At 40.4% G+C, this 70,911-nt stretch overlaps 1 protein-coding gene and 19 non-coding genes across 20 annotated transcripts; 11 read left to right on the top strand and 9 right to left on the bottom strand.

Moving 5' to 3' along the window:
• Positions 1-6,020: 6,020 nt before the first annotated feature.
• On the top strand, positions 6,021-6,093 carry TRNAV-UAC. The gene has a single exon. It is a non-coding gene; the product is annotated as a tRNA-Val (tRNA).
• A 760-nt stretch (positions 6,094-6,853) lies between these two features.
• On the bottom strand, positions 6,854-6,927 carry TRNAN-GUU. The gene has a single exon. It is a non-coding gene; the product is annotated as a tRNA-Asn (tRNA).
• A 9,357-nt stretch (positions 6,928-16,284) lies between these two features.
• On the bottom strand, positions 16,285-17,244 carry LOC114034004 (olfactory receptor 5P3-like). The gene has a single exon (XM_027849649.1). It carries the CDS (start codon positions 17,242-17,244, stop codon positions 16,285-16,287), a length of 960 nt encoding a protein of 319 aa, XP_027705450.1.
• An 11,858-nt stretch (positions 17,245-29,102) lies between these two features.
• Positions 29,103-29,174, top strand: TRNAA-UGC. The gene has a single exon. It is a non-coding gene; the product is annotated as a tRNA-Ala (tRNA).
• Positions 29,175-30,499: 1,325 nt separating this feature from the next.
• Positions 30,500-30,572, bottom strand: TRNAA-AGC. The gene has a single exon. It is a non-coding gene; the product is annotated as a tRNA-Ala (tRNA).
• Positions 30,573-38,874: 8,302 nt separating this feature from the next.
• TRNAN-GUU lies at positions 38,875-38,948 on the bottom strand. Its single transcript has one exon. It is a non-coding gene; the product is annotated as a tRNA-Asn (tRNA).
• Positions 38,949-39,425: 477 nt separating this feature from the next.
• Positions 39,426-39,499, top strand: TRNAN-GUU. Its single transcript has one exon. It is a non-coding gene; the product is annotated as a tRNA-Asn (tRNA).
• A 1,951-nt stretch (positions 39,500-41,450) lies between these two features.
• TRNAA-UGC lies at positions 41,451-41,522 on the top strand. The gene has a single exon. It is a non-coding gene; the product is annotated as a tRNA-Ala (tRNA).
• Positions 41,523-43,851: 2,329 nt separating this feature from the next.
• Positions 43,852-43,924, top strand: TRNAA-UGC. Its single transcript has one exon. It is a non-coding gene; the product is annotated as a tRNA-Ala (tRNA).
• A 2,433-nt stretch (positions 43,925-46,357) lies between these two features.
• TRNAA-AGC lies at positions 46,358-46,430 on the bottom strand. The gene has a single exon. It is a non-coding gene; the product is annotated as a tRNA-Ala (tRNA).
• Positions 46,431-48,239: 1,809 nt separating this feature from the next.
• TRNAT-AGU lies at positions 48,240-48,313 on the top strand. Its single transcript has one exon. It is a non-coding gene; the product is annotated as a tRNA-Thr (tRNA).
• A 1,468-nt stretch (positions 48,314-49,781) lies between these two features.
• On the bottom strand, positions 49,782-49,855 carry TRNAT-AGU. Its single transcript has one exon. It is a non-coding gene; the product is annotated as a tRNA-Thr (tRNA).
• A 1,789-nt stretch (positions 49,856-51,644) lies between these two features.
• Positions 51,645-51,717, top strand: TRNAA-AGC. The gene has a single exon. It is a non-coding gene; the product is annotated as a tRNA-Ala (tRNA).
• A 491-nt stretch (positions 51,718-52,208) lies between these two features.
• TRNAA-AGC lies at positions 52,209-52,281 on the top strand. The gene has a single exon. It is a non-coding gene; the product is annotated as a tRNA-Ala (tRNA).
• Positions 52,282-52,846: 565 nt separating this feature from the next.
• TRNAA-UGC lies at positions 52,847-52,918 on the bottom strand. The gene has a single exon. It is a non-coding gene; the product is annotated as a tRNA-Ala (tRNA).
• A 426-nt stretch (positions 52,919-53,344) lies between these two features.
• On the bottom strand, positions 53,345-53,418 carry TRNAN-GUU. The gene has a single exon. It is a non-coding gene; the product is annotated as a tRNA-Asn (tRNA).
• A 601-nt stretch (positions 53,419-54,019) lies between these two features.
• On the top strand, positions 54,020-54,093 carry TRNAN-GUU. Its single transcript has one exon. It is a non-coding gene; the product is annotated as a tRNA-Asn (tRNA).
• Positions 54,094-63,213: 9,120 nt separating this feature from the next.
• TRNAA-AGC lies at positions 63,214-63,286 on the top strand. The gene has a single exon. It is a non-coding gene; the product is annotated as a tRNA-Ala (tRNA).
• A 793-nt stretch (positions 63,287-64,079) lies between these two features.
• Positions 64,080-64,152, top strand: TRNAA-AGC. Its single transcript has one exon. It is a non-coding gene; the product is annotated as a tRNA-Ala (tRNA).
• A 4,466-nt stretch (positions 64,153-68,618) lies between these two features.
• Positions 68,619-68,693, bottom strand: TRNAT-CGU. The gene has a single exon. It is a non-coding gene; the product is annotated as a tRNA-Thr (tRNA).
• Positions 68,694-70,911: the final 2,218 nt, after the last annotated feature.

The following is a 70,911-nucleotide window of genomic DNA, read 5'->3' on the forward strand; positions in this document are numbered from 1 at the left end:
TATTATTCGAAGACCTGTCAATAACACGTCTATTCAAGGAACCTAAACGCTAAGTGGTCATTTGGAAGAGACAAAAACATTTCCTGTCACCTGGCCTTCCCTTGGGTTCTGGGCTTCGAAAGATAGTTTCTCTACCTGCATACATGGACATGAGCCAAAACCTATACAAGACAGACCCTGAAAGACTTTTGAGCAAAAGAAACTGTATTCTGTGTAAATGGAAGGAACAACAAGAACCCCACGGAAATGAAAACTTTGTAATTGTAATGCTCAAGGTTGACCTAGAAGAAGAGACAAGGAAAATTTATTCCCCTACTTTCTTTGAGGTAGGGTTAGGAGTGGAGATGAGTATTTATTATGGCCATGTATTCTAAGACCCAGGCATTGAACTAAGGGTTGGGGATACATTTTTTTTAATGGTATAGTCTTTGCTTTCAAAGAGTTTATATTGTAATAATCAGGACAATAGTCTAGAAAACTGCTCACCAGGGAAAGTTTTTTTATGCCAATATTATTTTTAATAGAACTGTTTTCTCTACCTCCTGTTTCCTCCACTCCAAATGGAAAGGAAAAAGAGAAGAAAAGAAAAGCAACCCATTTGTAACAAACATGAATAGTGAAACACATGCAGGTCAAGCATAGATAAGCATTGGCCATGAATATTCCCCCAAAAAAAGTCTCATTCTGCACTCTGAGTATATCACTTCTCTGTAGGTGAGTAGCATTTTTCTTCATTTGTCCTCTGGAATCGTGGATGGTCATTACGTTAACCAGAATTTTGAAGTCTTTCAAAGTTGTTTGTCTTTACAATGGTATTGTTACTTCAGAAATTGTTGCCCTCTCTTGACTTTGCATCAGTTCAAAAAAGTTTTCCCTGGCTTATCTGAAACTATCCCTTTGATCGTTTCTTACAGCATAATGGTATTTCATTACATTCACATACCATAATTTGTTTAGCTATCCCCAATTTGAAGGGCACCCTCTTAGTTTTTTGTTCTTGCCAGCACAAAATGAGTTGCTCTAAATATTTTTGCATACATTGGTCCTTTCCCTCTTTCTATATTACCCTTTGGAATATAAGGCTAGCAGTGGCAATTTAGGGTCAAAATGTATTTCAGTTTAATAATTTGGGTAGAGAATTTTCCAAATTGCTTTCTAGAGTTAATGGACCAATTCACAGTTCTACCAACAGGACATAAATGTACTGGTTTCCCCATAAACTCACCAACATTTGTCATTTTCATTTTTTTTTTGCCAACTTAAAGAATGTGAAGTGAAACATTAGAGATGTTATCTCTGAAATGAGAACTTCTGACTTTTCCACCTAGTCCTTCAGGAAAATTGAGACTCAGTTCCCAATTAGTCCTAATGATTTGGGAATGGGGGCTGGGTCCTGGAAATAGAGGATGGTCTGCATTTTATCAGCTCCTCAGTTGCTTTGGAGATCAGCAAGATGTAGGAGCAAACCTACTATCTCTAACATGGAGTGCTAATCTTAGCTAATACCCTAAAGCTGCCACCAAGACAGGCTCCCTGATGGTCAAACTCACTCAATGCAAGCATTTATTCCTTGTAGCCTTTGACACTGCCAGTTATCCTCTTCTCCTTGACACTGTCTTTTATCTCTAAGTTTTAGGGACACTAATCTCTCCTGGTTCTCCTCCTACCTCTCTGGCTTGTTTTCTCAGTCTCTTTTGCTGAATCTTCTTCCAAGTCGCAGCTGGCCTGCTAACCATGGTGTCCCCTAGAGCTGTGCTTCGCCCTGAAACACCACTAGATGGCCACTAGACTAGAACTTTAGAAGCTTTTGCTCTTAACTGGGCATGAGGAATTGAATTGAAGTTAACCTTTCATTTTCATTTCAGTTGTATTTGTGATAGTATCATTATTATCATAATCATATCACAACACTATTAATAACTCAATATAGCACTTTAATTTTTACAAAATTTTCCTCCCAATAACTCTGTGAAGTAGGGAATATAATTATTATTATTATTTCCACTTTCCAGATGAGAAAAATGAGGATGACAGGTTAAATCAGTATCAGAACTAGGATTCACACCATGTCTCCTAATACCAAAACTATTTCTCTTTTTACCCCACCAAATTATTTTTTCCATCATCAGAATTCTTACTGAAGTGTCAAACAATAAACACATACAATATTTTTACTCCTCAATATGAGGTGGCATAAAAGAGTAGTTCACAAAGCACATAGATATACAGATTATCCCAAAAGTTTTATTGTAGTTTTAAGCTTTAATAGCTTTAACAATGTGTATTTAAACACAGAGACTAATACTCATGTTTTTATTTGACTGAGTTATACCACACACATTATTTGTAGTGACATTTCAGTATGTATGATTAGATTAGTAGTTTTATGTATAAGGATATGTCCATGTATATGCATAAGTATATATAAAGATATATGCATTATCATTATGTATAAGAGGATATATCTATGTCTATGTTTATGTCAATGTCTATATTTAAATCTACAAATTCCAAAACCTGGGTTTATAGGATCATAGATCCAGAGCTAGAAGGGAGCTTAGAGGCCAATGTACCAAAATCTCTCATTTTCTAAGGATGTGGAAACTGAGTCCCAGAGAGGTTAAATGACTTAGGGCCAAATGGCTAGTAAGGCAGTATTTAAACTGAGATATTCCTGAATCTATGTCCAATATTCTGTTCAGTCCTTTGGCTTCTCCTTCAATGCTTGACATGATGTTAGAAGTGATGAAACACTTAAAAATAGAAATCCAGAAAGAATCTTGGTTTTGTAAAAGGCAAATCACTTCAGGCCTAAATAAATTTAAGGTAGGTATGATTGTTGACAAGGATAGAAAAATAGACAGACATTCCTAAAGTGTGGTACAGCACAAAAACTAGATTTAAGTATTTTTCAATGATCCAAGACAATTCTAAAAGACTCATGATGGAAAACACTATCCACATCCAGAGAAAGAACTATGGAGTCTGAATGCAGATTGAAAGATATGATTTTCACTTTTTTTGGTTTTTTTTCTTTCTCATGGTTTTTCCTTTTTGTTCTGATTCTTCTTTCACAGCATGACTAAGGTAGAAATATGTTTAATGTAATTGCACATGTATAACCTATATCAGATTGCTTGGTGTCTTGGGGAAGGAGAAGGGAAGGAGGGAAAATAAGGGAGATAAGGAGAAAAATTTGAAACTCAGAATCTTATAAAAATGAATGTTGAAAACTGAAACAAAAAATAGATTTAAGTATTTTTACAGTAGTGTTACCTGTTGGTGTAAGAGGTTGATGAGTGTAAACACCAAGGGATTATTTTTATATGGCACTACTGTATTTATAATTGGTATAGTAGCATTTGTATCATAATCCTTTGAGCACCTGAACACCAAGGGCAGCCTAGATCATCAAAATACCATTTTGAATCCATTGGGAATGTGAAAATTGCACATGCAGAGAGATTAATTATCCAAGAAATTCTCAAAATTCTCTAGAGCTCAATTATCTCATTTCAGGATTAAAAAACAAAAACAAAAATAACAGTGGATAGCAACATAAGCAAACTAGTAATTACAATCTGTCATGGAAGTTCTTTTAAAAATTGTTCAGATGAAGATGTGGCAATTGTAATTATGGCAACGGACATTATTCATGAAAACTGTCTCAGGTATACTCACTAGGTCCATTTTTGTCAGACCATGTATCATGCTGTCTACACATATCCATGCTTAACTTATAGCTTCCCTTGAAATTCAGCTCTTAGTAAAAACATCAGTTCCTAATACAAATATGGTATTCTCAGTCAAGTTTACTTGTAGTAAATGTAGTTTCAATGTAGTAAATGCAATTTAACTCAGTCAAGTTTCCTTGTTGAAAAGTTACCGGGGACATGAAGTGTTTCTGATATATGAACTGATTTTCCATAGGATAGCTAACATCTATAGTGAGCCAATTGGCAAAGAAGCAGAAATCACGGACAAGGGAGCATGTGTTGATTTGCTGTGCCTCCTGAAACTGGGATCCTTGAAAGCACTTCTTTTATTTATTTATTAATTGGACTAGGCAATGGGGTTAAGTGACTTGCCCAGGGTCACACAGCTATAAGTGTTATGTGTCTGAGTTCGAATTTGAACTGAGGTCCTCCTGAATCCAGCGCAGATGCTCTATCCACTGCGCCACCTAGCTGCCCCGAAAGCACTTGTTTTTGAAACTCTTGGTGTATAATAAGTATTGAGGCAAGTCACAAAAGAGTGTGAAGAGAGCTAAAGCTGGGGGTGCTCAACTGCTTTCAACTCAATGTTACGTTTTACTTTTGCTTTCAATGTAGTAAATGCGATTTAACTTGAACTGCAAATGAATGAATTCCTTTCCAGTCAACAAGATAAAAGATCCAGTTGTGAGGGGAGGGTAGCATTAAGCCAAGTACGTTATTTGTTTTAATTTAAACATCCGTTTTTCCTGACAGGAGCTCAGAGAGCACTAAGGAGCTACAGAGATGGTGAAAGCTGGGAGATGCCTTGAACCATCTGCATCTTTGCAGAGTGAGTGGACTGGGTTCTTATGGCTGGGAAAGCTTTGAGATTTTAACTGATCCAGTCTTATCACCCCAGTTGCTAGATGAAACAGAGTCAGTACTTCACAGGACCTGAAAATTTATCCTACAGATTAGAGAAGGTCTTAGAGTCCTATTGTCTAACAGGCAAAAGAGGTAGGATTACAACCCCAAGAAACTTACTCCAAAAAGCTGACCACAAGTTTTTCAAGGAAAAAATGGAAGAGAGGACTTTCAGCCATTTTTTTTTCCTTTTTGGTGAGGCAGTCTGGGTTAAGTGACTTGCCCGGGGTCACACAGCAATAATATTAAGTGTCAAGTGTCTGAGGCCGGATTTGAACTCAGGTCCTCTTGACTCCAAGGCCTGAGTCAGCTACTTTTGATGAAAAGATCAGAGTTGAGAACTTTGAAATACAAACACCAGAGTCAAGAGAAATCTAGAAAGATAAAATGTATTTGAGCAATTGAAAAGGGGAAGTATGATGATGCAGAGCTAACATTATAATGGGGGGAAAAGAACGAGAGTTCCTTCAGTCTCTAAAGAGTACTGAGGAGTTAAATAAGACTTCATTTCCCACCTACTGAACTCTTCTGGACTCTCATCATGCCTTCAGAAATCTCATCATCCTGAAAGATCACATCAACTCTGAAACACAGGTTCTCAGTGTTACCCCTGGAGCCTCTCCCTTACTTACTAGCTGTGTGACCCTGGTCAAGTCACTAAAATTCTATTTTCTCTAGTTTCCTCAACTGCAAAATGGAAATGATAATAGAACCTACCTAATAGAGCTGTTAGGAAGATAACATAATATTTGTGGAATGCTTAACGTAGTGCCTGACACATGTAAGTGCTGCATAAACGATATTTTTTGTGGTTGTTGGAGAGCATGGAGAATGGACAATGGACAATGGAGAATTCCTTCCTGATCCTCCACTTAAGGAAGGCCACCCAGGGTAACAATCTCAAATTCCCTAAATTGCACTCCTCTGGTTTTTCATCCTTCTTTTACTGGATACCTTCTGTTTCCTCTTCTTTCGGCTTTTAACTCCTTTGTATGTGTTGACCTCCCCCAATGGGTTGTGAACTCCTTGAGGACAGGACAAAGCAAACTATCATTTGCCTTTCTTTATATGAGCAGCGCTTAAGACAAAGTAGGCCCTTAATAAATGTTTACCGACTGAGTGACTAACAGAGGACCTGGAGTTGATTGGTTATGCTTTGAGAAGTATATGTAAAAAGTAAATACATTAATTTAAAAAGGAGGAAAAGGGAGATGGAATGTGCTGTTTTTCATACTTGGTACGTGTTAGAAGAGGGGTACATAAATATGGAGGAAGGAATGAAGGAGGTTGGAATAAATTAGCCAAGAATTCCTTTCAAAGAGATTTCACATTTCATGACGATTCCCAATTCTAGTTACCTCAATTAGAAATATTATTATTTGGAGGTTCTCGTCACCAAGTGGTTTCATAGTGTAGTGGTTATCACGTCTGCTTTACACGCAGAAGGTCCTGAGTTCGATCCTCAGTGAAACCAATAAGAGGCTCTCTTTTTCCAAGAATTGCCACAACCTTCAATAAAACTAAAGGAAGGGCGTTCTGCAATGGACAAGGAGTCAACAGGAGTCAAGCAGGAGTAAAACCCAGTTGAGGTCTTCCCCTCCTTTCAAAGGCTGTGGAACGCAGAGAAAGTAGAAAATCAGACAAACTGCTGTTGATGTAGCCATCAGCCACGAGTTCTGTGGACTTCGACAGAGTACCTCCTTTTGGTCTCGTGCATTTCCGAGTCTTATGGCCTCAGAAAGACAACGGTCAGGACTACACAAAGCGTCTCCTGTCTCCATTTTCTTAAAACCAAAGCGAATCCACAGTAGATATGACGAATTGAAATTTCCCCAGGGTGCAGGTAGGGGCGGTGATCATCGACGATATTCTCCTCAAAAGAAGGATTATTAGACCCACAATACTCCTCTACGTCTGGGAGATTGTTAGAGTAACTGCAACTCACACTGAGCAGCTTGAATATTGAAAGACATTTTATATTCATCGTTTTGAGATCCCATTCAGAAGACTGGGTAGAAAAAGGCATATTTTCGCTCCCACCTAACAATTCAGAAGCGGAAGGAGATGACGTTTAGAGAATACGTAAAGGACATCAGCATCGCAGAGAAGTCTGAGCTTCTGAATTTAGGAATTAGAGAATATCCTGTAATGATAGCGAGAAGCGCCTAGAGTTGAGGTTTTTGGGCGAGGGAGAATACAAGGAAGATTCTCTGTTACAGTAAATTTAAAATGCTCGTCCCTGGGTGGGCTTGAACCACCAACCTTTCGGTTAACAGCCGAACGCGCTAACCGATTGCGCCACAGAGACCACACATACTTGCTTAATATTTAGAATATACCTAATTGAACATTAAAAAAAATTTTTTGTTTTTGTTTCTTTTAAGCTGTCACTATAAGGTGCCTATTCTTTTCGGACCCACAGCTTCCAACAAGCTCAAGCTCAAAGCAGAGACCAAAAATGAATCAAAGGATGCGTTTTCTGATCTGGAACCCAATTTAGTTCTGGAATTCCCAAATCTAGTTACAGAGATTCTCTTGGTTTCACTTTTATTCCAACCAGAAAAAAAGGATAACTACCAGTCCCGTTTCCTCGCCTCTCTTTCATTCCCTCCGGCAGCGAAGCTTCCGGAGCGTGGGCACAATCAGATTTAAGGTGCTCCCCAGTCACTAGAACGAGCTCATTGCCTGATAGTGGCTGGTTGTAGTTTTTCCTGATTTTGAAAAAAAAAAATGAAATAAAGAGAATTCTTGTAGTTGGCTTCGCTTATCCTGGGTTCTTGGGCAGGCAGACTTTTTTTTTTTTTTAAGCTTTCTTCGGCTTCTTTGGACTTGAGTTTGTCCTAGTGCCTAGGCACATCCACCTTGCTATTCTATCAGGAGTCCATGCTGACTAGACTTGAGAGAAACATTTCTTCCGTCCTTCCTTCCTTCCTTCCTCCCTCCCTCCCTCCCTTCCTTCTTTTCTTCCATCCTTCCTTTTTTCTTTCCTTCCTTTCCTTCTTTCTTTTCCTCCTTAGACTCCCAAAGGGCTCCATGACACAGAAAAAAGGTGAGATGAAGAACACCTAAAGTCATCTCCCAAACCCCAAAATAGAAATTAAAAGGAAGGCAAGAGTAAAGTAGACAGCATGAGTTTAGAAACCTGAAAAGGTAATCTATCAATGATCTTCAGAGGAGGCTCTGGGGATGCTGGAACCCATCTGGGGCCATGAGACCACTAAAGAGGCTGGACTCAAATCCTAGTGAAAAGATACCAGATTGAGAGCTAGGAAACATGAGTTTGAATCTCAGCCCTTACTATCTGTATGATGGAGAACAAGTTACTTATCGGAGCTTCAGTTTCTGTAAAAAGTCGATAATTAATTACTCTACCTACCTCATAATGTTTTCTAAAAACAACAACTAAAACATGTGCATCAGAAGACTTTTGGGACTTCTCCCTCTCTAAGCTCCTTTCTGGAGGCTTTCCCTGAAAATGTCATTCCATGGAGTCCACTACTTCTGCTAACTTCCAAATAGTTTCATCTGCAATACTGGCCTCATTTTAGACGCACGCTCGATCAACTGCCTCTATTCCATTTCCAAAGTATTTTTGTAAGGTTTCTGCTTCAGGCAAACGGTAATCTCACTGTTACCTTTTTGTGAACTGGGTCCTTGGATAAGGAATACGGGAGGGGGGATAGGATTTGGAAGTAAGAGTTCATTGGTACCTTTGGATAGAATAGTTTCAGATGATTGATGAGGTTGGAAGTCATATTTCAAAGGTTGGTGAAATAAGTTAGAAATGAAAAAGGGAGGCAAGGAGAGTCTTTTTCTGGGATGTGAAAGGGAGGAAATAGAGGACTGAAGTATGAGGATATAATAGGGTCAAGTGAAAGTTTCTGAAGAATGAGAGGGATCTAGAAATGTTTTTAAATTGGAAGGAAGGAGTCGGTGAATAAGGGGCGCCTAAAATTTAGAGAATGGTCGAAATGCCAATAGAACGTAAACACCATAGGGCACAAAAGAGGGGGAAATTAGAATGGCTTAGGGATGTGGGAGGGATTCGGTTGACGTGAATAGGTATGAAAGCAAGAAGTGGTAGCCAGAGAAAGAAGCGCTACAGGATGTGGTTTATTCTGGGTACATAGAAAGGAGGATGTAGAAAGGTTAGCAAAAGCAGAGGATGCAAACATCAGTTCCGCTGCCTCCTGCATGTTAACCTACCTGTCTATCACATGAGCTAATTTCTCATTAATCAAATCAGCTGGGGATGAGGAGATGTTGTTTTGGTCCGCGTCTGACTCTTCGTGACCCGATTTGGAGTTTTCTTGGTAAAGATACCGGAGTGGTTTGACATTTCCTTCTTCAGCTCGTTTTACGGATGAGAAACTGAGGCAAAAGAGGATTAAGTGGCTTGCCCAAGGTCACACAGCTAGTAAATGTCTGAGGCCGGATTTGAACTCGTCTTCCTTTACTCTGGGCTCCAGGTTCGCCACTCGATCCACTGTAAGAGGTGGTATACTAGGTTTCTAAAAGACCTTAGGCATTCAAAGCCAAGATGTTATTTTTCCTCTTTGAATCCAAAGTCGAAGAAAGATCACATGACCAGAAAATTTAAAAAAAAAAAAAACAACAAGGATGGGAGGCCAATAGATTAAGGGACAAGGAAGGGATAGAGGAAGTAGAGCTAAGACGGAAAGCATGGACAGCGGACGGACCTGGAAATGGGCATAACTAGGGAGGATAGAGAAGCCCCGCTTTCCAGAGTTCCTTTTCAGGCAACTGGAATCGATCTATTAGGGACGAAGCCCCCAAGTCGGTTTGCAAGTGTTCTTTTCCCAGTGCTTTTCCCTCCAAAGATCAAATACTTGTTTGGGTCTGGAATTTACTCTGGCTCTGCCTCTTAGCGACCAGATGATTTCCCAAAGCGCTGAAAATGCATCAACAGAGAGATAAGGTGGACATTTTCAGGGAAATTAAGCATAACAGGTAATTAAATTATCGCTCAAAAGATGAGGCTGGAGAAGAGAAAATGAGCTGAAGTGATAGGGGCCATCTCTGCGGGCATGACTCCAGCAGAAAGAAAGGAAGATCCAACCTGGATCGTGAAGCAGCAAAATTGATGCTGCCTCATCCTGACCGCCGACTCTCTCACGCAGAGCTTTTTACTTTGCGGCTTGGATTGTAAAAACACTGGTCTAGTGAACTGGAGCTTCCTTGAGATATCCTGAGAACACGCGCGAATTTGTTGAATAGTCCCTGAGGATCCTTGTCTTTTTAAATGAAAAGTCCCGAAATAGGCTTCTATCCGGGAAGTAGTTTCAAATCCTAGAGACAAAACAAGAACAATTAGCCCAGCGGATTAAAGAAACTAGCTAGCCAGATAACCACAAACTGTTATTGTTCTCTCTTTCCCACACAAATCTTTTCGAAATTCTTTTGAAAGAAAAATAATCCAAGGATGTTTAGGATTGGACAATTTTGATCAGATTGCTAGCATTAGACCTAGTGAGTCGTAGGCATTCTCAGTTCTCCAAAAAACATTTTCCTATAGAATGACGGCCCCATAAGAGTATGGATTGTTTTTCCTTTTTCTCTTTCTATCCGTAGCGCTTAGTTCAAAGTGAAGGTGTCTATTGAATGTTTGCTGAAGTGAACTAAATTGAGTTGAGATGAAATGAGTTTTATCTTCCTATTCAGTACTTGGAACTGTCACAAATGCCACCTATCACTAAAGAGGATAGACATAGCAGGCAGATGCTGAATTTTGTTTCTGTGCCCACAGGAGGTTTGAAGGGAAGGAGACAATTGAGAAGTTACTGGACAGATTCAAGAGGATGATTTATAAGAAGATAGAATACTTTTGTTCCTGTTGGTTTTCCCCCTGGACGAATTATCCTAACGACAAGGAAGGATCATTGAAAGCTTCTTTTGGTCAAAAGTTCAGGATCACTGCTCCTATAGTCTCATCTGACAATCCATTGCTTTAACTAGTGGGTCACTCATTTCTCAAAGAAGCCAGAGCCTTCTGGATCTTAGAAAGTTTTGTAAAGAAAAGACAAAATAAGTGGATCACAAATGAATTCAGCACCATGAAAGTCTAAACCATTTCCAAGATGCCTCCAAAAGATAGGACTCTTCAAATCAACTTCTTGGTGTAAGCAACTCAAAGACAAGGAGCTCCATGCCCTGGGGGGGGGGCACCTGGTGATAGGATATCACCTGTTAAGTAAAAAGGAACAGATTCATCACAATAACAATTTTGATATCAGAAAAAAAACAGAAGTGGTCTTGGAACAATTGGCAGTGTTGGGGAGGAAGAGAGAAACACCAAGAAAGAGATATAATGAATAACAGACAATGAAGCCTTGGGAGGAGAGTCTTATTCTACACTTGATTGTGATTTCAACACAGTTTGAATGAGGAAGTCTATGGAGTGACTGTTTTCCAGAATGTAATTATTCTTTTGATCTCTTTTCTGGCTTTTATGGAGGCTATGCCTTAGAGGTGAATATTCTAAAAGATTCTGACCTCAGCTTCTCCAGACATGTTCTGGAGGGAAGAAGTTATAGAGCACAGATCAGTTCAAATCTATTCTTTTGTCACCTAACAAAGTGCCTTTAAATTTAGTTAGGGACAGCGGAATGAAGCTGCACTCAACTCAATGCCATCTACCCTATAGAACCAATACCACCAGTGAGGACTGTGGTAGTTGACTCTTCAGTGAGCTGGCTCAGAGAGAGCTCATTCTTTCTCTTTCCTAAAGTTTTGAGTGTGGAAATCCTGAGCAATGGCCTAGAGAGTTCTCCTCCTCAAGTGCAGAAAGAGTAAGTGACTTTCCTGCTTGAGAGGGATAGGATCTCCAAGGCTTGGAAAACAACAACAAAGCAGGGCTCCAGAGCAGGACCCGAACTTTCAAAGCAAAGGCTCTAACATGAACACAAGCTAAACAAAACCATCTTACCAGATCTTCCACATAGCTCTTATTCATTTTCATTAGGAGGGTGGTTTCACTGGCAGACCTCCGATAGTATTGAGATCCAAGGAAACTTGAGGACAGTCAGCCAGATTCAGAGGGAGGACGTCTTTACCTTCCTTTTTCTCACCCTGCCTTCTGGATTCCAATTTACCACTATGTCGAGTAAGGACTCCTCCCTTCAACCAAAAATTGCCATTGAAAATTAGAATCCAAGGTAGCTCTCTTGACACTGTGAGCACCGGGGACTGTTCTGTCAAATTCAATAGAAGTAGATGGTGTATACAGTCACTTCCCTACTAAGATTAATTTTCTAAAGTTGTCCAGATAGCTCTGATGCCATCTTCTGAAAGAGGCTTTTATTTCCTCTCTCTTAGTCTTCCTTCCAAGGTTATCTTGTAACTACTTTGTACATACTTTTATGCACATATTGTCTTTCCCCATAAGCTTCTTGAGAGCAAGGACTGGGCCTTTTTTTTTTTTAATAACTCTCAGGGCATAGCACAATATTTGACACATAGCAATTTCTTACTGTATCAGTGATTGTCAGTGCATACTAATGAGACTGGAAGAGATATTAAACAACCACCCACAGAAGTGGTAGATATTTCATGAAAAAAAAATAGAATTCAGTTTATTGAATTCCTATTCTGATTCCTCATCATTTTGTGGAGTGGATACGGGATTCTCAAAAGCTATGATGACTGAGCACCAACTGGTGAGTCCTATAGTACTGGAAAGGCTTTGATCCCTACAAAGAAAGATTGTGCATCTGCTATCCAACAACAATCCTAAATTTCAAGGTCCATCTCCAGCAGGTTGGCCATGAGTTGATTAATAATTTTGGCTATAAAAACTAATTAAACCTTCTAATAAGGTGGAGAAGCATTATGATCAACATTAGGAGAATAAGGGCCTATGCATAGTATTGTATCAAATGAAACAATATTTGTTTTTTTGTTTTGTTATTGGTGAGGCAATTGGGATTAAGTGACTTGCCTAGGGTCACACAGCTGGTAAGTTTCAAGTATCTGAGGTCACATTTGAACCCAGGTCCTCCTGATTCCATGGCGGGAGCTCTATGTACTACACCACCTAGCTGGCCCATGAGACAGTATTTGTACAGCACTTCACATAGTGTCTGGCACATAGTAGGCATTATATAAATGCTTACTCCTTTCCCTTTCTCTCCTTTCATATAAATTTGTGACCCAAAAAGATTCCAAAGTGTTCTTAAAGATGTCACTAAGGTAATAGAAACCAGTCTTCAAAATCACCATACCATGTTTGGAATGAGATGTTGTAGTCTTTGGTGTCTGGAGGAGGAATAAATAGGGTAAGCTTCATTGTGAATCTATGTTATTATTTGCTAACACACACATCTCAATCATTCTGGAAGACTGTAAAAAGACATTAACATTTGCTTTCCACTGTGTCTTAAGACAGTCAATGACAAAAAGGGAAAGCTCCATATACAATGATATATTTATAGCAGCACTTTTTGTGGTAGAACAAACCTGAAATAAAGTAAATGCTTATCTAATGGAGAATGATTAAAAATGTGGTATATGAATTTAATGAAATATTACTGTGCTGTAAGATACAATTAATATGATGAATACAAAGAATCCAAAATAGACTTAGATGAACTGATGCAGCGATGCATTGTGAAGGAGAGTCAAGAAAACAATATTACATAATGATTGCAACAATGTAAACCACAAAATAGTTGAAAATGAATCATAAAAAAATTCTGAAGAACAATCTTGTCCCCAAAGAAGATATTAGAAGACACCATCCCTCATTCTTTCTAGAGCTGGGGGACCCACAACTGTGGAACATTGCACACAATGTCAGCTTTTAAAAATGTTTTGATAAGTTGTGCTGTTTTTTCTCTTCTTCTTCTTTGTCATTTTGCTTTATTAAAAATATTATATATTATGAATGGTGACTCTGGGAGGGAGAGGAAGGAGGAAAAATACAGAGGGAAAGCTAGGTAACCTAAAAACAATAAAAATAGTTGTTTTTGAACTGACCAAAACCTATTTGATATACCTCAGAGATGTCTGGGTCAAGGAATATAGACATTTTGAAGTCACTTTATTTCTATATTTCCAGATTGCTTTCTAGAATGGTTGTATCAAGTACAACTACACTAATCATGTTTTAGTGTGATTATTTTTCCATAAGTCCTCAGCATTGACCTTTGCCACTTTATCATCTTGCCAATTTGCTGGCAAAACAACTACCCCAAATTTATTAAACTACCTTCAAACAATTTATTTTTTATTATTTTCCTTATTTGAAGACCAAGACATATCTTCTCTTTGATTTTAACATAATTGGCTCTGGAAAACTTTTTCATATGAAGAAAATCTGCAAGTTTGATCTATTGCCTTGAGAGAAATTTTCATTGAATGAAGTTTAACATGCATTGGTGATTAAAAAAAAAACTTTGAAAGGAGTCACTGGTGGTTTATCACACTTTCCTCTCCTAGTAAGTTATTTCCTTTGAGCTCACTTGTTTTATTTAAATTTTATTTTTTATTCTGAACTCGACATAGAGCAACTGAAATGAGCATTTCCACAGATGATATAGAAAAGGAGAGAATTATGGGGCAGCTAGGTGGCACAGTGGATAGAGCACCTGCCCTGGAGGGACTAGACACTTGATACTTGCTAACTATGTGACCCTGGGCAAGTCACTTAATCCCAATTGCCTCATATAAGAAAAAAGAAAAGGAGAGGATTGCCATGAAACTGTGAACCTCTATTATGTAGATCTTTCTTTTTAAAAAAACTATAACAAATTTACATCTAACCTCGAAATATAGTCCTGTTTGTCAGTGATTCCTTCTTGCCTTCTTTGTGTTCTCTTCCTTTTTTGGAGTTGGATTTGTTAACCATATCTGTAATCCTCTTCTCCCTCCTACCTTCTCCTCAATTAAAAATAAAAAAAGGAAATAGTATCATTGTAACAAATTTACACAGTCAACCCCCCCCCAAATTCCCAAATTAACCATTTCCAAAAATGTATGTCTCATTCTGCATCTTGAGTCCATCATCTCTTTTAGAATGTGGGTACCATGCTTTATTATTGGCCCTCTGAAAGCATGGTTGGTCACTGCATTGATAAGAGTTCTTAAGTCTTTTAAAGTTGGTTTTTCTTTACTGAGTTATTGGAATTGTATGATTTGTTCTCCTGGTTCTTCTCATTTCACTCTGCATCAGTTCATAAAAGTCTTCTCTATTTTTGTGAAACCTGCCTGCCTCACTATCATGAATATTCCTCTATATTAATATGCCATTATTTGTTCAGCCATTCCCCAATTGATAGACAACCCCTTAGTCTGAAGTTCTTTGCCACTGCCAAAAAAAAATCGCTACAATTATTTTTGTACATTTGGTTCCTCTCTGATCTTTTTGGGGCCTCCTAGTGGTACTTCTGAGTCAAAAAGTCAAACTCACAGATTAGTGACTTGTTGGGCATAGTTTCAAATTGCTTTCCAAAATGAGTAGACATTCTAACGAAAGTATATTAGCATTCCTGTTTTTCCACAGATTGACCAACAATAGTCACTTTCCTTTTTATTCTCTTTGCCAATCTTATGGGTGTAAATCATAATTACATTTCTGTAAAAAAAGATCCGGAGCATTTTTTCACATGTTTATTGATAGTTTAGACTTCTTCCTTTGATAACTACCTATTCATATTCTTTGATGATTTAATTATTGGGGAAAGTTTGAAGCTAGTTTTTTTTTTAATGAAGTGCCCCACCTCCATCTTTACTACCTCTTTTTTTTTTTAACATTTAATACTATTTTATTTTTTCCAAGTGCATGTAGAGATAGTTTTCAACATTCATTTTTGTAAGATTTTGAGTTCCAAATTTTTATCCCTGGCTTCCTTCCCTCCCCCATCCCCAAGACAGTAAACTATTTGATATATGTTATACATGTACAATAATGTTAAACATATTTTCACATTAGTCATGTTATGAAAGAAGAATCAGAATAAAAAGGAAAAAATGTGAGAAAGAAAATAAACCAAAAAGGTGAAAATAGTATGTTTTGATCTGTATTCAGACTCCATAGTTCTTTCTCTGGATGTGTTTAGCATTTTCCATCATTAATTTTTTGGAATCGTCTTGGATCATCGTACTGCTGAGAAGACCTTTGCCACCACAAAAAGAGCTGCTAGAAATATTTTTGTACATGTGCATCTTTCCCCTTTTTTATGATCTCTTTGGGATACAGACCAAGTAGTGCTATTGCTGAATCAATGGGTATTCTGCAATCTCTCTCACAAATAGAGTGACAGTTAAACTCAGTCTTCTCACAGACAATTCATAGACTGAAGGTTAAATTGTCATTCCAAGATTCCATTTCCTCTTAAAGATACAGTAACATACCTACAATCTCTGTAGGAAGAAGTTATTGAAGTTAGTATTATATTTGTATCAAAATTAATTTTTCATTCAACAATAGTAGATGATAGAGAAATTTTTATTTTAAAATATGTTCCAAAAAGCACATCTAGAACACTGAGACATTTCCACATGACAAAGTATGTGTTGAACAATGGGCCATTCAATGTGACGTTGGGCCATACAATTAATTCAAATTAAGGACTCATAGAACAAATAATAATAATTATGATATGCTTTCCCCATAAACCCATTTATTACTAACTCTCTATAATAACCATCACAACATTTTTCTTAATAAAAATAAGTGTTTTCTGCCCATTAATTTCCTCATGGCCCCCTTTACTTCCTTATTTCTCAGACTGTAGATCAGGGGATTCAACATGGGGATCATTACAGTGTAGAAGACAGAAACTACTTTGTTCTGGTCAGTTGAGTAGCTGGGTTTAGGCATCACATAAATGAATGTAATAGTCCCATAAAATAGAGTGACTGCAGTGAGATGAGAGGTGCAGGTGGAGAAGGCTTTGTGTCTTCCATCAGCGGAGTGCATTTTTAGGACAGAAAAGAGAATGTATACATAAGAGATGACTATGATTAACACTGTGATCACAATAATCGACCCAGAAGTGACAGCAGGAATAATTTCAGCAAGAAAATCATGGGAGCAGGAAAGCTTCAATAGAGGTGAGTAGTCACAAAAAAAATGATTGACTTTATTAGGTCCACAGAAAGACAGACTTAATAAACAACCAGTAAAAGCCCAAGCATTCAGACAACCACCCAGATAGGATGCAATCACTAATAGTGTGCAGACTCTGGTGGACATGTTGGTGGAATACAGCAGGGGGTCACAGATAGCAACGTACCTATCATAGGCCATTACAGACAATAGAAAGCATTCTGCTGTTCCAAAAGTGACTACAGAACACAGCTGGGATGCACATCCTGCTAGAGGGAGTGAGGGGATTTCCCCAAGAAAATTCATGAGCATGACAGGTGTGACTGATGAGGAGTACCCAACATCTACAAAAGCCAAGTGGCTGAGGAAAAGGTACATTGGAGTGTGAAGTTGAGAGCAATTTCTGATCAATATGATTATGCTAAGGTTACCAATTAATGTGAAAATGTAGACACCTAGAAATATCACAAAGAGAATGGCACGAAGAGTTGGAGCGGCAGTCAACCCCAAAATAATGAATTCTGTCACATCTGTCTCAGAGTGGTTTTTGAATGACATCTGTCTCAGAAAAGGTGCCTATTAAGAAAAAAAATATATTTGGATGGAATACAAGACTAAAATGTAGTTTATATATAATATATATATATATAATATACATAATATTTATTGAGCATTTACTACATAAAAGGCCCTATTTGAGGGAATGAGGGGAAATACAAAGATAAATATCATGCAGTAATTTTACTGAAGGAGTTCAAAATCTAACAAGAGTCACAAGAAAGAAAAATAGTCATAATAAAAATGTAAGATTATCAGAATGCTTTATGTAAATAATATTCTCCTAGAATGCTTCATGGAGAACATTTTTTGCCAATTCCTTATTTACACTTCAGGATTTCTTGAATATAAATTGTTTATTACAGATGTATAGTAAAAAAAAAGGTCCCCCTTTCCCAATACAACTTCTCTTATTTTAGCTGCATTGATTTTGTTAATGCAAAACTTTAAAATTTAATGTAGCAGAAACTATCTATTGAGCAGTAGTGTGTGAAATGGCTTACTTTGTATTATTTACTCCAGTTCAGGATCTCTCATTTAGATATGGATGTGGGTTTATTCATTTAGCATGTAAACTTCAGCAGTGGGTCACAAAAGATCAGCCCTAGAAGGAAACTTAAAGATGATTAAAGGAGACACTTTGATTTTACAGATGAGGAAATGATTTGCCCAAGGTTAAGATCAGGGCTAAAACTAAAACCAAGTCTGGTAAGTATGTCTTATCACAAATCATTATTATACTATAGAATACTGATGTCTTCAAAAGGAATTGTAAGAACAAGTATTTCAGTAATTGTACCCTGTCTACTATATTTTGCAAATATAAGAAAGGTCTAAAACAAACTTTAAACTAATCAGCTATATCTTAACTAATTATTCTTGCTAAGTAGGTGTCAAACACAGTTTTATACTGCTAAAGAAATGTAAGTGCTATAAGTATCCTCTAAATTCTGGCATCTGGGGTCAAAGAGAAGTTCACCCAATTCAAATTGTCCAACCTTAGACTATCTTGCCATAGATGAAAGATTCTTCTCAATAGAAATATTCAAGCAGAAGTTGGATAACCACTTGCCTGGAATTCATTAGAAACCTTTGGAAATCTGTACAGGAAATTCCAGCATTTAGTAGGATTTTGAAATAGGTGACCTATAAGTTGATTCACTGTATTTCTAACTCTAAGTACTATGGGTCATCATCTTAGAGGAATCAATTTTTTGGGTGGCCAAAGGGCAATGAAAAGATGCCCTGTAAATGTATGTAAGCTTCAGTATGCTTCCAACAATGGTTATGAGAAGTGTTAAACACATTACCATGGACATGTGTGATCAGAAAATGAAGTGGACCTGTGTCATGAAGCAATAACAAAAGGTAAGTAACTGATTGACATCACAAGATTTGTGCTGCTATCCATTAAATATTAAAAAATCAAGAGTAAGACCTCAACTCACTTTGTGCAGGATTTATGGTAGGATGTGGACAAGAATTTCACAGGATGAGCAAGTATGGATTGGTTGGGATCTACATAGGTGGTGGCAGAAGACGTATCAGTGAGATCCCAGATCCACTAAAGTATCAAAGAAATCCTACAATATTATATTTGTGTACATGTGGAATAGTTCACCTATTATTGTTTCATTTGATCTGACAATACAATAGTCACAGGAATTATTGCTCTCAGACATCAATAAATTTTGGTGTTGTGTGACACCAGTAGAACTCTCTAATGTTCATAAGTGACCTGGACTGGCCCAGGTAATAGGCAGTGGAGAATGGAGAATTAGAAAGGATGAAAGATGAAAAAAGTAGTTCAAATATATGAGAAAAGAGGAAAACCTGGCACAGGAGAAATATAGAGCAGATGGAGAGGAGAGTCTCTGAAGGTAAGTGATAGTGGCTTCAGCTGCCCATAATTTCCTTTTACTAAAATATATGATTTTAATATAAAGTTCTTATATAGTAAAGTTCAGTTAACTATCAAGAATAAAATCTCATGTTAACTCAAGAAGTCGTTTGGAATCATTCAACTGGGGAAGCTTTCGTTACATGCAGAGAAGAGTTAGAAAATCAACAGTCTAGTCCTCCATGTCCACTGAAAGTCCAGCCATCAGTTCACTTGCCATCAGAACCCTGGACAGGACCAGATGGTTCAATACTAAGTTGTCAGAGCCTCCTCATCCTTAAAAATCCTTTATTTGACTCAATCGCTCTATCATTCCTTCTATCTTCTTATATATTTTCTTCCTTCCACAGCCAAACTCCCAGAAAAGAAACCTATACTTGCTATCACTTCCTTTTTTCCAGGCTCTTCTCACTTCTTTTTGATCTGACTTCTGATTTGAATATTCCACTGAAAACTGCTCTATTCAGTGTTACAAACAATCTCTTAATTTCTAAATCTGGTAGCCTTTTCTCAGTCTTCACCCCTCTTAATCTCTTGACAGCATTTGTCAGTTTTCATTATTGATCACCACTTCTTCCTACATACCAGCTCCTCCCAGGGATTTTGTGACCCCATTTTCTCCTCCTATGTATGTTTACTTTGCTGTCTCCTTTTCCAGATTATCATCCATGTTCTATTTTTTATTTTATTTTGACCATGGTTACTCTGTTCTGAACCTTCTTTTCTTCTCCCTCTATACTTTTTATTGGTGATTTTAGTCACTATCACAGGACCAATTATCCTGCTATGAAGACAATTCCCAAATCTATATATCCAGACCTAATCTTGCTCCTGAGGTCTAGCCACACAGATTTAAATGACTGTTCAGTATCTCCACCTGGACATCCCATAGACACTTCAACCTCAGTATGTCCAAGACAAAACTCATTATACCTATTCTGCCTCCTTCCCTTTCTGTTGGGGGTATCATCATCTTCAAAGTCATACAAGGTCAAAACTTCAGGATCATTCTCCATTCTTCCTGCTGTCTCCCCCCTCCCTATACACAGTCAACTCTATAATTTTGTCAGTTTCTTTTTTTCACATCTTTCACATCTACCCTCTTCTCTGCATTCTCACTATCACTACCATCTCAGACTCTCATTCCCTCTAGCTTGGACTATCTGGACAACCTTTTAGCTAGACTCTGAGCTTCTAGTCTCTCCCCCCCCCACCCCCCCCCCCCAAAGTCTATCCACACGTAGTGGCCAAAATAAAATTTCCAAAGCCCAGCTCAGACCATTTCATTATCTTGCTCAGGGATCTTTTGTTTCTAGGATATAATGTACAAACTCTTCAGCCTGATATTTAAAGTCCTTCACCATCTATCTTCAGCATATCTTTCTTATTTATTTTGCATTAATCTCCCTCATTTACTCTGGGCTCACATACCACTTACTACAAGAAACCTAATTTTTATTGTCCTCTCCCTTCTCAAATATTTTGGGTTTACTTATCTGGAAAGATGTTTTATGTCCCTAGTATGATATTAGCTCCTTGAAGACAGGGATTGTTTTACATTTTTCTTTGTATACCCAATCCCTAGTGACTTGCACATAATAGGTGATTAATAAATTCTGGTTGAACTGAATTAAATTAATATCAGTCTTTCACTTTGGAAAACCACCAGGCTCACATATGGTATAAGACTCCTAAGTCAATATACTTTAAATTTTACAAAGTATTTCCTGCCAAAGAACTCTATGAAATGGTATTTTAAAACTATTATTATTTCCCTTTTAAAGATAAAGAAAATAAGATTCAACAGAGGGCAAATGACTTTTTCATGATTACTTACCTAGTTAAATGTCAGACATGAGTTTTAAACCTGAGAGTCATTCAAACTCTAGTTCTCTCTCCTTCACATCAGTTCAGTGCTTTTTATGTTCAGAATTCTTGGTGCAAAATTTTCTGCTTCACCTTGAAGTTTCAATCTGAGATAGGGGAAAAAGAACACACAAAACATTTGCATATATGAAGACACACAGATTATGTGCTTACTTGACCATGTTCTGTCAGACACTTTCTGTTTGTGTTTATGCTTCAGCGTACATGATGTAACCTGTGACACATCTGAATTTACTCAAGAGTGTGGTATGTTACAATAAGATTTCATATACATATGTTGCTTCCAAATCATTAACTCCACATGTGACATTGCACAAGGGAGCAAACACATAATATCTCAAATCTGGAAACAATCCTATTTTTGAAAAGAAAAAAAAGCAAATGAACAGAAGACAGAAAGATGGAAGGGTCCAATATACACCAAAATATTCATAGCAAAACTTTGAAAATATAAAATAAATGGAAACAAAGCAGGTGCCCATCAAGCAAACTGTGATTCAGAAATATACTGTCTATAGAAATGCAAATGGACAGAACCAAAGCTGGTACAAAAAAAATGTAATGACTACCAGACTGAAAATGGATACATAAACAACAACAGCAAAAAACCCAAATCTAAACAGTAATCATAGTGACCAAATTTGATTGTGAAGAAAAGTTGATAAAATACACTCCTCCTCTTCATTTCAGATATGGAAGTCTGTGGGTATAGAATATTGAATATGCTGTCAGAATGGGTCAAGTGTTGGTTAACTTTTCAGAATAGCTTTATCTCTCTTTAATTTTTTTAAACAAGAAATGGTTTTATGGGTAGTAGAGGGAGTAGTGACATATTCTGAAACAGATGTGATATAAAAAAGAAGACACCAATAAAAATAAAACAAATATTAAAAAACAAATGGATTAAAGAAATAAACAAATTAAATAAATGCATACAAACATCTACATATACTGACATTGCAAGAGGAATAGACATAACTGTAAGAAATGTGATAAGAGGCAATGGATAGAAATATTTTGACAGCAACAATAGCAATTGTTATTAAATTGCAAGGAATAGTGATGGTACCTGTTGATGTAAAACAACCATGAATTGAGATGTACAGAACTTTCTTTGCATGGTATTTTTGCTACATTTATGTTGAGTTTAGTGACACCTGGGATATAACCCTTTGAGTAGCTAGGCAACAAATATAACAACATCATTAAAATGACATTCAAAATCTATTGGGATTGAGAAAAATTATATATACATAAATGAGTTCTCAGGGGCTCCATTAATTTTCTCTTAGTCTTTATCTGTCTTGGCTAAAAAATAAACAAGAGTGGACAGCAAATTAGTCAAACTATGATCTGGCATAGATGGTCTTAAAAACTGACCTGGATCGCAATGTGGGAATTGTGGTTGTGACAGTATGCATTTTACAGAAGAAATTACCCTAGTTAACTCACTAGATCCATCTTTGTCAGGTCATAATCCATGTTGTCTCCACATATAAATACTTGAATTGAACAGTTTTCCTATGAAACTCAGCTGTACTAGAAACTTCAACTCCTACAATGAAGATACTATTCTTAGTGTGGAGAACTATCCACATTTTGAAGCAACATTGACATGTTTTCAAAACTCCAGGTGATGATCTCCCGGGATATGGATGATTCTGATATGCAAACTTAAATTTCCCTTAGGACAGTTAACATATTCTATGAGCCAATAGTTAGAAGTGGTGTTGGTATCTGTGAATTACTTGTCCTTAACAGCTCTAGAAATCCCATATCTCCATTTCCTCCTTTTGTAGTATCACAAAAGGTTAACAGTCAACTGCTAAATAGACATTTATTAAGCACATACTATGAGTGAGAATGTATGCTGGGTGTTCAGAATACAAGGATAAACATGATACAAGTGAAAGAACTGACATTCCACACTTATTTTTAAAATATGATTTCATAAGTAACATACACTTGAAAACTATTTATGACATTTTCACATTTTCATAAGCATTCTTTTTTGTTCTTTGTATATTTGAATGTTTGTGCTTACTGAGGATTAAGTATATTTAAAAAAAAAGAGCTTTTTAAAATTTTGGATCTTCCCATCTTGCCCACGTTAGAAGTTCAGTGACTACTCATAGACCCAATCCAACTGATGACCAGAACAGAAGCTTTGACTTGCTTCATTTCTTTCTTTCTTTTTTTTTTTTTAGGCAATTGGGGTTAAGTGACTTGCCCAGGGTCACACAGCTAGTGTCAAGTATTTGGTCTGAGGCCAGATTTGAATTCAGGTCCTCCTGACCTCAGGGCTGGTGCTCTATCCACTGTGCCACCTAGCTACCCCCGACTTGCTTTATTTCTGACTTGGCCTGGTTTGCCCCTTTTAAGGCAGCCTGGTAGCCTCTTGCTCTGGGGGGTTTATCATATAGATATCAGACTTAGTGTAGCTACTTGATTGCCTCAAGCACCACCACAGTTCAGAACTACCAAACTCCACCAGTCTTAGCCTCCTCAGTAACAGGAATAAGGTCAGACCAGTGCCCAGGCAGGCTATGCCCAACCCATAGTCCATGCTCCAACCACAGAGAAACCCCCAAAAGCAAAAAGTCCAAGGTAGTATGTAGAGTTTCACAGGAGGCCTACTACCAGGGCAATTGTCAACATCTGATTGAGGCCTGTCTGTTAGACACCATCCAGCAACAGCAAAGGATAGGCTCAAGTCTAGGTTCAGGACTGTGTAGCAAGAAGCAGAAAGGAAAAGAATGGAGGCCAAACCTAAGTCAAGCTACTAGGAGACTCAGCTAAAACTCAGGAATTTCTGTAGAGGATGGGGACTTCTCTTAGCTGTTGCATCCAGATTAAAGAACGACATTTGAGAATATGGGGGGGTAATGGAGTTTGACCTAAGCACAAAGCCCCAGTCCAGAAATTGAGGCTTTAAATACAAGTGTACATATGACAAATACAATGAAGATATACTATGGGTTGTGAGAGCCTAAAAGGTGAACCTAGAAAAAGAGAATAACTTAACAAGTCCAAGTAGAGCTTCAGGGAAAAGAATGGCCATAAGGGATACAATTATGTCTGGAAGAAATGAAGCAAGAAATACAAAATGGAATATTAAATGAAATGATAACTAGGGAGGAAAGAATAGAAAGAGGCATCAATAGCTTAGAGTAGAAAGTGGTAAACCTTACCCAAGAAATGGACTCCTTGAAAACTAGAATGGAGGCTGAGACAAAAAGCAATGACTACTTGAGACAACAAGAGTCATTAAAAGAAAATTAAAATACTGAAAAATACCACAAGAAAATGTAAGGAATATTGTATCAAAAACTGACCTGGAGAACAGTTCCAGGAAAGATAAAAATATGGCAAGGAGTCATAAAGAAAGAATTCAGTTACCAAGGAACCATAATCAGGATCATATAGGACTTGGCAGAGACTACTTGATGTGTAAGGAGATGTTGAAATGTGATATTCTAAAAGGTGAAAGATAAAGGCTTATAATCAGAAATAACTCCCCCTACAAAAATAAAAATAATCCTACATGGAAAAAAGTAGACCTTTAACAAAATAGAGGGTTTTCAAGTATTCTTGATAAAAAAGACCAGAGCTAAGTAGGAACTTTGAAATGAAAACACCTGAGTCTAGAGAAAATTAGAAAGGTGAATGCACTTTAGCATTTGGAAGGGGATATACAATGATGAAGTGTTTAATAGGAGAGGAAGAAATAGGTGTCCTTTTAGAACCACAATGTCATCAAGGGTCATAAAAGGAGATAATAATGATAATAATAATTATAAACACATATGTTTATATTGCTCTAAAGTTTGCAAAACACTTTACAGATAGCATTTTGTTTTATCCTCACAACAACCCTGGGAGGTAGGTGCTATTATTATTCCCATTTTGCAGATCAGGGAACTGAGGCAGAAAGATGTTAAGTGATTTACCCAGGTCATAAAGCTAATAAGTTTCTAAATCTAAATTTGAACCTTAGTGTCTCTAACTATAAGTCCAGTGCTCTAGCTTCTGGGCCACCTAGCTAGGAAAATGACCTGGGGTGGTTTGGTTCTATTTTGTGAGTCTTAAGAGATGAAAGAAAATAGAAGAAAAAAGGAATATACTAAGGAAGAAAGGAAGAGAGGGGAAAAAACTTACTATTTCACATAATAGAAATTCAAAGATGAAAAAATATTAACAAGCAGAAAAAGTTGTGAGGGAATGGACATGACATGATTCTAACTTTCATTTCAACTGGGCAAAGAAGGATTGGGGACACACACACACACACAATTTGGCATAGAAATACATTAAATAGGGAAATAAGTGAGGACAGGGAGATGAGATAGCCAAGTTAAAGAGTGAAGATGGAATAGATGAAGGATGAGTCACAAACAAAACAAACTCTAATGTTGGAGGATGGCACATGAAAGGAGGATTGTTGTTCAGTCATTTAAATCACATCTGACTCTTTGTGACCCCATCTGGAGTTTTCTTGGCAAAGTGGTTTGCCATTTCCTTCTCTAGCTCACTTTATAGATAAGGAAACTGAGGCAAACAAGTTAAGTGACTTGTCCAGGGTCACATAGCTAATAAATGTCTGAGACTAGGTTTGAACTCAGGAAGATGAGTCTTCCTGACTTCAGATCTAGTACTCTATCCACTGTGCAACACAGCTGCCCCCAATGGGAGATTACCGGGATAGAAAGATACAGTGAAAATGTGTGATGGAGAAGGCAGAGGATAAGACAAGAAGGGGAGTAGAGTGGAAACAAATCCCTTCAATAATTGGTCATTAGTATGAAGTTTCTAATAATAATATATGTTTCTAATAATAATAATTGGTCTTCTCTGCCCCCCCACCCCAATTTATTCTCTATGAAGAGGAGGCCAGATGACCAAAAAGAATAACATGCATAAGAGTTAGGATGGAGAAAAGCTACAATTAATTATTATAACCATGAATGGGAATGGAATTAATTCACCCATAGAATGAAAAAGAATAGAAAAAAACTTAGCAGAGTCCAACAATATATTCTTTATAAGAAACACATTTAAAACATAAAGAATCACATAGTGTTAAAAAAAGGAAGTGTAAGAAAATCTGTTATACTTCTAGTGAATTCAATGTACATTTTCCAGACCCAGATAAATCTAGGAAAAAGAGAAATGGGACATAAGTAAAGGACCTAAATAAAATTTTAGAAAAACTATATATAATAGATCTTAGGGATTAGTAAATGGGAATAGAAAGGAATATACATTGCCTCATCAGCACCTTTAAAAACCAACCATGTGGCATAGCATAAAAATCTGACGAACAAATGCAGAGAAATATTAACTATATCTTTTTATAAATGCAGAGAAATATTAACTATATATTTTAATAAAAGTCAATATATTTAATTTAACAAAAGGCATTTGAAGACAGGATTAAAAGTGATTAGAAACTAAATAATTTAATTCTAAATAATTACTGAGTCAAAGAACAAATCAGTTTTTAATTTTGGAAAGAGATTGGGAGAAGAGAAGGGGATTAGCAGTAGTGATGCTGAAAAAATGAAAATTATCAAAACATTTTCAAAATGCCCCAAAGAGTAAAGTAGAAAGTTCTGAAGGAAGCAAAGACAAGCAAGACTGTTTGGAATGTAACATGTGAAATATATACTTTAGAAAAGCTATTGGCATAAATTTCAGATACATGGTTTCACATACCCTCCTCACTTTGTGTTCTCCAGGGTAAAAATAAATGTTCATTTTTTGGTGTTTAAGTTCAGAATAAAAAAAATAAAATTTATGTTCTATGTTAAATTTACTACATACTTAAAAAGCAATACATTCATAATAGACATTTGCAGTTTCATGTATATTATTTTTCTGTTCTACTTTAAGTATAGATAACCACATTATATTTAGTGTCTATTAATTTTAGACTTTAAAAACTTTTTTTTAAAGATTTGGTTAATATTTTAAGGAATAGGATTGATAGATGCTTTAAGGAATATTACATGATTTTAACATATGCATGAAAGACATCTTGTTGGCAACCCAATTTTTGGCGTGGTATTTTGTTCCAAAAAAAATTTTTTTTAAAGTTAATAAGGTATTTGTATACAAGCCTCTTTTTCTGGCCTTCTTTGTATATGAGAATGCTCAGTTGTTGAGCATTTTCTAGTTTATGATATATTTTCATAAGTAAACAAAGACTGATATCTTATTCCATATGCCTTTCAGTAAATTGTATGACTATTAGTATGTGATCAACTCTAAAATATCATTTGAAACCTGGCCTGTACCCATACCCTTTCCAATCTACATCAAAATGCTTTGTATGTATGTGTAGATTTGTCTCCAAAAATATTTATGGAGAAGGGACAGTAGGTATTGGCATTTCTTTTGTCACCTACTAGAGCAATAATGGTTACAGCTTTTACCCTTGAATTTCATTCCCCCCCTCCCGCTTTTGCTATGTCTAGAAAATCAATCCCCCAACACTTTAAATTACAGTGCCTTGAGTATAGCTGCTCTTCTCATCTTTGTTTTCTTCATGGCTATATTCATTGCTTTATTCAACAGAGTCAGGACTGTAATGTTACATTCAAAATGTAGTGACTCTACTGTAAGTAATGGTGGAAAGAGTTTGCTATAAAATTCTTTACTGATCTCTATTTCTGATCTTTTCATTGTTTTCTTTCCAATTTTACCCTAAAATTCCTTTGCTATGACTCTCCTTAGTTCAAGCTTTCTGTAAACCTGTTTTCCTTTCCCTGTTTCCTACTGTTCTATGAGGCACTGCTGCTCATTATCTTCCACCACAAAGATTTTACAAACATAATGATAGCAGTTACTTGTTGTGAAGATAAAATGGGATAGTATTTGCCAGGCACTTTGCAAACCTTAAAGCACCTTTTAAGTGGTAACTATTATTGTTACTTTCAAGGAGAACAATTGTCTTTTGGATAACTTCTAACTACTTCAGGAAAGATGTGAGACTCAGATGTAACTACTCAAATAACAACGAAAATTAAACTCTGTACAGGGTACACTCTTAAGCTCTGAGAATATTCTTAGGAATATCAAGAAAGGTTTCATGGAAAAACAAAAGTTTCTTAGTGTTTGGGTTGAGACAATTTGTAATAAAGATGGCCTTTAAGCTAGCACTTGGTAGGATTTTGACCTGCTTTGATGGTGGGAGAGTTAAGGGCATTCCAGGTGGAGAGAACCAGAGTAAAAGCCTAGCTTCCTGCTGTGAAAAGACATAGCCAGTAGGGGATAGGGATAATTAAAGACTTTGGAGAGTTCGAGGACTGGCCATAAGCGACATGGGAGAGCTGGAGAGCTGGTGAATGGTGGTGGTGTGGCATGACTCTTTTGTCTCCCTCACCTCTCACATCTAGTCTCACACTCACAGATTCTGTGGATTTTGTCTCTGACATCTCTTCTAAGTCTATTCCCACTGCAAACCTGCCCTGCACTGTCAGTAGCTTATCAAGAAGCCTTTGAATCCTTCTCTCTGCTGCCAGAAAAAGCTTCCCTCCCCCCTCCCCCATTCAATACTATCTATTGCTTTACATATAGAGTTCAAATTGCGTTGGTGTCTTTTTTGTTCTCATTTCTACATTCAGAGAAACTACCAACACAAGACTCAATATTCAGGGGCAGAAAAGGGGAGGTAAATTTTATAGGTTTTTTTGGATCTTAATGATAACTGGAAAGTTTTCTTAAAATACCAATTGTTGGAATTGGAGGCAGCTAGCTGGCCTTAGAGTCAGAATAAATCTGAGTTCAAATCTGAGCTCATACACTTGCTGCTGTGTGACCCACTGGGCAAGTCCCTTAATTTAATCTCTGAGCCTCGGCTCTCTCCCTCAACTGGGAATAATAACAGCACCAAAGTCGCAGGGGTGTTGTAAGGATCACATGATTTAATATTTACACAATGTCTGGCACATAACAGGTGCTATATCCATGCTTAGTGCCTTCCTCCCGGACTCACACCATTCACCTCAACACTCCTGACAAATAAGAGAAATGCCACAAGAACTGACAGTAAAAAAATCGGAGCAAGCATGGGGATGTAGCTCAGTGGTAGAGCGCACGCTTTGCATGTGTGAGGCCCCGGGTTCGATCCCCGGTATCTCCATCAGGTTTTTGTTTTGGATTCTGCTCTTCCCGCTTTAATGAAGTTAACTTCCTTAGCCTCCTTACCCACTCAACTTGTACCAAAGTCCTCAAGGTGATAATTCTGGCCCGAGACTTCCCCTCATTCACTCCTCTGAGTTTCTGATCTCTAAAAGTTAGGATACCCAAAACAATGAAGATCAACCTCATACCCACTGAGTCACATCTCTGCTAATAGACCCGGGGTCCTCCTGTGGTTTGGTTCAGGTGGCTTTGTGAGAAGACTACTGTGATGGTGGTGCCCCAAGTTATTCCCGTAGTGCAGTGTGAAAGTCAACCTCTGTGGACCTCGAAGGAATAAACCCGATGCGATTGGAAGTGGCTGTTGTAATGTTCCGACTGAAGAGCGAGGCCAAAAAGAGAAGAGGAAACATTCTGAAGGGGAAGAAGCTCTAGGTAAAAGAAGCAGAGAGGAGCCCAGTGGGACACTTATCAGAGCCCTTCAGAGAAATGTTCAGCCTTCAGAGACGGTCACCAAGAAAGTCAAACCTGAAGATTTCTGGAAACTGTTGGGGAAAATACCCTACTCTCCCTTTGCATGGCCACACTCCCATATGGAAGACACACATCAGATAAAGAAGACTCCCATTCTTTCCTTGTGCCTGACTCAATGGTGTGTCTGTTCTCTATTTCTTTTCCCCTGGACGTTCTCTCTTCCCCCCCCCCCTCTCCAGCGCACCCTACATGCTCCAGGCTTACCGACTTCTCTTCCACTTTCCTTTATCCATCTTCGGGATGAAAATGTGCCCTTCTGGTCCTTCAGATAGCGGCTGCTGTCTAATTACAGGACGCCTGGACAAGAAGTTTCACATCTCTTTAGCAGCTGAAGGCGGAGAGCTAGTTATCTTGTGCCCTATCCTCGAGGTTTCCCCTTAGAAATGGTCCAAACGTCTTCTGAGGAAAATTTACCAGACGCCTCTACCTTTTCCTTGCAAAACTTTTCCACATCCAAAAGGGATACCTATCTTTAGATGACCAAGTGGTTGAGTGGTTAGAGAGAGGGACAGTGAATCCATTGTGCTCTGCATGATTGGGTGTCGTTCTTCTTCCTATGGTCTCCAAGGCTCCCAATGGCTTTTATGTCATCTCTGTCTTCGGACATTTTGGTGGAGCATTTAACTTAGGCCCGTAATGTACAATAAAAGAACTTTTAAGTTGTAAATGACTTCGGAAGCAGGGTGGAAATAGTTGACTGTACTTGGATCCAGCCCTGCTCCTGGGACTTACAAGAGGGGAAACAACTGAGCTTAACTTACTTCAAGGTGCACAGAGATGAGCACTCAAAATTGGAGGATGCGGGCATCGATCCCGCCACCTCTCGCATGCTAAGCGAGCGCTCTACCATCTGAGCTAATCCCCCAACACAATACCTAGCCTTTCAAGCTACTCCTAGCAGGTTCTAAAATACTACAGTACACACGTCTTATGTTTGAAGTTGCCTGTGTCTGAGAAATTAAGACCAAAGACCTAAGACCACCTTCTGTGAGCGGACAGGACCAGAGACAGGAAGGAAAAATGAGAGGCAAAGCTTCAGAGGACCAATATTAAACAGAGCAGTGGACAGACTTGACAAGAAAGACAAGTAGGGCAGCCTCTTCCACCTTCACCCCCCTTTTTTCCCCACTCCCACTTTTTAGTACTACTGCTCGGGAAACCGTGGTCTCTCTCCTAGTAATTGCTGGACAAACCCAGCAGGATGAAATGCAGAGCCCTTCCTTCAGTCTGAAACAATACTGGCAAGAGGTTCCCAGCTCAAACTAGATGTATTCAGGATGCTGACTTACTTTGTGCAGACTTTCCTTGGCCAAAGAACATCTTCATTTCTGCTCTAAAATTCTATTATACTCTACTCACCCGAGGCACAATGTAATGGATACATTACCCACTAATTCTGAGAGAGGACAATTGTTCTTCCTGGTTAGGATGCAGTAGAATATAAGCTGCTTGTGGGCAGAGATTATTTTGGTTTTTGTATGCCCAAGGGCTAGCCTAGGGACTTATTCAAAGTAGGAGTTTCATAAACGCAAATATGGCATAAGATCAGGGTAATTCTGCAAGCAGTCCAAGATGGCAGAAGGGAGAGCTGCACCAATACTTCCCCAGGTTGTTGGATCCCAAGGTAAGACTGGAAGGGAGAGAGAAAAGAAAAGAAGTCCAACTGGAATTCTAAACCAGGATCTCCTGCTTAGGAGCTGAGTGTTTTAACAAAAGTTTGGACCAGGCACTGGGAGCAGACTCAAGAGACTAGGGGAGAAGGCTGACCTTCTTTTTCCAATTGCTTTTGGGTAACATTTGGGGGAGGAGTGCCATAGAGGAAGAAGAACAAAGTTTGGTGAAAAAGTCAGAATTCTCCCTAGGAATAGCCTCAGTTCTTCCTGGTGCCCAAGCCCTTTCCAGGTGCTGGCTCCCAACTCTCCTGCTAACTGTCCTGAGAAGCTGTGGTCAGTCACATTTCCCTAATTGAGCCTTCTGAGCACTGGGACTGAGCAGTTTGTTCAGTCAAGCACAAAATGTGGCTATGAATAGCTTGTATTATTTATTGGGCTTTCTTTCGATTCTAGAGTTCCTTGGGATATGTATGCTGGATTCTTTTTATTTTTTATTTTTTATTAATTTATTTTGATTTATCAACAATCACTTCCATATGCTTTTGAGTTTAAAATTTTTCTCCCCTTTCCTCCCCACCACCCTTCCCAAGATGGCACACAATCTGATATAGGCTATACATATGCATCCTATTAAACATATTTTCACATTAGTGATGTAAGTAAAAATTAGAACCAATAGAAGGAATCATCAGAAAGAGGAAACGAAACTCAACAGAAGAGAAAAAATAGCAATTCAACTTTCATAGTTCTTTCTTTGGATATGGATAGCATCACAAGGCCTTTGGAGATGTCTAAGATCCTTGTATTGCTGGGAAGGGTTAAGTTTATCAATATTAGTCATGGCACAATGTGACTGTTATTGTGTATGTATGCTGGATTCTTGGAAGCCATTCTAGTGAGGCACAGACTTGGGCAGGTTCTGTCATTCTGGGAAGGCTTCATCTTTGTGGGATCTTTGAGTCTTGTTCTCCAATTATTTTCCCATGGATTTCAGTGGGGAGGATTTCAATGTGTCTCAAAATATGGTATAGAGATGTCTCGTCCCCTTCAATGCCTTAAAGTTTTAGCTATGGTAGAACCACTATCCCCACCCCATCTCCAAACCATCACAAGAAGGAAGACAATAGCGCTGGGGAAAAAAAGGATTTGGGAACCAGTTAACGAATCTCAACAGTGAAGATGTGGAAACCAACCAGAGAACTGTGAAAATTCTTATTTGCCCAATTGATGTATTTCAATAGACATGCATGTATGGCACCTAAGATATTTTCATTGAGAACAGTTCACATCGTAGGGTCACTATAGTGATAACGAAGAGAAAGGTGTGCAGTCCTATTATGGTCTCTGCCCTGGAGGGATGTGGAGTCTGATTATATTGCACTTACCTCTGTTTTACAGCCACTCATAACTTCTATGTGTGAAGGTAATCAAAACTGGAGGATGAGGGTATTGATTCCGCTACCTCTCGCATGCTAAGCGAGCGCTCCACCATTTAAGCTAATCCCCCAACTCACAGAGGCTTCCGACACGTTTATGAATGTCCCTTCTTCCAGTACCTGGGGAAGTGGGTGGGGAAAGCGAGTTTGTATTGTATAAGAGGCAAATCTTTCCGAGGCAAGAGAAAACAAAACAAAACAAAAACAAAAGCAGGAGCCTGGGGAGGAACAAACTGCCCAAAACCAGGAGGGAGAGGGTAGGGATTAGGGGGCACAGGTATAACCAGAAGACAGTGGAGGAAATGGAAATGCAGGCACATAGGATAGCAGCCCCAGCTTCCTACTGCCTTAATACCAGGGTAGCTGAGCTAAATCTTGAGAAGACAACTGTTTCCTGGAGTTTCCAGGGATTTCCCCTCCAAACCTCACACATCTCTGGGTGTGTGTTTTCAGCGGCCTCCAGATCTGGGTATGATCAAAAATTTCCCCAATCTTTTACACTCCCCCAGTACGGGGTACCTATGCCCTTAAGGCTGACTTCGGCTCTCTGGTTCCCTGTTCTCTAAGGCTCCGTCCTCTCCCTGCACATCATTTCCAGAAAGAAATTCACCTGAGGACTTCCTTTCTCCCTCCCTCTACCTCCTCCGCTACTGCTCTGACTTTAGTTTCTGAAATATAAGGAAATCTGAGGAAGGAAGTAAGAAATACCCCAGACTATCTAAATCATATCTCTTTTAATAAGTCCGGGGCTCGCACTCTTGCAGTGGCGAGCCTGTGAGCCTCCTTGAGTGATTCCAGCACCCCCTATCATCCCTTAAGGAAAATGAAAACAATCTCCTTGGATGTCAAAGAAATAGGAAGGTACTTTTGCACATTCCTGGAGAAGGATGGTAAGGAGCAGTTGAGGTAAAAAGCTGAAGACGAAGCGAGGAAAGAGGAACCCACCTGGACAGCCCAGAGCCCTTTGAAGAAGTGATCAGTCCTAAAAGACAATATCCCGGACAGCCGGAGAGAAAGGCTCTATGGAGACAGTTACAAGCCGGAAAACTTCTCCAATACCAGTCCCATACAAGTCCCTATCCAAGCGCTCATGAAATCACAGTACAATTCAGATGAAGTACTTTCCCTTTCCTGGTCTATAGGGTTAATTTATCACAGTTCTTCTGTTCCTTTCAGGGTTGTCTTCTTTCTTTATCCTTTTGTCTTCCTCCTATCCTCTTCCTAACTGTGCCAAAATTGTCTATGGGTGCCCTGTGGAATAAACCTAAGCCCTTTTGCTCCTTCATATATGGTAACGGGCCCTGGTGGGATTCCTTCAAACACCAAGAGTCCCTCCAGCCTGACCTGCTGAGCAAGAGGCCTGTCAGGTGTCTTTTTCTCAATATTTTTCTTGTCCTGCTTCATTCTCTAAATGGAAATTCTACTGGTGTCTCAAACTCAATATGTCCAGAACTAAGTCTAGTTTCTTCTCTCTACTCCCCAAATCTATTGCTCCTTCTGCTTTCACTATTTCCATCTGTGACACCATCATTCACTTAGTCATCCGATCTAGCATCCTTGGAGTTATTTTGAATCTTTCCTCTCCCTCATCATATCCTATCAGATACCAGGTGCTCCTGATTTTATCTCCACAACATTTTTGCCATCCTCTTCTTTCTTTCTACTATCATCCACCTAGTACAGAATCCCATCATCAGCCTTCAGTTTCTTTATGGATCTTATCACCCCCATTTTCTGCTCCCTCTCCCAACCTACCCTTCATGCAGCCAGGGTGATTTTTCCTATGTATATATCTGGTCATACAAGTCTGCTCAAAAATCTTCAGTGATTTCTTATTGCTTCTAGTGTAAAATCAACTTTCCCCCTGTAATTCAAAGCCATCAACAACCAGATGTCTTCTTTCCTTCTCTTCCCTATCTCAATCTTAAGAATAGGATGATGAAGAGAGGTTACTGAACAGCAGTGCTAACAAAAAAAAGAACTTTTTTTTTAAAAGTGCAAACTCTATGAATTATTACTGATAAGATCAAGGTTCAGAGCAGTGATAAAATATTTTCCCAGTTTAGTAATTTTGAAGTATAGTTTGATTTATCGATCTTGCTCTCAATAAAATCTGGGGCCAACCTCTGAAAAGAGAGCAATGGAAGATACATGAGGGCTAAGGAGCTTAAGCATGGTCCTAGAGGTGGTAGGGAGGAATAATGTCAAGGGTACAGGTGGAGGGATAGAGAGTAATAGGCATAACTCTCCTCTTATAGAAAGAAAGGAAGAGGGTAATACTTCTGAGGTTGGAGGCATGGAGGGGCTAAGGAAGCTCTTTTTTGGAAGGCCTCCATATTCTTAGTAAAGTAGAAGCTTCTACTTTCTCTGTGTGTGTGTGTGTGTGTGTGTGTGTGTGTGTGTGTTGGAGGGGCTAGTATGTAAGGGAGTGTAGTGAATGTTGGAATGGAATTGGTATCTAGAGGAGGAGAGAAAAAGTATAAAACTTGCTGCATGGGGGGTTGAGATAAGGAGTCACTAAGAATAGATAAAAAGGTTTATCAAGCACCAGAGACAGAAATTATAGTCATGCACTGATAATGAGTGAAATCTGCTCAATTTTGCAGTTTTCTCCAACAATATTCAGAAGTGGTGAAGGAAGACTGGACAAATCACAAGGCTAGCTTTGCTTTGAGTGAGGCTTGGTGTTCTCTTCTCCTCAAAATCATAAGAAATGTTCTTGCAAGTAGATGACACTTGAAAAAGCTACTATAGTCATTAAACGTATAGTCTCAATCTTGGACAAGAATTCACAGCTAATTTACTGTTATTCCATGTCTTAGACAACAAGTCACACAGTGACACATAGGAATCTAGAATCCAGAACTTTTTGTCCAGTGTTATCTAATCTTTGGAGTCAGGCTACCCCTCCAGGGAGCACCAACAAACAAATGATGCGACAAACAAGATGACTACATACAGTCAGTCTATAAACTCTTCCAAGTGTCCAACTGTTTCTAGAATACAGGCTTGGGTATGATTATAGTTACCATCCCTCCATACCTTCCACATAGTGGGAAATAAATGTTTCATGAGTCTTAGACAATAGTCTGAGAAACACAGGGCTAGAGAACAAATATGATTTGTTTCTCTTTTTATGTTCCAGTTGATGGTTCCTGTCTGGTGTTACTGGCAGGTGAAGATATTACGAATGACACAACCCACTCTAAGGGACTCAGAGTTTGGCATGGAATTAACTGCTTTTGAGGAAGACCCAATGATTTAGCTCAATGGATAAGACACTCATAAAATCAGGTTGGATAATTGAGTTAGGATTCACAAATATCTTAATGGTCTAGGAGACTGTAACATATCTAAAAAGATGAAATATCATGGGCCAAAAAAAGAGATAAAGTCTTACACTTGGGTTAAAAATCAATTTGGTAATTATAAAATGAAGCTTATGTAACTAAATAGCAGTTCATTTTAAAGAGATTGAAGGGATTTGAAAGAGGCTGGACACTAGAAATATGTGTCTGCTGGTATAAATAAATCCTGTGGTCTGTAATTGTGTCTGAAAGGGCAGTCTGCCTCCCTGGATGCTAAAGGAGAGGGAGAACTGAAACCACGTAAGAAACAAGAAACCTTAACTAGCTGTGTAACCCTGGGCAAGTCACTTAACCCAGATCACCTCGAAAAGAAAGGAAAAGAAAAGAAAAGAAAAGAAAGAAAAGATCCATCTACCTAGGGGAAGTTGTGAGGAAAAGGTAAAGTAGAGCCACAACTGCTGCAGGTTCCTGACTGCCTTGTGCCAATTGGCATGCTTTAAGAGTGTGGAGCTGAGGATATTCTGACTGGGATACAGAGACCGTATAATTGAGATGAGTGCAAGACAAACAGGGACGTGTAGAGGCTGCAGCCAGTTGTGCTACAGAGATAAAGCCCACTGAAGTCTACCTCTTCCTACTGTCCTCTTTTTCTATATCTAAGGAAAACCAAATCTCCTTTAGAGGCAACTAAGTGTTGCACTGGATAGAGGCCTGGGTCTGAGGCCAGAAAGACTGAATTCAAATCCAACCTTGGACCCTTACTAGCTATGTCACCCTTGACAAGTCAATTAACCTCTGTCTGCCTCAGTTTTCTACCTCCCAAGGCTGTTGTAAGGATCAAATAAAGCATTTAGTATAGTGTCTAGCACATGTGTTTAATAAATGCTTGTTCCCTCAATCCCTTCAACAAGTCTTGTTTCTTAGGAGCCTCTTTGCTTTTACTTCTACCAGTTGTTCTAAAAACCAACCAACCAACCAGTTTTGTCTAAGTTCCAATTGACCTTATTACTGTACTTAATTGTGTATATGTTGAAGTATCCAGGGAAAGAGGGATAGATTTATACAATTGTTGGAAATATTGCCAGCATGAGGGCTCAGAGTTAGAATGAAATGAGATGTCATGACTTCATATTTTATGGCTTTTCCAAATGAGAGAGTATGTGTATATACCTAGACCAGGGGTAGGAAACCTGTGGCCTCCAGGCCAGTGCAGCCACGAGGCTGTAGGTTTCCCACCTCTGACCTAGATCCATTAAACCTTAGGCCTTCCTGATAAGGCAAAGGAAGGAGAGCTAAAAAGGGTTCTAAGTGGCTTAGAGTTTTATTTTCTGTAGCAGTTGTCTCAGGCAACTTTCCTCCCCATTGTTTCTCCCCCACAGAATTGAAAAGCAACCCATTCTCACGTGGAAAGGCAAGCAACCAGAATGTTGAAGGGCCTTTTAATGTTGGGATTTGCCAAAGACAATGGGGGTGTTTAACCTGGAGAAGATAGATCAAGGATGTGATCACTGCTTTCACGTATTTGAAGGGTGTTACATGGAAGAAGGATTTGATTTGTATTATTTTGCCCCACAATGCAAAACCAGGAGCTATGAGTAGAAATTTTCAAGAGGCAAATATAAGATTGATGACAAGATAAACTTTCTAGCAATTATACATTCTCTAATGTGAATTGGGCTGGCTTAGGAGGGCATGGTTTCCCTAGCTTTGATGGTCTGATAAGTCTCCTAGCTTGTTTGGGATTTCATTGGAGGTATGGGTTGGACTGGACAACCTCTTTAGACATAGTAACAAAACTTTCCAACTCTCAAATTATATGATTCTGTATGGTTTTCGTTTCTGGGCAGCACATTTGAAAAACAGCTTAATGAGCAGAAAGTGATCCTGAGGAGGGAAACTAAGAAATAAACATAAGGGCCTTGAAAATCCATAGAAGGAAACAACAAATTTAGGCTCAATTGAAGGAAAACTTCCTAATAATTAATGCTATTCACTAGAGCGTATGTCCCACCCTGGAATGTAGTGTAATCTGTTTCTCTTCACAGTGGTCAGCTATGTTGTAGGCAGGAGGTCCTTTCCAAATCCCAAATTCTCCAGTATTACCTCCAGAATGCAAAATCTATGTGATGGTGGCTCCATGAAAGTTTACTTTATGTGGCAGCATACAAATAGGGACAAAAAGATACAATGTTTGATCTTGAGGTGGGAAGCAATAGAGTGCCACTGGAGGCTTTTGAGTAGAAGAATCCATATATTGGCAACAGAGGGAAGGATATAGTGGCCACTGGAAGAACCGTAGAGACGTTGCTGAGATGGAATACATACAACAGTCGGAGGGGTAACAAAACAAAACAAAACAAAACAAAACAAAACAAAACAAAACAAAAACCCCTTAAAGAATTCAAAATCTCCCAGATCTATCATGCCCATAACTGTTTGTCCTTGTTCCCTTAAGGGAACAGTTTTTTTTTTTGATTTAAATATTCATTTTTTATTAAAAACTAGGCAGTTTTTTTTTTTTTTAAACACTTTTGATCAGCCATTCCTCTTTCCAATTCTGGTCATTACACTGTCTTCTTCAGGGTCCCACAAGGTCTTTACTAATGGTTAACTTCCTTGAACAGCTTCGTATTGTTATGTAAAGTGTTGTAACAAAAGTCTAGAAGTCTGGAGGAGCTGGGAAAGAGAAGTAAGTGGAAAGAGCGAAAGAAGACCTTTTGTGTTGGAAGAGTCAGAACTAGAGATGTACATTTGAGAGTCGACGACGTTAGGAGTGGAACTGGAAATTAATACAACGATCTTAAATGTTACGTCCCTGGGTGGGCTTGAACCACCAACCTTTCGGTTAACAGCCGAACGCGCTAACCGATTGCGCCACAGAGACCTCGCTGCCCAGAACTTTTACCAGACCAAGTAGGATAATTTCCCTCCCTGCCCCTCTAAAGCAAACTAACAATAAAACAGGGCAACAGAGTCCCTCCAGTGCGTACAAGCTTCAGAGTCATCATTTTGAATAAACGTAATCCGCCAAAATACCAAGAAGGAATCAAAGGATTCGTCTCCCTCCTGAGACCTAGAGATACGATTACGTAGCCACATAGATTTTCATTACTGTATTTTCATTCCAACCAGAAAAAAAGAAAACCATCAATCTCGCCTTCCTGGTCCCTCCCCATTCTTTCCCTCCCATAGTCTGGGCACAGTCCGTCGGCTTCTCTAGGTATGTATTTGTTCCAGGTTTCGAACACAATCATGCGAATCTTACAGGTTTCTCGGGGTTCACGCTCATCTCAGGACACTTTAGGGAACCAGGATTCCGGTTTTTGTTTTAATAAATTCTGCTTTTAGAATATTTGCCGTGGTCTCTGTGGCGCAATCGGTTAGCGCGTTCGGCTGTTAACCGAAAGACTGGTGGTTCGAGCCCACCCAGGGGCGTGTAGTTTTAAAAACCATGGAGACCGTTAAAGAACTCTTACCGTTAGTGGGTTTTAGTCACAAACCTCAAAGATTGGGAAAAATTATGAAGGGAGACTAGGAGAGTGGTATGCTCTTGATGTGGAAAAAGGAGGAAGAAATAGGGGGAAAACAGTATTAAAGCTGCTGAGAGTTACAGACAGCGGTGAGGACCAAAAGTTATGCATTTGAGGAGACCAGACACTGCCTCCCAAGGTGTTACAGAAGATATCTTTGAAGTTCTGTGGATTCTCTATCTGTCCTAGCTCTTCAACCTGTCTCCTCTTCCTTCCCAGAGTCACTATCCCATCGCCTCTCATTCAAGTCCTCAGTACCACCCATCTAGGCTATTTTCATCGTGTAGTAGCAGGTCTTCAGGTCTCCAAACTGTGCCTTTCCCTTAGCTGTTGCAATTATCATTCTTATTCATATATTTGGGTACCACACTTCTGCTTAAAAAAAAAAATCATGGCTCCTGATTCTTTTTTGAGAACATTTCAAATTGTGTATCTTTGTTTTCCTCTTCACCTCCCCCCTACCCCAATTTAATTTCGTTCTCTCAGTGTCTCAAAGGAACCAGTTGAGTCTGGAGTAAAGACCTTAGCTCAAGTCTGACCTCAGATTACTCTGTGGTCCTGGGCAAGTCACCTAACCTCTCTCAGCCCCAGTTTCCCTAACTGCAAAATGGAGATCATAATAGTACCTACCTACCAGAGTTGCTGTGAGGATCAAACCGTTAATACTCATAAAAGTATCTAGCAAGTAGTAGGTGCTTAACAAATGCTTGTTTCCTTCCTTTCTCCCACAAAAGAGTAACTCAGAGTCCAGAGGATAGGAAGTGAAAAAAATGAGGTAAATTCTCCCTCTGCCTGAAATCTGGGAGCTTAACCTCTAGGTTCCTTTGAGAATATAAGTGAATGCTAGAGAGGAAACGTGAGAAGTAGGTCCAAGCAACCTTGGAGATGTAGAGTACAGGATTTGTATGTATGAGGCTGCCATTTGATAAGTAGTATTTCCATCTGCTTTTGCTTTGGTTTCTTTAGGGACTTGAATTTGTCCAGCATTGCAAGATGAGTCTTAATTTTCTGCCTCTCAAGTTCTTTCTTTTCCCACTATATCAGCACAGAAGGAGGGCATCTATCCCAAACTTCAGAAAAGTTAAAAGGTAAGTAAAGTCTCTGAACCTTCTCTGAGTCAGCCCCTTGGCATGAGGACTTGGAGTCTAGTATCCCATTTCAGTTCTAATAGAACTTAAACATCATTTCCTTGGAGGACGAAGGAATTCTTTTGAAATATACTTTTAGTATTACTGATTAGATCTGCTCTAAAGCTCATGAAGATTTGATCTCTACTGTGATTTGGAAGAAATAGTAGTGTGGATCAAAAACCAAGCATATGAGCCAAAAGGGATATTACTTGTTTAAACAAGGGTCAACAGCTCACCTCCTGACAAAGAAGTGATTGATTTTAAGTGAGGAGAGACGGAGAGACTCAGACAAAGATATTGCCAGACTATACAGACGTGTAATAAGGGTTTTATTTTTTTCTAACTTTGTTGTTTAATATTTGTTGGGGGTGGTGGTGGAGAAGTAGTGAGAAGGACAGATGCTCCCCCCCAATATTTTTATTTAATTAAATATTTCCCAATTACATGTACAAAAAGTGTTAACATTCATTTTAAAAAATTTTGAGTTCCAAATTCTCTTCCTTCCTCCTTTGTCTCCCCACTCCTTGAGAAGGCGAGCAATTTGATATTGAATAATCTGTGAATTCATGCAAAGCGTAGTTCCGTATTATACAGGTTGTGAAAGAAAACAGAAATAAAAAACTAAGAAAAATGAAGTACAAAAAGTATGGTTCGATCTGTATTTAGACTCCATCAGTTCTTTTTCCGGAGGTGGATAGCATTTTTCATCATAAACTTACTGAGGTTGGGGATATAGCTCAGTGGTAGAGCGCACGCTTTGCATGTGTGAGGCCCCGGGTTCGATCCCCGGTATCTCCATCGGTTTTTTCCAGGATTCATCTCAATTTCTGGGTCTTATCCATCTATAATCAAGCTGTTTTTCTAGAGGAGATTTCTCTGGCCAGGCGGCTCCCCTCTGAATACTCACTCAGGGTTAGGAAAACTAGAAATTTAGGAAAGACAGTGCAACGAAGAACTTCATTAGTTCCACTGAATCACAGTTCATCTCAACTGGTAGGGTCTCCATCAAACAGCACTGCTGCACCATCCAATACTTGGAACCAATAGAGAAATTTCGAATGCACTATACTTTCCACATATGTCCTTCGGACACGGTTCCGTGTTACTCTCTAGAACGGTTAGATCAGTTCACAACTCCACTTTAGTCTGAATTAGTGAGGACAGATTTTTTATTAAAAAATGCTTGTTAATTAAAAATAATGAATAATAAATTTTAACATAATCATTCTTGGGCCTCAGTTTCATCATCTGTAAAGTGAAAGGAGTGGACTACATTATTTGTAAGGTTCTTTCCCTCTCTAAATTGTTATGTTTTTATGAAGTGTTGAGAGGTAGTGCAAGGTAGTAGGTAAAAATGGGGTCTCATAGTTAGGAAGACTGCTTCCAGTGTCCTATCTTTCACACACTGTAGCTTTGTGACCCTATCTATACACTTCTCAGTGTCCCAGACACATCCAAAAGACCCTAAGTCCAGGATTTTAAATTTATTATGTTCTTTAAAGAAAAACAATAGGGAAGAGATCCATGAATGTGACCACAATACTCTTCTTCTGCGTGTATGGAAACACTCATGCATGTTGATGCTTGTCAGGGTTTTTTTTTTTTTCAAGTAATAAAAAATGAGTATTTAAATCAAAAAAGGAAACAAAGGAAAAGTGAATTAGATTTTTCTGAGCACTGCTCCTACTGTGCTGGTGCATTCTGGGGGTTCTGTTTCTCTATGTTTTACATTTGAATGCATTTTGCTTCATAAGTGTCCTTCTACTGTCAGAGATTGTACCGTCACATGGATTTGAATGGTCAAGTTTGGTTTAAGATACAGTCTATTTGTTTGTGCTCTTCAAGCCCACCTAGGAACCTGAGTTAGCCTCTTGAAAGTAGTTACTACCGAGCAAAGAAAATATAGAATTCCCCATTCATTTTCCTACATCTTGCTTTATCCTGCTTTTGCTTTATCCTGATGGCTTCAATTTTTCTCATTTCAGCAATTTCATTCCAAGGCTTCAACTCCTTAAAGTGATTCCCATATTTATATCTCTGGTCCTAATTTCTCTTCTGCATTACAGAGACACAAATACTTTCCTGCATGATATCCTCATCAGGTTGTACCCTCTCTTCAAAAAACAAAAATAAAAACTTAATCCTTTCAAAAGCGAGGTCATTGTCTAACCTTTCTCACTTCTACCTACTCTCTCGTGCTCCTCATTCTGACCCCACCATCTATCTTTGGCACCACCATACACTAAGCCTCTCCATAAAATGTTTCCATTACAAGTGTTCGTGTGGATTATCTGTGCCCAGAACTGTGTTGGAGACTTCTGAGCTTATTTTGGTCTTATCAGTCACAGTTGGACACCATACCTTGGCACCAACGTAATGATCTTATTTTGGGAGAATGGACAACAACCAACCAACCAACCAGTCAACCAATCAACCAACCTTAAAACGATTGAAATGTGGAGAGAGAAGAGGAGATGTGAATAATGTGAAGATCCTTCTGTAGGGAGAGGACATTATAGAGAGAGTGTGATGTCCTTGAAACAGAAAGGGTTTGGGATTTGAGGTGAGGTATGGTCAATGCTTTTTAAAATAGAGAATTCCAGGTAAAAACTAAATAATGTAGATATGGGAGAATTGGAAAATCTGGAGAATGGTGATGTCAAAGAAGAGACCTTTGACTTTTCTCTCTCCTCCACCTCTCATGTCTAATTACATATCAGATTTTGGGGATTCTCCCTTGGCCAAGTCTCTAAAATCTAGTCTCTAATCTGTTCCGTAGCAAACAGTGACCTGGACTGTGCAAGAGGTCTTCCCATCGCCAGCCTATTCTCCTCTCTGCTGCAAGAGAAAGAAAAAAGTTCCTATGCTCAAATATCTTCAGGACTTCATTGCTTTCCATTTCTAAGTGAAAGAAACAATAAAAATAAATAAAATAAAAAGATAATGTGGGAGCGTACATTCAGGGGCAGAAAAAGAGATGAAGAATTTGTTGATTGTTGGAGTACAAATAGTATTGGAATCTCTTTGAGAGACACCACTCATCCCACACCATCCTTTCTGAGAAAATAGGTAAGAACCAGATGGAAATATAACGAAAAGGTACTGTTAAGTTCGGGAATATAGCTCAGTGGTATATAGCTCAGTGGTAGAGCGCACGCTTTGCATGTGTGAGGCCCCGGGTTCGATCCCCGGTAACTCCATCGATTTTTCCCAGATTCATCTCAATTTCTGGGTCTTATCCATCTATAATCAAGCTGTTCTCGGGCCAGGCGGCTCCCCTCTGAATACTTACTCAGGGTTAGGAAAATAAGGAACTGTAGGAAAGACAGTGCAAGAAAGAGCTTCATTAGTTCCACTGAATCACAATTCATCTCAACTGGTAGGCTCTCCATCAAACAGCACTGCTGCACCATCCGATACTTGGAACCAATAGTTAGAGAAATTTTGAATGCTAGGGGATAAGTTCACTTACTCTGGCACTATACTTTCCACATATGTCCATGTCATCATCTGTGGTGAGATTGAGGTACTCATTGCCAGAGCTAGCTCAGCGTTTGGGAGACTCCGAAAGAAAGTGTGAGAGAGAAAAGCTATTAGGGTGCATACCAAACTGAAGGTCTACAGAGCAGTTGTGCTGACTTCATTGTTGTGTGCCTGTGAAACCTGGACAGTATACCAGTTCCACTCCAGAAAATTGAACCACTTCCATTGGAATTATCTTAGAATGGTTCTGAAGATTACCTGGCCATCTATAAGGTACGGGACACTGAGGTCCTCTCGCGAGCTGAACTGCCAAGCATTCAAACTCTACTGAAAAGAGTGCAACTTCGATAAAGCTGGCCCCCTAGCTCGAATGTCAAACTTGCGTTTACCTAAAAGACTATTTTATGGAGAAATGGCACAAGGCAAGCGCTTGTACAGAGGTCAGGAGAAGCGGTACAAGGCCTCTCAGGGCCCTTCTGAAGAACTTCAGTATCGATTTTGAGACGTGGGAGAAGTTGGCAAAGGACCACCCAGCATGACATACTCACATCAAAGCAGGCTCTGTGGTCTTTGAGCAAAGCAGAATCGCAGTAGAACAAAGGAAACTTGAGATGCGCAAACGTAGAGACATCTCTCTCCCAAATATTCAAACGGACTATTTGTGTCTGACCTGTTAGAACCTTCCAAGCCCGTATGCGTCTGTCGGCTACAGTCAAACACATTATATCTTGCCCCCAACATCTTGATGCTTCGGTGTCGAATACCAACAGTAAACGGCACAGAGCTGCTTCTGTGGCGAGGTTCCCTCCAGAGAGTTCAGGGTGTCCCGTTGTCCAGGACTCTAAAGCAGGAAGTCTCACGACGACAAGCCGCTGAGGCTGATTATTCTGTGTAGTGATGTTTCTGGTTACAAATGGTTCGATTCTTTTTCCTGAGAACTCACTTGTGGTCCATCAGCAGACTTCCTCTTATCCCACGGAAAACTTCTTCACGTGTGCAAGGAATAGTGACATTTAGGTGATGAGGTGGATAAGTGGTTAGAGAGATGAACTTGCACACCCATTATGTTGCCCACGTCTGGATGGCGTTCCTGTTGCTATATAAAGTCGTCGAGACACCCAGGAAGTTATATCACTTCTACATTCCTGAGATTCGGTGGAGCCAAAAAGCACACTGGAGAAGCGATAGATTGATCTTCAGACGGACTTTCCTTTCGGGGACGCCTTTCTTCTTCTGATAGGGAGGAGTGGGAACCGGTCGGCTGACCCACACCCAATATTCGGGTCTCGATCAGAGTTAAGTAAGGAAATCAAAACTGGAGAATGCAGGCATCGATTCCGCTAATTCTCGCTTAAGATAGGCGAGTGCTTTTCCATTTTAGCTAATCTGTTGACAAGTTAGTCCCAACAGAATACAGAAGTACGTCTCGGAACCGCCCATTCTCACAAAGATCGCTGTTAAAAATAGTGTAGTTGCCTTTAAGGAGGAAATCACTTTCGATCACTTAAACGACTTCACCCATCTAAAGTAAAATGCCCTTATAAGTACAAAGGCATATGAGGATCTTGAGGCAAGAGGTGGCGGAATGGCTAAAGGCAACGGACTGCGAAAGCAATTAGGCGCCGCTGGCTGGTTCAGTGGATACAGTGCTGGGCCTTGAGTCTAGAAGACTAAAATTCAAAATCGGGCCTCGGACATTTACTTAGCTCTATGGACCTGGGGAGTCTCTCAACTTCTGTCTTCCTCGATTGTGAAACAGTGACAATAACAGCACCTCCCTCCAACGGTTTTTGCGAGGATCAAAAGGGATAATATTTGTAAAGTGCTTAGCACGTGCTTGGTACCTCGTAGGCTCTTAATAAGTGCTTGTTTCTGTCCTGTATTCCATTGTCCCTCGGCAAGCACGTATGAAGTTTTTGCTCTCGCTCTTCCCAGCGGCTTATTTCTGTCTTCCTGAATTTCCATTAGGAGCATTTGCTGAGGACTAAATAGAATAACCTATTCTTGAAGCTGGGAAGGACATTGGAGGAAGAAGCAGGGTGTTCCTAAGGGCCTGATTCCTGTCGAGCCGCCTTTCTCCTGGAAGTATGGAGGAACGGGAAAGGAAAGAGTCTGATGACCTATATGTAAGGAGATGGAGGAAGCAAAATTGGAGGATGCGGGCATCGATCCCGCTACCTCTCGCATGCTAAGCGAGCGCTCTACCATTTGAGCTAATCCCCCTTCCTGATTAGGGGGGGCAATCTATATCTAACTGAATTTAGAAGGCCATACGCCATAGTGTTTGACCTGTCTATTTCTGAGAATCTAAAACCAAAAGAATTGTGGTAGGTAGGGGAGATTAGAGACCTGAGGAAAAACAGGGGTGGAGGAAAGCTTTGGGAGGGGCAAGTATACACAGAGTCGTGGGTAGTCTTGAAGGTAATGACTGACTTCGGGGGGCCCAGCCTTTCTAGGAATCCTCTTCTGGAGTCCGTGAGGAATCCTTGGGGGACGAAGCATCTTAGGTGGATTTCGAGTGATTCGTCCCTAGGACTACAAGGCCTCCTCCTTAATTTGAGGTATGTCCAGGTACTGTGTGAAATGTGTGTTTAATAAACTGGAGAAACTTCTTTTCCCTGTAGACTTTTGCTCATGTCTCCATCTCAACTTCTACTGACAAATTATTGTCCTGGGTTTAAACAAGCATCAACGTTAGTGACTCCACAATTTATTAACAGTGGAACAAGCAATATAGCAGACATAAATACTCGTTTTCCATGTATCACCTGTGACAAAGGTCACAAAGTCACTTTCAACCATCTACAAACTGCTGCCTTCTCATTTCTGAAAAGACAGTCCCACAATTCAATTCTGCATTAGCCAGTTCAAGTCTCTTCTCAAGAATTCTCTTGTTCTTTGGAACTGTAAGGGTTAAATTGAGTCCTCTGAAGATAGAACCTCTCATAGTCTTTTTTCTTTATCTTCAGCCACCATATATAAACATTCTCTCCAGAATAATGGTTAGATTCCGGATAAACAGCCACTCCGAATTTTTGTTGCCTTTTAAAGATAGAGCAACAGTTATTGACAGTCTCTGTGGGTGAGCTATTGAAATTTATGTTACTTGTGTAACTTGATGGTGAAAGTCATTCATATTTTTGGGTCCCAGAGAGCAGCATCAGGTGTGGGAAGGAAAGAGAATAATAAATAGCTAACAGTTTATATTGGGCTTACCCTAGTGTCAGGCACTTTGCTTATCACTTTACAATTATTATCTCATTTGAGCCTCACAACACCCCGGGAATGTAGGTGCTATCATCATCATCATCATCATCATCAATCATCATCATCATCATCATCACCATTTTATAGATGAGGGAAGTGGGGCAAACGGAGGTTAAGGGACTGGCCCAGAGTCACATGGCTAATAACTGCCTGAGGCTGAATTTGAACTCAGTTCTTCCTGATTCCAGGCCCAGCACTCTATCCATTAAGCCACCTATAAGCAATAATACATACTATGTGCTAGACATTGTGCTGACTCAGTGCTTTTTTTTTTTTTTTTAACAGAGCTTGTTAGTTTTTCAGGGAGTTTGAATCTGACAAGATAGAAGGGGGAAAATGCATAAAGTTGCCTCAAAATAGAAAGGGCAGATCCTGAGTTCCCCATACCTGAAGGTTTAATTGAATTCATGGCATGTTATTTCTTAAGTGCCTTGTCTGTGCCTTTGCTGGCCATACGTGCTGTTTGGGGGACTTTCACTCAGCTACTGGATGAAGCATCTTCTCTGTGCTGTCCCTTCGGATGCTGAGAATTTATGGTCATGTAAAGTGGGACCAGGAGAGACAATCAGATGGAAAGGTGTTTCCGAGTTTGAGACTATATTTGATTTGACTTCCTGAGCAATAGGGATGGAATAGGAATCTGTTCTAGGGATGAAACATAAGAAAAAGACCTAACATCTCCTGTACTTCTATATATCGAACATCAACAGAGATGTGTGTGGTTGGATTTTTTTTTCCTGTTGATGTAACAGCAGCTAGCATGACGGCTCTGTGGCTTAGTTGGTTAAAGCGCCTGTCTAGTAAACAGGAGATCCTGGGTTCAAATCCCAGCGGGGCCTTGAGTATTTTTATGCCCACAACTTCAGCATTTCCACTCTAATCTCTATGGGACAAGGAGATGAGGGTCTACTTTCTCTGGACCTTAAAAAGGAATTGAGACCAGTCACTTTCTTTAACCTTACCTGCTTAGGCAAATGACTTGAAACTGACCAGCCACATCAATTTGTCTACTTTTAAGTGGCTTGGAAAATTTAAAGTGACAATTTAGGCCTGGTGTAATAAACAATTTCCTAACAATGGAGCCATCCAAAAGTGAAATAGCCTTTCCAGAGTGATAAGAGGTTCTCTTTCTGGAGATGCCCCAAGTAAAATCAGAATTACCACCAGAGGGATAGATTATCTTGGGGGACATTAAGAACCACAATAATTTCACACTTTGATGAACTACCTACCTGGTGGGCTAATATTAGAAAGTCGCCAACGCCTTTTGAAGGACAAATTAAGTATAAGAAACTATGCAAGGACACAGTAAAATGGAAGATCTTATCCAAATGTAGTAACTACTACTTGTTCTTGCATGAGACCTGGTAGTTTTGTCTAAAAGGAATTCTTTCACAATTGTAAAAGTATTTGGTCATTTCCCCTTGTCAGCTGACCTGAGAGAAAGTTTTCTTTTAAGTCTGCTGTTGCATTCTAAATACTCTCCTTTCCTCCCTGGGCTGATACCTTTCTTTTGGTATCTCTCCTCTCTTTTGAAACTCCTTACTTATCTATCCTAAATTGCTGCCAATTTGTCGTGCACTTTGAGCAGGACTGAAAGGTTATTTTAAAAATCTAAGCCCTGTGAAGCTGAAAGCAACATTCTTTAACATTGTAGTAACCCAGAGTCATCTGACTTTCAAAAGGTCCCATTGTTCAGACTCTTAACAAGCACAGAAACTGAAACCACAAGAGTAGAGCACAATTAGAAGTCCGTAGCCTTAACCTCTCAACCACCTTATCTCCTGCCAAAGTCTATTTTGGGAACGTTTGGACATCAAGGTGAAGTGCAAGCGAATTAGCTGTGACAGGGGTTTAGAACTTGATAGGAAATATGAGGAAAGTGCACTATCTGCCCTGTATGCTTAAGAACCAAGAGAAATGGGACTTCTTGCATAAATGTCCCGAGTGACCAAACGCTATCTTTAAAGGATCTCCAAATTTCAAAGGGGTCTAAAAGCAGCGGGGAGGATTCCCACCCCCGCCCCCCTTTTCCAGAACCAGCACAAATGGGCCAAGCTGGAGCACGAGAGAAAAACTGCGGGTAAAAGGAGAGACTAGGACGAACAGATGTACTCTGTCAGACCACGAAATGAGAAGTTGTGACCAACAGGAGAGGGACGGCTTGGGAAGGGATATGAATGAACTGCTGTTTTTCGAAATTTAGCTAAGGGACCAGTAGGTCTTGCAGCAGGTATTTCACAGATGTGGGGTTGTATCAAGGAATAGAATTGAGAGAGGAAGAACCGAAGTAAGGGGCAAAAACTAAGGCCCCGCTGGGATTCGAACCCAGGATCTCCTGTTTACTAGACAGGCGCTTTAACCAACTAAGCCACGGAGCCGACGCGAAGAGCTGCTTTTGAATCGAGAGTAAAAAAAGCATTGCTCTTTTCTTTGCTGTTTCCTGTAGAGGAGACATTGTTAAGCCATGCAAGGAAGCTTTCCACTTTCACTTGTGAATCATCTCTAATTCAAATTCCTATTCTTTCCCAGTGGCTGAGGAAGCCGGAAGCAAAAACACAATCTCAAACCTGGAAGCACTTCCCTCCTCTTTCCTTCTGGTTGTCTCCCCTACTCCCATTTCACACAATCATAAACTTTCAGCATCGGAAGGGAAGCAGATATGCTTCTTCGTCCACTATGAAGATAAGAAAAAGAAAATAGACTGTGAGAGGTTATATCCTCAGAGAACCAAGTTAACTCTTATCGGGATTAAAAGAATTCTTGGGAGGAGACTAGAATTAGCGCAAGGCAGAATTGAATGGTGGGGCTGTCCTTCCAGAAATGAAGAGAAGAAATGGTTGAAAGTGGCTTTGTGACCTTTCGCACAGCTGATACAGGGGAAATAAATATTTATGTCTGTTGTATTGCTTGTTCCACTGTTAATAGAGTCACTAACATTGATGGTTATTTAAACCCAGGACAGTAGGATGTGAGTAGAAGTTGAGATAGAGTGATAAGCAAAAGTTTCTCTAATTTGTTAAACATACATTTCTCGAACGACTTGACAATTGCTATTATGCATGAAGAGATTGCAATGCCTTCTCTTTAATCTGAGTTCCAGCAGTGAAGAAATTATTTTGTTTTGGAAAAGACCTGTGATTTTTGTGGGTGTAGGGAACTCCCTGTACTAATCAACTCAGACAAGTGACTCTTCTGGAATTCATACTCTTAATGTGAGAGAAATTGCATGATAGATTGAGAGGGGACTTGCTAGGCTGTTTCTGAAGCGGACTCTGAATAGTAAGTTTCCAATAGCTGACTGTCCTGTAGGGACTCACTGCCTCTATAAGAGGTCGTCTAGGGAAGAAAAATGAATCATAAAGTGAAGATAGTCACTAGTGAACTGACCAATCAAGGAACTGGTCACCACTCAGACACCTTCACTCTTGAACCTTAAAGTCAAGTATGCTATGGTCCATGCAAATGTTTGTATTCTTTTCTTTATTATAGGTGTGCTGAAAAAAAATATCGAAGGAGGACTTTGAGAAAATTGCCGAAAATCTTCAAATATTCTTGTGACCATTAGGAATCTCTTTTTGGCTGATCCAGTATGTGTGTCCCTTTTAACCTCACCATCGCAAGCACCCCTTATCTCTTCTCTGGCATACCCCAACGCTTGATTCTGAGGGGCTGGGAGGAGTAAGTGTAAGCGCAGCTGGTAGGCCGACTTGAAAGTAAAGACTGGGTAGGAGGCTGACCTTTCGAGAACTCTTTCCTACCTGTCTCCATTCATGTAAGTTGAGCGCTTTTTCAGACGGCCCAGCCCCTTGAACTCAGAGAAGTGTCTCCTTTGATCTTTGACCGATCTTCCCTGGGAATGGATTACAGGCAATTCAAACTGGAGGTAGCGTTTCCCAAGGATTCCTCACAGATTCTTGAGGAAGAGTACTCAAAAGGTCAGCCTCCTACCCAGTCTTTCCTTTCAAGTCGGCCTACTGGCCGCGCTTGCACTTGCTTCTCCCAACGCTTTCCTCCCTGCTTCTTTTCCCGGCTGTTTCTGGTCTCCCGCAGCCGTCAAAAGGAATCGAGCTCTAATTTGGCCTTGAATTCTCAGCGTCAGATAGGATCCAGCACTAAGGTTTGTGGCCTTCTAGATTTTTATGAGGAAATGCTCGTCATTTTTAGGACGGGGGATTAGCTCAAATGGTAGAGCGCTCGCTTAGCATGCGAGAGGTAGCGGGATCGATGCCCGCATCCTCCAGTTTTCATTCCCAGCTATGTAAAAAAAGTATGTTGACTTGCCTATCTCCGAGTGAAACACGGTCTGGATGGCCAAGTCTGGATGGAAGAGCGCTATAAGAACCTATAGGTTCTTAAAGAGATTATATAAGCACGGTTTGTGGAGTTGAGGGCCTGGGTGCGTCTTTTGGGGGAAGAGAAGAGTAAGAAGTACGAACTGCCAGGCTCCTAGCGGCATAATCGATTCTCCCTCCATCGCCTACATGAGCCTCTCCGTCAACAGGCGCACTAAAGGTAGGCAGCCCTTTCACTCGTGAGTACATTTCACCTTGAAAAGGGGGAGATATGTGGGTGAATCGCGGGTGAATTTGATGTAAATGGTGTTTAATTTTTTTTTTAAACAGGAATCGTCTCAAGGATTGGCCATTTGGTAATAGCCTTACTCTGTCTGCTGCTTAAATACGGGCTTCTGGATTCTTGTTAGATGTGGCTTGTAAATTACGTTATCGTGGTGGGGGATTAGCTCAAATGGTAGAGCGCTCGCTTAGCATGTGAGAGGTAGCGGGATCGATGCCCGCATCCTCCAGTTTTAATTCCCAAAGCCGCATCAGAGAGGTAGGGTCTGAGGGTGTTATCAGTGTCCTCTTCCTCTGAACCACAGGGTTGGACATTCAACCCTAAGAAGCAAGAATGGAAGTAGGCACAAGTGAGGTCCGCTGCAGGGAAAAGAAAGACCTCGGGGTTGGGGAAGAGGGCAACAAAATGACACTGTTGACCCAAAGGGGAAAGCATGATATTTTTCATCTGACTGACTTCTTGAGAGTGTGAGAGAGAGCGGGTTTAGGAGGGGGGTTTTCTCATCTGTCTGCAGAAGTCTTCGCCTGGCTGTCTCGTTGACTACATGAGGGCCTACACTTCTCCAAAGGACTCTCATTGTAGCAGAGAGTGACATTGTGCTTTTTTGGGGCAACCTTTTGTTTTGGACATTCCTAAAATGTTAATAATTCAAAATCCCAAGCAGTGGGTAGGAGAAATAGCCCTGGGTGAGGAAAATCAAGATGGGAATTGATGTGCAAAAGTAAAGAGAGCCTTGAGAAAGAGAACTCCATGGAAGAGACAAGCTGGAGCCGAAACACCTCCCTAAGAAAAACTGGAGATGCCGGGGATCGAACCCGGGGCCTCACACATGCAAAGCGTGCGCTCTACTACTGAGCTACATCCCCGACAATACGTAAGCTGTCGCTAATTTCCTTAATTAAGTTCTAATCCGTTTTTTTCAGGCGCTAGAGCGAGTGGTATTACTTGAAGATACATCAATATCATTTAGATCCCAATGACCAAAGAATTTTCTCTCTCCTTTTCTATTCCTAAATGCTGGGCCATTCGTTACCGTTTTATGGAAGAGTCTCTTAGCACTCAGAAATGGTTATAGGGAAACCCAATGATAAATATTGAAAAACAAACAAGAGATCAAAAGCAAATGCAGTTGTAGCTATCGAACGGTGGCCTTACATATACTAAGAATCGGCTTTATATCTCCAGAGTGCCTCAGGTCAGGAGAAATTAGTTGGAGGGTTGAACTGAATTTTCCAAGAAAATCCTGCCCTGAGATGAACGTTTTATCTTTATACAGCTTTTAGAAAACTACTCGTCCCTGGGTGGGCTCGAACCACCAACCTTTCGGTTAACAGCCGAACGCGCTAACCGATTGCGCCACAGAGACGACGTAAAGTTCTACCTTAGCAGAACTGATCGTGGCAAAAACTGGAATCTTGTTCCCCAAAATGTCCTGAGAATGGGGTTTCCATTAGGACTGCAAGTACCCAAAGTACCTGAAACAAGCTCACGTTCAGAAAAAAAAAAAGTCATAGAAAGAGGCAAAATTCAAATCTTTCCGCCTGAGATTCTTCTTCCTTCACTTTTGGTCAAAGCAGGAAAAAATTCCAAACAGCTCACCTCCCAGCATCAAGCACTGGGTCTGTTTCAGTGGGTGGGGAAGCATCTTGAAGCTAATTATGCCCAAGCTCCAGGAGGAAGGGAATAAAAAAGGATGAAGAGAGACTGGTCGTTTTCTTCTGAAAAAAAAAATGTAGTAATAAGTATTCTTGTGACTGGTTTGTTGTGTCCTGGGTTCTCAGACAGGGAGTCATGTCTGTTGGGAGGAATTGAAATTCCTTCTTAGTGTTTTAGGGCTTATGTTTATTCAAAATTATGACCCTGAAGTTAGTAGACGTTAGAGATACTTTGCCATCCTCTTTTTTTTTTTTTAAAGGGTAGGTGAAAGAATCCCCTATTAAGTGTCCTACGAAACCTCCAAGAGTAAGGTCTCTGTGGCGCAATCGGTTAGCGCGTTCGGCTGTTAACCGAAAGGTTGGTGGTTCGATCCCACCCAGGGACGTGTTCGTTTTAGTTTACTAGTTTTTAAGGAAGTGGCAATTGCTTTCCCAGTCTCACTTACCGGCTTTTCTTTCTCACTTGCCTCCCATTCCATTCTCACTTCTCCGTAATGTTAACATCCCCTAAATCTTTACAATCTCGCCCTTTCTTTGTCTCCTGACCTACGAATTACGATGCTTTTCTAGATCTCCTCCACTGGCTTTCATCCTCCCACTTCTCTTTCACATTCCTTTTTCTGACTGGGATTTCTGTCTCTGACATCCACTATAGAGAGTGCAGGACAAGCGGCCAAAGAAAAGAGGGCAGAAGACAGAGAAAACCATTGAGGGAAACAGAAATCTTGGGGAAAAGTAATCCTCCAGAAACAGAAAGAAGAGTAGGTGATCGACTGTTAAAAAGTACCTGAGGAGTTAGGTGGTAGCTAAAAGCTGAAAACTACAGGGGGGTCCTCTTGTTGGGAAACACATTGTGGTACATGCATGTCATGAACTGTTATTAAGCCAGACGAAACGACCAAATGGGCCATCACAGAGGAAAATTGGTGAGACCTTTACGAACTGACGCCGAGTGCAGTGAAGAATTTATTCAATGATAACATTATAGAGAAAACCAGCTGTTAAACCAGTATAAAAATCAGATCGACAAGTTAATCATTAAATAAAATAAGGCATTTATTGAAGCTTAGAGAATTACAGTCCGGACCAACTACTGTCTTACTCAGACAGGGAAGTTCATTGAGGGGAGTTGTAACTAGAAATTATAAACACTCAGGAGGAGAGGCTAGGTCGATAGGTAGAATGTGTGGAGGGAGTGGCGTGGGGGGGATGGTCACAAGTTATTTACTGCAGGGTGATAGCACATTCCCAGAAAATCCACAGTATCGGTTTAGGCTGCTTCTAGCCAACAGAAGCAGGCCGATGACCTTGCCTGGGTCACAGAATAGCTGAACTGCAGGAAGAGAGGGGTTGCAGAAGTGTCCTTGGAGCTATATCTGTCCGGGAACAGGGGCAGTTAGAAGCTGCTGATTGCAGCAATGATTCCCAGGAGTTGACCTTGGGAGTAGTGGATGATTAAAAATTGCTAATTAGAACAGGGTAGGGGTCCCAGAGTTTTCCAGGGATTGACACAACATTGAAAAGTTTTAGAACTGATCAATAAAATGATAAACCACAAATCTAGATGACTGAAGAAGAAATATGCCACACTTCTGCCAGAAAGGTAATGAACTTTAAATGCAGAAAACACTAGTACACAAACTTCCAGGATGCATCATTTGCTGTAATTCACAGCCCTAATTATTAGCAAGTTTTCCCTCACATCCAGCTTAAATTTGTCTCTTCAAAACTTCCACCCATAGCTAGTCATTCTAATCTCTGGACTAAAGCCAAAGTCGAATTTCTCTTCCAAGTGATAGCCCTTAAAATATGCAAACAACTCAGTATGCAGCTATCTATGGCATGCTCCAAAACCCCTACCATTCCCCCATACTATTCAGTACATTAACACCTCCAAAGGGGACTTGGGGGGAAAAACAGTTTCTTTTGAGCAACTGGGAATATAAAAGCAACCAGACTCTTAAGAAACAAGAATTGGTCATGCAGATCCATCTTTCCCTGGAGTCAGATGAAGAGGGTAGTGGGAAGAGGCAGTGGAAAGGATTGTAGAATTTACTGGGTTCTGTCTCCAGCACACTTGGCAGTGGACCCCTAATCTTTCTGTCTGGCTTATATTGAGCCTGTCACATAGTCCAATATCACAATCATAGCATCCTCTGCCTCTCACTATTGTTGAGGTTTAGAGTTGGGACAGATAGCTTAGTAAAAGAATTCACTTAGACCTTCTCCATAATCATTGGAAGCTTTATTGATGCAAAAGCAGGGGCTAGTCCTGGAAAGAGTATTAGCAACTTACAAAGGCATAGGGGTCTGTTTTATCTTGCAAGATAAGGGGAGGAGTTGCCATGACACAGGATGAGGAAGATGAATGACAGGATAGGGGACCCAGAATAATGAAGATGGGAAATTTTATGACTCAGGATGAGGGGGACAAGGAATTTTTGTGGTCCAGGATTGGGGGGAAGTTTTATGATATCTCAAGACAAGACTGACTATAGGATGCCCTCAAGTTCAGGAGGGGCCTCACAAGGTGCTGGAAAAACAACCCTTAATTAAAATTTGTTTCTTTAAAAAGCTTTTAGCTTTTAGGGCACTGTTTGCTTTTACATCACTATCATTTTGGTTAAAGGAGGTTAGGCTGTAACTCTTAGCTTCCTTGTACTTGAGGTCAATTTCTCCTCAGTGATTCTGGTGAGGCTGGTTGATGGTGCAATGGTATGGCTGATTGTTTAGGGTGGGAGTCACAGTCCCTTCCCCACTGCACATATTTGAAATCTGTCCAAGGATTCTGGAATAACTTCTCTTAAATAAGAGTGATCAAACAAATTAGGTTATCTTAAAGGGAAGGAGTTTCTCGTGAATTGAGTTGAAGAAGAACCTGGGTGAGAGGCGTGGGTTATGCCATGAACAGTTTCCTGCATAAGACATGGAGCAGTTAGTTGTAAATTAGCTGTGAATTCTTTTCCAAGATTGACATTGTATATTTAATGATAGTAGTACCTCTGTGAAATTCCATTTAAGCCTAATGACATTTCTAATGATTTCCAGAATCACATTAAGCACAAATACTATTGTGGGATAGTGTTTATTACTGCTTTACATACTTGACTTAAAATCTCATAATTGTACTTTTCCCCTGAAGAATTCTTAAAGAACATGGAAAGGTAGAATTGCTTCATCACTTGGAAATAATACCAATTCACATTTATGTAGCCCCTTTAACTTTGTAAAATTATTTCCTCACAATAACACCACACACAAAATATAACAGGTACTGACCAACTGCTGTAGTCTGTAAATTGGAATATGACCTGTCAAACAGCAAAAAGATTGAGAAATCATGGTTATGTTGAGGTTTAGGGGTTTAAGGGTGCTGGAACCCTGAAATCATGACACACAGGTCCTGCCCAAATGAATTTGACCCAAGCTTTCTTTCAGCAAAGAGAAGGTTTATTAGAACATCCATCACATTGGGCAGACTCTTAAGGACCCTAAGCATTTGTATCACTAATGTGAGCTGGTCAGATCTTAAGAATCCAAGCAGTGGCTGGATCTTAAGAATCTCAGCATTTGGCTAGATTTTAAGAATCAGAGCACCTTAATGGAGACAAGATAGACCTTATATACAAAAAGACAGTGGGAGAGATCTAGGAGTGGCCAAGTAGTCCATTACCAAGAGGTAATGGAACTCCAGGGATCTGGACCACTTGGCCAAGCAATGGAGCCTAGCTAGGATTAAGGGTGGGAAGTGGCTGGGGGCCATAAGGAGGTAAGAAAAGGGAGGGCTAGGCTAGGTTAAGGGTAAGGGAGAATTGGGAGATTGGGCATAGCCACAATGAAAGGCCAGTTGATGGGATTATAGACTCAGGCTAATGCCAGAGATTTGGCCACATGGGAAAGTCCAGGGTTTTACTTTTTGGGGTCCAGATTCCATCCTCATCAGCTACGTGGATGAAAGCCATCTAATCTCTGTTCTCCCTCTCCCTTCCACTCAACAACCCTCAAATGTACTAGGGATCCAACAAAAGTTGGACAAGCCTGTGATTACTCATCCAAAAGATCCAGAGGCTTAAACAAACACAACACAATACAACAACACAATAACAACAAAATCTTATTTACTTCTACTAACACTAGTCCAGGGGAGATTCACTATTTTAGTAAATCACAGTACAAGTTATGTTATAGTTCACGGATGGGACATGCTTAGTGCATGAGTTCAAGCCTGTCCACCTCTTTCTTGGTGCTCCTGAATTGCATTCAGGTAAACAAAAGAGAAAATTCAATTTAACTTAATTTCACTTGCCTATACAGATCTATGGAGATGGAAAAAATTTGTGACCAAACAAGAGAGAGCATTACAAAATGTAAAATGGATAATTTTGACTATATTAAATTTAAAAGATTTTCCACAAGCAAAACCAGTGCAACCAAGTTTAGAAAGAAAGCGCAAAGTTGGGATTTTTTTTCCACAGAAATTGTCTCTGATAAAGGCCGTGTTTCTCATATATATAAAGAACAGAGTCAAATTGATAAAAATACAAGTCATTCCCCAATTGACAAATGTTCAAAGGGCATGAACAGGCAGTTTTCAGATAAAGAAATCAAAGCTATCTGTAGTCATATGGAAAAAAAATGCTTTAAATCACTATTGATTAGAGAAATGCAAATTAAAACAACTCTGAGGTACTAATGGGGATGGGATCTGAACCCCTAAAAGGAAAATACCAGGTCTTTGAGATCTGGACCCCAAAAAGAAAAACCCTGGTTTTCCCAAATCTCTGGCAATTCCCTGAGGCTGTAATTCACTTAACTGGCCTTTCATTGTGGCTATTGCCCAATCTCCTAATTCCCTTCTGTTACCTCCTGATTTCCCCTGGCCACTTCCCACCCTTAATCCTATCTAGACTCCATTCTCCCTTGACTATGTGGCCCAGGTCCTTGGCTTTCTGTTCACCCCAGTTTACTGGCCACTTCTATCCAGATCCTCCTTAGATCCCTCCTCCAGTCACCCCAAACTACTTGGCCACTCCTAGATCCTTCCGACAGTCTTTCTGTATGTAAAGTCCATCTTGTCTCCATTAAAATGCTCAGATTCTTAAAATGTGGCCTGCTTGCATTAGTGTACAAATGCTTAGATTCCTTAAGAGTCTGACCAATATGGTGGATTCTTAAAATCTCTCCCACACCCACCCCTCCATTGATGTTCTAATAAACCTTGTCATTGGCTGAAAGAAGGCTTGGGTAGAATTCATTTGGCACAACCTGAATCACTTGCTCTTGATATTTCAGGGTCCCAGCATCCATAAACCCCTGAACCTCAACAGTACTAATGGGGTTGGGATCCAGAAAGGAAAAACCCTGGACTTTCCCACTTGACCAAATCTCTGGCATTCGCCCGAGGGTATAATCCCATCAACTGGTTTTTCATTGTGGCTATACCCAATCTTCCAATTCTGTTAATCTAGCCTGACCTTCCTTTGTCTTACTTTCCCACCCTTAATCCAAGCTAGGCTCCATTTTCCCTTGGCCAAGAGGTCCAGGTCCCAGGACTTCTGTTCACCCCAGTTTACTGGTCATTCCTGGATCCCTCCCATAGTCTTTCTATATATAAAGTCCATCTTGTCTCCATTAAGATGCTCAGATTCCTAAAATCTAGCCACTGCTTAGATTCTTATAATCTAGCTACTGTTTAGATTCTTATAATCTAGCAACTGCTGGGACTCTTATAATCTAGTCACTGTGCAGATTTTCACAATCTAGCCAATAGCCCACAGATGCTCAGATTCCTTAAGAATCAAGCTAATATGGTGAATATTCAATAAACCTTGTTTTTGGCTGAAAGAAGGCTTGGGTCAAATTCTTTTGAGCAAGGCCCATGTGTCGTGATTTTGGGATTCCAGGACCCCTCACCTCTAGACCTCATCAGTACCACCTCACACCTATTAGACTGGCTAATAAAACAGAAAAGGAAAATGAGATTATTGTTGGAAGGGATATGGGAAAATTGGGACACTAATACACTGTTGGTGGAGTTGTGATAGATCCAAACATTCTGGAGAGTAATTTGGAATTATGCCCAAAGGGCTATAAAACCTGTATCCTTTGAGCAAGCAATACCACTACTAGGTCTGTGCACTGGCCGCACGCCGACCTTCTGCCGGCCTCACGCCGGTACCCTCTCCTCCTATAAGGAGCACGCTACCAGAGTCATACTCACTTCCGAGTCTTCGGTCCTCAACCGGATAAACACACAGAGACGAGCCATCGGGAGGCGCCAACACCAGAGCTTTATTCAGAGGCCATCACAGCAAGCCCAAGCAGCAAGGCCAGAGCAACAGAACAGGAGCCAGGAGAGAGTGAGCGCGTGATCTGACTACGTTCGTTCCTAAATACCTACCTAGCCCCTCCTCCCCAGCCCGCTTACTAGCCAATGATTGTAGGGTCAGATACCGGAAGGGGCTGTCTGAGTTTAGCACACCAAGGGGGAGGGAGTGACGTAGGAGGCTAGGACCGGATACAGGGAGGAGCCATCTGGGATTAGCGCATAGACAGAGTATGTGACCTAGGAAGTCAGACTCAGACACTGGGAGGAGAGGTCTAGGGTCAGTGCTGCACAAAGGGACCCAGGAAGTCAGGAAGGTCACAAGAGGCATCTGGGGATGACGTTGCATGTAGGGAGGGGACTAAGCAAAGGGAACTCAGTCCTCTGCCGTCCCACTCCCACGTGGCACCGCCCCTTGCCTCAGGAGCTCAAGCTCCGGCTACTTCCTTGCACCCAGCTTATCTCACATAGCACTGCCCACTGCCTCAGGGCTTCTCCGTATCCAGCCCATCCCAGTTCACCATGACTCTGCCTACCACAGCCCCTGCCTCGACTTCCAAAATACCCAGATCTTACCCTACTCTTGCCACAGCGCCCAACCTGGTAGATGCCAACATCAGACAGTCCCTCACAGGTCTGCATCCCAAAGAGATTTTTTAAAAAAGGGAAAAGGACCTATTTGTATAGAAGAATTTATAGCAGGTTTTTTTGTGGTGGCAAAGAATTGGAAATTGAGGGGATGTCCATCAATTGGCAAATGACTAAATAAGTTGTGGTGTATGACTGTAATGGGATACTATTGTGCTATAAGAAATGATGAGCAGGAGGATTTCAGAAAAACCTAAAAAGTCTTACATGAACTAATGCAAAGCAAAGTGAACAGAACTAAGAGAACAGTAACAGCAATATTGTGTGATGATCAACTGTGAATAATTTAGCTCTTCCCAGGAATATAATGATCCAAAACACTTTCAAAGGACTCATGATGAAAAATGCTATTCACTTCCAGAGAAAGACCTGAGGGAGTCAGAATGCAGATGGAAGCTTACTATTTTTCACTTTCTTTATTTTCTATCATTTTTTTTTCTTTTTGGTCTGTGTCTTCTTTCACATGACTAAAATGGAAATATGTTTTCCATGATTGCACATGTATAACTTATATCAAATTATTTGCATTCTCAGTAAGGGGATAGGGGAGGAAGGTAGGGAGAGAATTTCGAGCTCAAATTTTTTTAAATGAATGTTAAAATTCTTTTTACATGTAATTGAGAAAAAATAAAATATTATCAAAAAAATTTCACGTGCTTACAAACAACCAGCCTTGACCAAGGTGACTTTGCACAGCCCTCCCTCACTTAAATCTAATTCACTTGCATGTCTTGGCATCACCTCTCTGATGTCATGATTCTTTTCAAGAACAAAGGACAAAGAGCAGCAAGGAACTCCCCTAAAACCTCCTTGTTCCTCTGACTTTCTGGCACTCCAAATATGGCAAGTCTTATCCCTGGGCAAGCCAGTCACATGATTCGCCCAGTATTCCTTTACTGCTTCTGAGCATTGTTGGAGAAAATCGAAAAAATGGAGCTGATTTCACCCACTTTAAAGCACACCTACAACTTCTGTAGGACCTGGTAACTAGTAGGATATAAGAAGTGAGGGAGAAGAAAGGCCAAAAGATAACTCCATTATCAGTTCCAGTCACTAAGTAATTGAATGGGTGTTGCCATGGACAGAAGGAGTGAGAGGAGAAGGAGCAGCAGGACTAGGGAGAAAGAAAATGGACTTAGTTTTGGATATGTTGAGTTTGAGGCACCATCAGAGCTTCGATTGAGAGAATGTAGCAGGACAAGAAACATTGAGCAAAGGATGCACCACTATCAGGCTCTTGTCCAACAGTTCAGACATTAGGGACTCCTCTTGTCAAAAGGAGTCCAGGTCTGGGCACCTTATCATATGATATGTAAAGGAGCAAAAGGGAGTAGATTCATTCTTCAAAGCACCCAAAGACAATCATGCCACAGGTAGGAGGTGGAAGAGGGAAGGATAAAGAGAGAAACTGACCCTGAGAGGAACAGAGGTGCTCAGCCAAACAAGCTTTGTAGCCTAGGAAGGGCAAAGAGGTTCAACTGACTCCTACTGCAACTCCCTGAGCTCTCGGATGCAGACTAGTATTGGAGCAGTGTTGGAGAGGTTTTATGAATTGTTACTGACCTCATTGAGCTTTTTTGTCTGGATGTCTCTGAGACTCTTTCTTAGGATGATCGTTTATTGAAAGAGCTCTGTCCCAGAGGATTTCCCTTTCCTTTCTTTTCTTTCTTTCTTTTTTTTTTTTTTTTGCTTAGGCAGTTGGGGTTAAGTGACTTGCCCAGGGTCACACAGCTCCCTTTCCTTTCTTCACCCTCAATTTCTCCTTTCTTCCCTATAAGACACTTTATCATGTTCCTTACATGCTTCAGGGTTGTATAAAGGTGCCCCCAAACATTTTGACACAAGGTGCCAAAGTTTGATTCACCTTAAGGGCTGATAGAGAACCCTGCAGGTACTGGAGTAGGCCTACACTGTCACTACCACAGTTGTTCAAATTCTGGGAATTATTACTAGAGATCTGCCTCAGAGGAACTCTTCTGTTTTCCTTAAGTTTCTGATTCTAAACCCAGAACAGTAGTGGTGGGGGCATGGAGAAGAGGCAGAGCCCCCAAGTGAAATTCCCCTTCAGTGATGTGCAGGGAGAGAGCAGAGTCTTAAGAAAGCAGGGCATCAGAGAAAGTGGGGCAGGCTAGCCTTAATGTTATTACCACCCCAGAAATAGACCCAGAGATGTGTCTGAAGTTTGAGGAAAAATCCCTAGAAACAGGCCTTTGCCAAGATCTATTCAGTTGCCTGGAGATTAGGGTAATGGGAACCTGGAGCCCTTACCCTACTTGGCCTCCTTCCTCCACTGTCTTCAGAGTATAACTAAGCTTTCTAATTTGTCCTCTGTTCTTCTCTGACTTGGGTGAAGGCCCATCACTGGGCTTTTTCTCCCCAAACTCCTGTTCTTGTTTGGGTTTCTCTCAGGAAGGCTTACCTTTTATGAAACACAACCTTACTTCTCTACTTCCCCCTTCTCCACTTGCAGATACTGGCGAAGTTGCCATCTATGAACCTATTGACATAGAGTTTGAAGTATTTCAGTCGGGTAGGGGGATTAGCTCAAATGGTAGAGTGCTCGCTTAGCATGCGAGAGGTAGTGGGATCGATGCCCGCATCCTCCAGTTTTGATTTCTTTCACACTTGGCAGTGAGTAGCTCTCCTACTGGGCCGAGACTTTAGTTTCTAGAGCACCTTCCCCTTCATTCACACAGTAGCAGTGCCAGTCAGGACTTGACAGAATGCCTGATTCCTCAAGAAGTAGGTCACTTTGCCCCAATCATCCTGCTGGAACTCTTTGCCGAGAACTGTGTAAGATGGTCAAACTTCAGAGAGAAAATACATACAACACACTCCTTGCCCATTGAAATAGCTTAGCTGGGCCAGTACTCTAATGAACTTTGATAGTTCACTGGTTTGTTTCTGTCTTTGCTGTTGAGATTCAATTATTTGTCCCAAATCTTTTTACTTTTCTGTATCACTATTGTGTTTTGTGATAGTTTCTTTTTTGGGGGGGGGTGGATGGGGGGGGGTAGGTGGTGTTTTTATGATGACTAAAACTTTAAGGCCAAGAAGGAGACAAGACATCCTTATACCATATTGTAAGACACATTGAAATCCTCCCCACCCAAATCCATGGTGACTCTCAGCTCTCTGCCTCTATTCTGTTTCTCTTGTTGGTTAGGGGCAAAGAGAAAGGCCCTGAGAAAGAAAGGGGAAAATTATTGGAGGACAAGCCTCAAAGATCAGGCCCAACATTAGTTTGTTCCTCCCCAGGCTTCTGCTTTTCTTTTTTCTTTTTTCTTTTTTTTTTTTTTGCCTTGGAAAGATTTACCTCTTATACACTACAACCATGTTTCCCCCACCTACTTCACAAGTATTAGGAGAAGACATACCTTTTGGGAGCCTTTGTCAGGTGGGGGATTAGCTCAAATGGTAGAGCGCTCGCTTAGCATGCGAGAGGTAGCAGGATCGATGCCCGCATCCTCCAGTTTTGTGATTCCCTTCTGGTGTAGAAGTGTGAGTGATTTGTTAACCAGAGAGTGGAATATAATCAGACTCCACATCCCAGGGCAGAGAACACCTTTCCCTTCATTATAGTGACCCTACTATGCCTATACCATCATTCCACGGGAACCATATAAGACAATCACAACTAAAATAAAATGTTGGATAACTCTCCTATGCATGTTTATTGAAATAGATAGTTGGGCCAGTACTAGAATGAACATTTACAATTCACTAGTTGGTTTCCACATCTTTGCTGTTGAGATTCAATTACTGGTCCCCAAATCCTTTTTCTTATAGGCAGCACTATTATCTTCCTTCTTGAGATAGTTTCTTTTCTTTGGGGGGCTGGGGCGGCAATATTTCTATGATAACTAAAACTTTAAGGCCATGAAAGGAGTGAGACATCCTTATCCATATTTTTAGATGCCCTGAAATCCTCCCCACCCAAAGCTATGGGACTCTCACCTCTCTGTTCTTCTCTCTGGTAAGCAAGAGGTAAAGAGAAAAGCCCCAAGAAAGAAATAGGAAAATAATTGGAGGACAAGACTCAAAAATCCAAAAGCAGAGATGAAGCCTTCCCAGAATGACAGAACCTGCCCAAATCTTTGCCACACCAGAATGGCTTTCAACAATCCAGCATACATATCCCAAGGAACTCAAAAATAAAGTCCAATAAATAGTATAAGCTATTCATAGCCACATTCTGTGCTTGACTGAACAAACTGGGCTCAGTCCCAGTGCTCAGAAGGTTCAATTAGGGAAATGTGACTGACTGCTCACAGCTTCTTAGGACAGGTAGCAGGATAGTTGGGAGCCAGCACTTGGAAAGGGGTTGGGCACCAGGCCCACTGAGGCTGTTCCTAGGGAGAATTCTGATTTTTGTCACCAACCTTTGCTCTCTTTCCTCTGAGGAATTCCTCCCCCTAAAAGTTACCCAAAAGCAATTGGAAAGGGAAGGTCAGCCTCCTTCCCTGGTCCCTTGAATTTGCTCCCAGTACCTGGTCCAAATCTTGTTGCTAAAACTCTCAGCTCCTAAGCAGGAGGTCCTGATTTAGAATTCCACTTGGACTCCTTTTCTTCTTCCTCTCCCCTCCAGTCTTACCTTGGGATCCAGCAACCTGGGACAGGACCAGTGCAGGCCTCCCCTTCTACCATCTTGGACTGAGGCCTTACAGGATCCCACTGATCTGATGCCATGAAAGCCAAGAAGCATTTAAGAAGCACCTACTTTGGACAAATTCCTAGGCTAGCCCTTGAAGATACAAAGACCAAAATAGTCTCTGTCCATAATCAGCTTACATTCCACTGGATCCTAGCCAGGAACAAATGTCCTCTCTCAGCATTAGTGAGTAATGTATCCATTACACTGTGCCTCGCATGAGCAGAGTATAATAGAATTTTACAGCAGAAATGAGGATTGTTCTTTGGCCAAAGAAAGTCTGCACAAAGTAAGTCTGAATATGTCTAGTTTGAGCTGGGGACCTCTTGCCAGTATTGTTGTTTCAGACCCCAGGAAGGGCCTTGCATTTCATGCTGCTGGGTTTGTCCAACCATTAATAGGAGGGAGGCCATGGTTACCTGAGTAAGAGTACTAAAAAGTGGGAGTGGGGAAAAAAGGGAGGTGGGAGTGGAAGAGACTGCCCTACTTGTCTTTCTTTTCAAGTTTGCCTTTGCTCTGTGTTTGTATTTGTCCTCAGAAGCTTTCCTCCCATCTTTCCCTCCTGTCTCTGGCCTTATCCACCCACTGTAATCTGAGGAATCCTCCTTTGGTCTTAGGTTCTCAGAGGCAGGCAGCCCCCCAAACATTAGAGGTATGTAGCCTTCTAAAGGCTGTTCAGAGTAGTTTGTGAGCCAGTTATTTGGTTTGGAGCCATTAGTTTAGATGGTAGAATGCTTGCTTAGCATGTTAGAGGTAGCAGGACTGATACTGGCATCCTCTAATTTTGATTTCTTTCCAATGTAGAGTTAATGGTGGGCATTGGCCAGCCATGCCCCTCTCTCCATGTTCTAGGAAAAAGTGACATGAGATCTGAGTCCAGCTGATGACTCCCACTTTCTCTGAGGTCCTTCCCAGCTACAAAGGATTATTAATTCTGCATTTGAGCTTGGGGGTGCCTTGGGGTTGATAAGAAGCTGAACAACAACCACGTATGCAGAACACAATGGATTCACTATCACTCCTTGACCACTTGACCACCTGATCACCTAAAGGTAGGCAGGTATCCCTTGTGTGTATGAGGAAATTTTACATGGGAAAGGCAGAGATGTCTGGTGCAGAAGCAAGTGAATTTTCCACAAAATGTGTTTGGTTATTATGAGGATAGGGCATGTGATAATGGGTTTTCTTCTTTCAGCTGCTCAGAGATGTGGGACTTCCTGTCCAGAGGTCCTGTGTAATGGGACACCATCTACTATCTGAAGAACTAGGAGGGCACAGATTCTTTCTGAAAGTGCCAAAGATGTTGAAAAGAGAAGCAAATAGTTAGGCCTGGCACAAGTGGAGCACCCTGGGAAAGAAGAGATAAATACCAAGTGAGAGAGAGAAAGAGATAGAACAGAGCAACCCAGTTGACTCAGGCCAAGGGGAAAAGGATGGGAGTTTTGATCTGATGTCTTGAATGTGTGAATGGGGGCATGCAAAGTGGAGGGTAGTTTTCCCAATTGTCCTCCGAAATTTCCTGATCTGATTGTCTTGATGACTATTTTTAAGAGTTTAACATTTTTCCAAAGGGCTTTGATATGTGTCCCAGAAGGTTCTGCTGTGATTTCTTCATCTTCAGCTCTTCTCTCCCCCTTTTTCTCTCTCCCCCCACAATTGGTGGCTCTGTCAATAGAGCACTGGGCCTGAATTTAGGAAGACTCATCATCCTGAGCTCAAATCTGCCCTCAGACGCTTTCAAGCTGCGTGACCCTGGGCAGGTCACTTACTCTTGTTTGCCTCAATTTGTAAAATGATCAGGAAAAGGAAATGGCAAAACCATTCCAATATCTTTGCCAAGAAAACCCCAAATGGGATCACGAAGAGAGATTCATGACTGAATAACAACCTCTTCAAGTTTAGTCCCTTGGGGCCCATGGAGGTCTACTTTCACAATGAGACAACTTGTCACAATGGGACACCCTCATTATTATCATCTCATACTATCTACACCTCCTGGAGTAGGTCAGAGGCATGCCCCCAGGTCTGTTTTACTAGCACCAATGTGATTCTGGGCCTGAGGAAGGTCTCTTTTGCTTTGTCTTTCCTAAAATTTCTGGGATTCCAAATCCTGAGCAGTCACCAAAGGGAAACTCTCAAGCAAGCAAGAAAAGAATGTGTGTGTGTGTATGTGTGTGTGTGTGTGTGTGTGAGTGTGTGTGTGCATGTGTGCGCATGCACGCGAGCACTCCAGTACACAGGTAGATAATGACCTTTTTTAGATAGGTTAAGATTAACTGGAAATTGAAGTGAATGACCTTAAAGACCATACAAATCAGTCCAAGCTCAGTCCAGACCTACCACCTCCTTCATATAGAAACTTAGGTCCCAAGAGAAAAGGGAAGGAAAGACCAAGTGTGGTATTATCCTAGACAACAGGTCATTGAGGGGAAGGAGACAGCAGAGTTTAGAGAGTGTGAGCTGAACTTAGACTGCAGCAGTGGTTGGAATGGGGCAGGACAGGAAGGTGATATGGAAGAAGTTGGGAAATCAAGGCCTGGAGCAAAGCTTTCTAGGCCTCTTCAAGTATAACAGATGTCTCACAATACTCATAGAAAATCATGGAAAATGGTTTCCGTATTAGTCATTTTGTCCGAGAAAAAAAGGAAGGAAGAAAGAAGGAAAGAAAGAAAGGAGAAAGGAAGGAAAGAAGGAAGAAAGAAAGAAATAAAGCAAGCTTTGGTCTGTATTCAGACAATATCAGTTCTTTCTCTGGAGGCAGATGTGCGTGTTTCTTGAGTCCTTTGGGATTGTCTTGGATCATTGTATTGCTGAGAATAAATAGTTAAGTCATTCACAGTTCTTCATCCCACAATGTTGTGGTTACTGTATACAACGTTCTCCTGGTTCTGCTCGCTTCACTTTGTATCAGTTCTCATAAATCTTTTCAGGTTTTTCTGAGAGTATCCTGCTCTTCATTTCTTACAGCACAACAGTATTTCTATCACAATCATATACAACAACTTGTTCAGTCATAGAACCTATGGATATGGATTTATTTTGCCTTTGCTTCAAATTTTTCTATAGCTTCCCATTGTTTAGTGAGTAAATTTTACACTTCTTTGAAGGGCATTCAATCCTTCAATAGTCTGGAGCCAACTTACCTTCCCTGACTTATTTATTTTATTCCTTTTTACACATTTTATATTCCAGTCAAAATGGAAACCAAAACTCTCTATTTCTCTCTCTCCCTCTCTGTGCGTGTGTGTGTCTGAGTCAAAGCAGGCGTGAGTATTGGGGGGGAAAAAAGGCCCCACTGGGATTCGAACCCAGAGATCTCCTGTTTACGAGACAGGCGCTTTTACCAACTAAGCCACGGAGCCTCGTACCTAAATTATTTTGGATCTATAAAAGAGAGGGAGTGTGGATGAAAGCAGCCTTTCTGTTTGCGCCCAAGTTAGAGAAGCCAGCGGGGGGACCTTTCTCGTCTTTTCCTTCTGAATCATTCCTACCTCATTTTCCCACTCCCTCCCCATTGTGCTGGAAGCTTGCATAAATATATTATGTCAGACCCAGAAGGAAGTAAATTATCTCTTACGGATTCCATTCCTCCTTTTCGTCCTCTCCGTAAATGGACAGTCTCGAGACTGGAAAGGACGTCAGAGCCAGTACTGTCTGGTTCTTTATTCAGCTACCCCGGCAAGCGCTCGGGCGGCTTCGGTTTGCACATGTTAGTTGCTGAGGTTTGAAACACTGTTTTACCCTCAAAGAGACCTTGAGCTGTTTACTTAGACTCCCTGGTCCTCGATGTCCTTTTCTGTACAATGAAGGGTCTGGATTAGATGACCTTTAAACCTAGATGACTTTCAAACCGAGATGACTTTCCAGCAGTGATAAATTTCAGTTCTCTCTGGACTGAGGGACTTAACATCTATCCATGCAGCTCATTCTACTTGGGGAGAATGCTTACCAAAATTTCCCATCCCCGGGGCCAAGTCTTGTCGCCCTTTCATTTTATAGCCCTACAAATACCGGAAAACAGCTGTCAAGGAGAGGCAGATGAGTCAGAAAGAGCACAAAATTCTTAGTCAAAGGATATGGGTTTATATCTCTGCCAGGCCACCTGCTTGCTCTTCTGTAAGCCTGGGTTTCAAATATTAAAATGAGAATTTTAGACGCCTTGACCTTTAATACCTCTTCCAGTTCTACATTCTTTGCTTTCCTTTAAGCCTTCTCCTGGCAGAATATCCCGTTTGGCAGGTCATCTTCTGGCATTGTTTCATGTCCCCTCACCATCTCTGCCCCACCTTGGACCTTTGAATCAACATATTTCCTAAAACGTGGCAGCCAGAAATAAATGAACCATTTAATAGGTAAAGACACCAGAGGAGATTACTATTGCACCCTACGGTGTGCAATGATCTTTTCTCTGGCTGCATTGTCAACACATCAGTGGGGACTCCACTGATCTTGAACTCCACTAAGACCTCATTTTTACATGAATTTTTAACCATGCCTTCCCCCATCTTGTATTGAATGCAATTGATTGTCTTTGGAGAAAGATGGCATAATAACCTGGACAGCTGTAATAATTCCTGATTGGCTTCATTACTTCCCATCATTACTTCTCTTCAGCTACTTCATCTTCTTCATCTACCCTCCATAAATTTGTCTAAATTATCTTTCTATTGCTCAGAAATTATGGGGACTATCTGTGCATGACTTACAGAATGAGAGAGATCTGCAGTACTTAATCAAGTTATGGGGAGAGAGAATGACAACCATTTCCCCTCCCTTTCTCTCTCTCCAGGAGGAAATTGAATATGCTTGTTGAGTTATTTACTCACTTGAAGTCTTGTTTCCTCCCAACTCTTCCAGGCTTGAGGACAGGGGAAGTGGGAAAACTCTGCAAGTTTCCATCTTTTCCTAAGTCTTCTCTTTTGTTTTGAAGTCTTTAAAATACAACAAAACCTGTCAGTCAAAGAGACCCTAAGCAGTTTGTTGTACCTTACTTAACGTTCACAAATACATATATAATAGAGAAGGGGAATTTTCCTTCAAAGGAGGAGAGACATTTTATACAATTGAGCTCCACTAGGGGTTGGAGCAGAGAAAATTAAAGTGGGGAGACTGGTGCTGGATCTTCACTAACCTCCCAGAAATATCTGGGACCAAATTTAGACAGATATCCCTAGGTCAGGGGTGGGGAACCTTTGGTCTTGAGGCCATATATGACCCTCTAGATTCTCAAGTGCAGCCCATTGACTGAATCCAAACTTCACAGAACAAATCCCCTTAATAAAAGGTTTTGTTCTATGAAACTTGGACTCAGTCAAAAGGCTGCACCCAAAGACCTAGAAGTCTACATGTGGTCTTGAGGCCACAGGTTCCACATCTCTGCCCTAAGAGATCTGTTCCTTTTGGGGGTGGGGGGAGATCAGACGCAGAATGTCAGGCTAGAAGTGAGCTATCATTTTTAATGTGAGAGGTTTGGGAAGCTCCTCAGTTTTGCAGGTTTCCTGGACCCCAAATTCTAATGGGGGGAGGAGCAGGAAGGAGGGAGTGAGGTTGCCACCCATGCAGCAGTCTTGCCTAATAGAG

The sequence above is a fragment of the Vombatus ursinus genome, unplaced genomic scaffold, assembly GCF_900497805.2.
Source record: "Vombatus ursinus unplaced genomic scaffold, bare-nosed wombat genome assembly UNPS02007822.1, whole genome shotgun sequence".
NCBI lineage: Eukaryota > Metazoa > Chordata > Mammalia > Diprotodontia > Vombatidae > Vombatus > Vombatus ursinus.

Coding starts and splice junctions, on each gene's coding strand:
- LOC114034004 (XM_027849649.1), bottom strand. CDS start 17,244: ATGTCATTCAAAAACCACTCTGAGACAGATGTGACAGAATTCATTATT.